Source organism: Sminthopsis crassicaudata, chromosome 6 (assembly GCF_048593235.1).
Source record: "Sminthopsis crassicaudata isolate SCR6 chromosome 6, ASM4859323v1, whole genome shotgun sequence".
Classification (NCBI taxonomy): Eukaryota; Metazoa; Chordata; class Mammalia; order Dasyuromorphia; family Dasyuridae; genus Sminthopsis; species Sminthopsis crassicaudata.
Genome location: NC_133622.1, coordinates 198,170,152 through 198,242,240, shown reverse-complemented (window position 1 = coordinate 198,242,240; position 72,089 = coordinate 198,170,152). Strand labels below are relative to the sequence as shown.

The 72,089-nt window shown below is 39.5% G+C and overlaps 2 long non-coding RNA genes across 2 annotated transcripts; both read left to right on the top strand.

Annotated features, from left to right (window-relative positions):
• Positions 1-30,217: 30,217 nt before the first annotated feature.
• Positions 30,218-34,542, top strand: LOC141547177 (uncharacterized). Its single transcript, XR_012483535.1, has 3 exons — positions 30,218-30,243; positions 33,187-33,294; positions 33,974-34,542. It is a non-coding gene; the product is annotated as an uncharacterized LOC141547177 (long non-coding RNA).
• Positions 34,543-36,364: 1,822 nt separating this feature from the next.
• Positions 36,365-40,550, top strand: LOC141547184 (uncharacterized). Its single transcript, XR_012483542.1, has 3 exons — positions 36,365-36,406; positions 39,308-39,415; positions 40,119-40,550. It is a non-coding gene; the product is annotated as an uncharacterized LOC141547184 (long non-coding RNA).
• Positions 40,551-72,089: the final 31,539 nt, after the last annotated feature.

Genomic DNA, 72,089 nt, shown 5'->3' with positions numbered 1-72,089 from the left:
TTTGGCTGCAAAGCAGAAGGAGCTAGGGCCACGGTTAAGACCCCAGACCGCTTCATCCGGTACCTTTCATCATGTAGAATTTGGAAAACACCCCATTGAACGCTGCAGATCTAGAATCCCCTTGTTAATTAGGCCAGGGTTGTCTGTACAAGACAAGATCTGTTTCAATCTCGCCTCTATTTTGCTGACCTGTTGCCTCAGTTTCTTTAACTGAGAGAGTGGATATTAGCACCTACCTCCCAGTGATGTTCAGGAGAGAATATGTGTAAAGTGCTTAGCACAGTGCTTGGTACATAGGAGTTTAATAAATGCTTGTTTCCTTAATAAATATTGGTAAATCGGAAGTGATTCGAAGTGGAAAAATGGCAGAGCTACCAAGGAAAAACTCCAACAGTTCTTGCCCTCAAGAAGGTGGTTTTCTGTAGATGAGACCCTCCAAGCCCAAGCCCAGAAGTGGAAAGCCCAAGATGGAGGATGAGAAGGTGCTGTCAGAGAGCAATCCAGACCTCCTCCTCTTCCACCCCCTGGGAGGATTCCCAAGGCCAAGCTAAGGACTAGCTCTGGAAGCCGGCTTGACTGGCTTGTCCAGGGTCTTCTGGGGCCCTTCAGCCAATTAAGGCTGCATCCTGCTTGGGAGTTAGTTTGGTTTCATTTTCTTGCCAGAGCCTGTACATCAATTCCCAAGAGGTATTGTTCCAGCTTTATCAATCAGTGCAAACATCTTTTGTGGCTAACCTGACCTTTGCCACTATCTATGGAATCAAATCAGACGGGGTTTTCCCATCTCCAATCTTGCCGTCTCCAGAGCACCCATTTGCTTTTCTAGCACTCTTACTATCCCCCTTCTTCATCCAGGGGATTTAGGTTCCCAGCTTCTGAAGAAAGGTTAGATTTTCAGAAACAGAAGTTTGACATTTCAGTCATATAGATTATAATGAGCACAAGTCAGGCAGAAGAAACTTCAAAGGGGGAATGGGGGGCTCTAGCACAAGCCTGTGGGGACACCAATTATTTTCTGGCTCAGCCTTCCCCTAGAGCTGAGGGGAAGCACCTGGATGCAAATCTCTAAGCCAGTCCCTTGTCATTCTGAATTGCCCTTCTGGTGTAGAATGGCTGCTCTGCTCCTCCAGGAAGATCCAAAAGACTTCAGCAGGGCCAGTTCCGAGCTTCTCTGGAACTTCTCTGGCTAGAACACAACAGCCCTGCTGCTTGTTAACCCCCACTACCTCTTTGCTCCCAGACTTTCAGACGGTCCCCAGCCTCTGATGGCAAAGGGCCTGCTTACAGTTTTTTCACAATCTCAAAGAAGAACAAATCTGCCTCCCTCTCTTATTCCCAAACCCAGATAGGATAGCCAGCTTTACCCATCAGCAGTATGGGCTAGCTGCAAATAAGGGAAAAATGTTGTTTACCCAATAAGTTTGCCAACAAGTATTTCTTTAGGATTAACCAGCTGGCAAATATAATCATCAGATAGTAAAGAAGAACCTGGGAAATATCACTAATCATGTGGGAGCTGAAAGAATGACAACTTGAAACTTTTGGAAACAGAAAAAAAACATTTTTTATTTTTAAAAACACATCAAACTCAGAAACATCATCTCTCCCCTTCCCCCCACCAGTACAATAAACTCCAAAGTATATATATCAAAACTCCCCAACAATCAAACTCAGAAACATCCTCTCTCCCCTTCCCCCCACCAGTGCAATAAACTCCAAAGTATAGATCAAAACTCCCCAACAACAATCTAAATCCCGTTTCAAGTAGATTTCCAAAGACATGTTTTCAATATCGCCAGAATCTGGTCACTCTGGCTTCAGTATCTCCTTTGCTTCAGTATTGGCTTATAGGTTGCCTGAAAAGATAAAATGTTAAAGCATAAGTGAAAGATATGTGTCCATTTGATATACTGGAAAAACCATCCACGAACTGCAATATTTGGGGGGGGGGGTTGTATGTATATTTTAATCCAGCTATTCATTCTCTTCTGCCTATAAATCTCTTTTCTACTTCTAAATCCCTTTTTTTAATCTAAATATCTCTTTTCTACCTATAAATGGCTTTTCTTCCTATAGAGCTGTTTGCTACCTATAAATCACTTTTCTTCCTATAAATCACTTTTCTACCTATAAACTTTTCTACTATAAATCTATCTTTTCACTTATCTATCCATCATTATCTTTTTAACTATGCATTAAGTGTATCTATTCAATCTATTTGTTTATCTTCTCTATCCCATTCATCCATCACCAGGAATCTATGTATCTAGTCTATCAGTCTATTAGTCCACTCATCCATTCTTCTATTCACATACTACTCCCTTTGCTGTCAGGATCCAACTGGGTTGTTGGGAAGAGAACATCACCTTGAAGTCAGAAAACTTTGGGTGTTCTCCGGCATGTCACAATGAGCATCACACAATGAGGTCTCCATGGCCAAGGTAAGCAAGTCAACTGCTCATCTGATGAGGATTGTGCTCAGGCTTTATGCGCAAGTCTTCTTTTAACAATATTTTTTAGGAAACCTCTTTATTTAGAAAACATATGGACTTCCGGACAAAGGAGTAGTGGCAGTAGTAGGAGGTGGAGGCGTAGAAGAAGTAGGAGTAGTATGAGTAGTAACAGTAATAGGAAGAGGAATAAAAGTAGTGATAGAAGTAGTAAAAAGAGTAGTAATGATAAAAGTAATAGTAATGGTAGTAGTACTACTAATAATAGGAGTAGGAATAATAGTAGTAGAAGAAGTAGTAATAGCAACAGTAATAATGATAGGAATAGGAGTGACACTAGTAGGAGTAGGAGTAGCAGTAGCAGTAGGAGTAATAGTAATAGTAAAAGTGGTAGTAGAAATAATAGTAGTAGTGGTAGTAAAAGGAGTATTAATAGGAATAGGAGCAATGATAGTACTAGTAGCAGGAGGAAGAGATCTAGAAGGAATAATAACAATAATAAGAGTGGCAGTAATTGTAGTAGTTGGTGGAAGAGTAATAGTAGTAATCATAGGAGTAATACTAATAGGAGTAGGAAGAGGAGTAATAGTAGAAATAGTAGTAATAATAATAGGGGTAAGAGTACAAGTAATAATAGTAGTAGTAAGAGAATTATCTGATCTTTACACAGTGCTTCACCATCTCCCGAATTCTATAGATCATCTCCTCAAATGCTACCCCTAAGGCTCAGACCAAGTCTTGTGGGAACAGCCAGACTCTCCCATCCTTGGGCCAGGGAGATGCATGTCCTGTTATTTCGGGTTCGGTACCTGTGTTCCAGGCTTCAGGGAAGAAACGAGATCTTTCAACATTTTGGCTTCTGATATTGTCACCCCACCAACCACAAAGAGGATCTGGAGTGGATGGTCACCGGGATGAGGGCGGCTCACCTCTAACAGTCACCACAACAAGGATGGGGTCAGCCCTCAGAAAAGAATGCCAGGTTAATGTTGCTACAAATGAAGTATATAAAATCCAAGAGAAAATATATGACTCATTAATGATCAAATACAGATCTTACATTAGGACACAATGTTGCTAGATTTTCACTGTGGAATCACAATTTTAGAACTGGAAATGTAGTTTCCTAGTGGTCATGGAGCTCAACTATCTCATTTAACATGTGAGGAAACTGAGGCTCAGGGAGTTTAAAGTGATAATATAAAGTCATGAAAGTAAGAAATAAACAGCAGAGCAAAATACCACTTGTTTAATGTTACTTTATTACAGTGTCTTTCCCCTACCCCATCCCACCACTTTTTTTTTTTAAGAGTAAATATGTTTAGTTATAGGTTAGAAGATTCGATTATGGAAATATACACACACATATATGGACACCCATACACCCATATATAATGAACACTTAGAGGTAACACGATAGTATTAACAGGATCTGTTTGAATCTTGTCTCTGCCACTTACAACTTGTATGCGCTTGAACAATATATTAACTATACTAAACCTCCTTGTGTCTCAGTGACTTTCTTTGTAAAATATGGAAGTAGAAACCCTGAAATATTGCTGCCAGCTCAAAATCCACGATGCTGTGACTCTACTTGAAAACAAATACTTCTCAGAGGCTTATCCTCTGTGGAGCAAACATGATTGTATCATTCCCAATTTACAGAGGAGGAAATTGAGGCAAACACAGATTAAGTGACTTGCCCAGAGTCCTACAGCTGGTGTTTGAAATCAGTTGCTGATTCAAGGGAGGTCCAACAGTGTTATCCACTGAACCAGCCAGCTGCCTATAATTTTAGAAAAAGTCTTCATCTATATGTAATTGAATTTAACAAGCATTTATGAAACCTCTAATATGAGCAAGTCATCTTTTTTCTGGGAACCAGCCATAGGATGAGGAAAAAGAAAATAGTTTCCGAACTAAAAGAATTTGCTTTTGTTTGTTTGTTTGCTTTTAAGTGTAGGCTCTCTATTTCCCAGATTATTTGTACTTCTAGTATATATATATAGGGCTAGTCAGCAACCAGGCCCTACCTTGATCTCCTATTAACACTGACTGCAGGAGGGAAGCTGCAGGTACATTATCTCTATGTAGATGCTTTACCTTCATGAACAGGTTAAATCCCGTTTTAAGTCGATCCCGAGGCTTAAGATGCGTTCAATATCGCCAGCATCTGGTCACAACTGGTTCAGTATCTCCTCTGCTTCAGCAGTGGCTTATAGGATGCCTGAAAAGGTAAAATGTTACAGCATAAGTGAAAGATATGTGTCCAATTGATCTACTAGAATAACCATCCACAAAATGCAATTTTGGGGGGGCGTGGGGGAAGAGGGGAAGAAAGAGAAGTCAACAATTTCCCAAGCCAGATAGAAAGCAACCATTTTAGCTTCTATAATATTGAAGAATAAAATATAATAGTTTAATACTGACGTGAAGGCAGTCTCAATCTATGACAGCAGCCCTTGGTATCATGCTGATGAGGGCCCAAATGGATCTCTCTCTCCAGTAATTTATTTACTGATTTACCTAACCCTCCATTGACTCCTTCATTATCTATGTATAATTTAAGGCAGCTATTCATTCTCTTCTGCCTATAAATCTCTTTTCTACCTATAAATCTCGTTTCTTCTCCTAAATCACTTTTTTAACTATATATATCTCTTTTCTACCTATGTATCGGTTTTTTCATATAAATCTCTTTTCTAACTATAAATCACTTTTTTTTCCTATAAATATCTTTTCTACCTATAAACTTTTCTACTATAAATCTATCTTTTCACTTATCTACCGATCATTATCTATTTAACTATGCATCAAGTGTATCTATTGAATCTATTTGTTTACCCTATCTATCCCATCTATCTATCAGCACTTATCTATGTATCTAGTCTATTAGTCTATTTGTCCACTCATCTATTCTTCTATTCACATACTACTCCCTTGGCTGTCAGGATCCAACTGGGTTGTTGGGGAGAGAACATCCCCTTTAAGTCAGAAAACCTTGGGTGTTCTCAGGCGTGTCACAATGGGCATGACACAATGAGGTCTCCATGGAGAAGGTAAGCAAAGCAAATGCTCATCAGATGAGGGTAGTGCTCACCTGGTATGTGGGTTTTTTTTCTTTTTAAAAATTGTTTGAGGAAAGCTTTTTATTTACAAAACATATGAAGGGGTAAGTTTTTAACACTGACCCTTGCAAAACCTTCTCTTCCAACTTTTCCCCTCCTTCCTTCCACCTCTTCCCCTAGATGACAGGGAAGATGACAGGGGATTCACATGTTAAATATATGAAAATATATGCTTAATCCAATGTATGTAAAAATATTTATACAATTATCTTGCTTATGCATAGATTGTCTTCCTAGTTCTTTTTGTTGACATCATTTTCCCCAATAGAATATAAACTTTGCGGGCAAGACCATTTTGTTTTTACCTTTATGTCTCCAGGGTCTAGTGAAATATACGACCCCTAGTAAGTATGTAATATATGTTTGCTCCTTGTTTAATTGAGCTTTGCTGATTGAGTAGTCTAAGGAAGATGGATGAGGTGGGCTACCAGATGAATGATATGGTCACAAAGGACACAGGGACCAGAAACTGGGGACATGAGTAGAAGCACCAGCGGGAAAGGGAGCCAAGCCCACATATTGCTCTTGGGATGGAGCCTAGGGTTTGGCTGCAAAGCAGAAGGAGCTAGGGCCACGGTTAAGACCCCAGACCGCTTCATCCGGTACCTTTCATCATGTAGAATTTGGAAAACACCCCATTGAACGCTGCAGATCTAGAATCCCCTTGTTAATTAGGCCAGGGTTGTCTGTACAAGACAAGATCTGTTTCAATCTCGCCTCTATTTTGCTGACCTGTTGCCTCAGTTTCTTTAACTGAGAGAGTGGATATTAGCACCTACCTCCCAGTGATGTTCAGGAGAGAATATGTGTAAAGTGCTTAGCACAGTGCTTGGTACATAGGAGTTTAATAAATGCTTGTTTCCTTAATAAATATTGGTAAATCGGAAGTGATTCGAAGTGGAAAAATGGCAGAGCTACCAAGGAAAAACTCCAACAGTTCTTGCCCTCAAGAAGGTGGTTTTCTGTAGATGAGACCCTCCAAGCCCAAGCCCAGAAGTGGAAAGCCCAAGATGGAGGATGAGAAGGTGCTGTCAGAGAGCAATCCAGACCTCCTCCTCTTCCACCCCCTGGGAGGATTCCCAAGGCCAAGCTAAGGACTAGCTCTGGAAGCCGGCTTGACTGGCTTGTCCAGGGTCTTCTGGGGCCCTTCAGCCAATTAAGGCTGCATCCTGCTTGGGAGTTAGTTTGGTTTCATTTTCTTGCCAGAGCCTGTACATCAATTCCCAAGAGGTATTGTTCCAGCTTTATCAATCAGTGCAAACATCTTTTGTGGCTAACCTGACGTTTGCCACTATCTATGGAATCAAATCAGACGGGGTTTTCCCATCTCCAATCTTGCCGTCTCCAGAGCACCCATTTGCTTTTCTAGCACTCTTACTATCCCCCTTCTTCATCCAGGGGATTTAGGTTCCCAGCTTCTGAAGAAAGGTTAGATTTTCAGAAACCGAAGTTTGACATTTCAGTCATATAGATTATAATGAGCACAAGTCAGGCAGAAGAAACTTCAAAGGGGGAATGGGGGGCTCTAGCACAAGCCTGTGGGGACACCAATTATTTTCTGGCTCAGCCTTCCCCTAGAGCTGAGGGGAAGCACCTGGATGCAAATCTCTAAGCCAGTCCCTTGTCATTCTGAATTGCCCTTCTGGTGTAGAATGGCTGCTCTGCTCCTCCAGGAAGATCCAAAAGACTTCAGCAGGGCCAGTTCCGAGCTTCTCTGGAACTTCTCTGGCTAGAACACAACAGCCCTGCTGCTTGTTAACCCCCACTACCTCTTTGCTCCCAGATTTTCAGACGGTCCCCAGCCTCTGATGGCAAAGGGCCTGCTTACAGTTTTTTCACAATCTCAAAGAAGAACAAATCTGCCTCCCTCTCTTATTCCCAAACCCAGATAGGATAGCCAGCTTTACCCATCAGCAGTATGGGCTAGCTGCAAATAAGGGAAAAATGTTGTTTACCCAATAAGTTTGCCAACAAGTATTTCTTTAGGATTAACCAGCTGGCAAATATAATCATCAGATAGTAAAGAAGAAACTGGGAAATATCACTAATCATGTGGGAGCTGAAAGAATGACAACTTGAAACTTTTGGAAACAGAAAAAAAACATTTTTTTATTTTTAAAAACACATCAAACTCAGAAACATCATCTCTCCCCTTCCCCCCACCAGTACAATAAACTCCAAAGTATAGATATCAAAACTCCCCAACAATCAAACTCAGAAACATCCTCTCTCCCCTTCCCCCCACCAGTGCAATAAACTCCAAAGTATAGATCAAAACTCCCCAACAACAATCTAAATCCCGTTTCAAGTAGATTTCCAAAGACATGTTTTCAATATCGCCAGAATCTGGTCACTCTGGCTTCAGTATCTCCTTTGCTTCAATATTGGCTTATAGGTTGCCTGAAAAGATAAAATGTTAAAGCATAAGTGAAAGATATGTGTCCATTTGATATACTGGAAAAACCATCCACAAACTGCAATATTTTTTGGGGGGGTTGTATGTATATTTTAATCCAGCTATTCATTCTCTTCTGCCTATAAATCTCTTTTCTACTTCTAAATCCCTTTTTTTAATCTAAAAATCTCTTTTCTACCTATAAATGGCTTTTCTTCCTATAGAGCTGTTTGCTACCTATAAATCACTTTTCTTCCTATAAATCACTTTTCTACCTATAAACTTTTCTACTATAAATCTATCTTTTCACTTATCTATCCATCATTATCTTTTTAACTATGCATTAAGTGTATCTATTCAATCTATTTGTTTATCTTCTCTATCCCATTCATCCATCACCAGGAATCTATGTATCTAGTCTATCAGTCTATTAGTCCACTCATCCATTCTTCTATTCACATACTACTCCCTTTGCTGTCAGGATCCAACTCGGTTGTTGGGAAGAGAACATCACCTTGAAGTCAGAAAACTTTGGGTGTTCTCTGGCATGTCACAATGAGCATCACACAATGAGGTCTCCATGGCCAAGGTAAGCAAGTCAACTGCTCATCTGATGAGGATTGTGCTCAGGCTTTATGCGCAAGTCTTCTTTTAACAATATTTTTTAGGAAACCTCTTTATTTAGAAAACATATGGACTTCCGGACAAAGGAGTAGTGGCAGTAGTAGGACGTGGAGGCGTAGAAGAAGTAGGAGTAGTATGAATAGTAACAGTAATAGGAAGAGGAATAAAAGTAGTGATAGAAGTAGTAAAAAGAGTAGTAATGATAAAAGTAATAGTAATGGTAGTAGTATTAATAATAATAGGAGTAAGAATAATAGTAGTAGAAGAAGTAGTAATAGCAACAGTAATAATGATAGGAATAGGAGTGACACTAGTAGGAGTAGGAGTAGGAGTAGCAGTACTAGTAGGAGTAATAGAAATAGTAAAAGTGGTAGTAGAAATAATAGTAGTAGTGGTAGTAAAAGGAGTATTAATAGTAATAGGTGCAATGATAGTACTAGTAGCAGGAGGAAGAGATCTAGAAGGAATAATAACAATAATAAGAGTGGTAGTAATTGTAGTAGTTGGTGGAAGAGTAATAGTAGTAATCGTAGGAGTAATACTAATAGGAGTAGGAAGAGGAGTAATAGTAGAAATAGTAGTAAGAATAATAGGCGTAAGAGTACAAGTAATAATAGTAGTAGTAAGAGAATTATCTGACCTTTACACAGTGCTTCACCATCTCCCGAATTCTATAGATCATCTCCTCAAATGCTACCCCTAAGGCTCAGACCAAGTCTTGTGGGAACAGCCAGACTCTCCCATCCTTGGGCCAGGGAGATGCATGTCCTGTTATTTCGGGTTCGGTACCTGTGTTCCAGGCTTCAGGGAAGAAACGAGATCTTTCAACATTTTGGCTTCTGATATTGTCACCCCACCAACCACAAAGAGGATCTGGAGTGGATGGTCACCGGGATGAGGGCGGCTCACCTCTAACAGTCACCACAACAAGGATGGGGTCAGCCCTCAGAAAAGAATGCCAGGTTAATGTTGCTACAAATGAACTATATAAAATCCAAGAGAAAATATATGACTCATTAATGATCAAATACAGATCTTACATTAGGACACAATGTTGCTAGATTTTCACTGTGGAATCACAATTTTAGAACTGGAAATGTAGTTTCCTAGTGGTCATGGAGCTCAACTATCTCATTTAACATGTGAGGAAACTGAGGCTCAGGGAGTTTAAAGTGATAATATAAAGTCATGAAAGTAAGAAATAAACAGCAGAGCAAAATACCACTTGTTTAATGTTACTTTATTACAGTGTCTTTCCCCTACCCCATCCCACCACTTTTTTTTTTTTTAAGAGTAAATATGTTTAGTTATAGGTTAGAAGATTGGAGTATGGAAATATACACACACATATATGGACACCCATACACCCATATATAATGAACACTTAGAGGCAACACGATAGTATTAACAGGATCTGTTTGAATCTTGTCTCTGCCACTTACAACTTGTATGCGCTTGAACAATATATTAACTATACTAAACCTCCTTGTGTCTCAGTGACTTTCTTTGTAAAATATGGGAGTAGAAACCCTGAAATATTGCTGCCATCTCAAAATCCACGATGCTGTGACTCTACTTGAAAACAAATAGTTCTCAGAGGCTTATCCTCTGTGGAGCAAACATGATTGTATCATTCCCAATTTACAGAGGAGGAAATTGAGGCAAACACAGATTAAGTGACTTGCCCAGAGTCCTACAGCTGGTGTTTGAAATCACTTGCTGATTCAAGGGAGGTCCAACAGTGTTATCCACTGAACCAGCCAGCTGCCTATAATTTTAGAAAAAGTCTTCATCTATATGTAATTGAATTTAACAAGCATTTATGAAACCTCTAATATGAGCAAGTCATCTTTTTTCTGGGAACCAGCCATAGGATGAGGAAAAAGAAAATATTTTCCGAACCAAAAGAATTTGCTTTTGTTTGTTTGTTTGCTTTTAAGTGTAGGCTCTCTATTTCCCAGATTATTTGTACTTCTAGTATATATATAGGGCTAGTCAGCAACCAGGCCCTACCTTCATCTCCTATTAACACTGACTGCAGGAGGGAAGCTGCAGGTACATTATCTCTATGTAGATGCTTTACCTTCAAGAACAGGTTAAATCCCGTTTTAAGTCGATCCCGAGGCTTAAGATGCGTTCAATATCGCCAGCATCTGGTCACAACTGGTTCAGTATCTCCTCTGCTTCAGCAGTGGCTTATAGGATGCCTGAAAAGGTAAAATGTTACAGCATAAGTGAAAGATATGTGTCCAATTGATCTACTAGAATAACCATCCACAAAATGCAATTTTGGGGGGGCGTGGGGCAAGAGGGGAAGAAAGAGAAGTCAACAATTTCCCAAGCCAGATAGAAAGCAACCATTTTAGCTTCTATAATATTGAAGAATAAAATATAATAGTTTAATACTGACGTGAAGGCAGTCTCAATCTATGACAGCAGCCCTTGGTATCATGCTGATGAGGGCCCAAATGGATCTCTCTCTCCAGTAATTTATTTACTGATTTACCTAACCCTCCATTGACTCCTTCATTATCTATGTATAATTTAAGGCAGCTATTCATTCTCTTCTGCCTATAAATCTCTTTTCTACCTATAAATCTCGTTTCTTCTCCTAAATCACTTTTTTAACTATATATATCTCTTTTCTACCTATGTATCGCTTTTTTCATATAAATCTCTTTTCTAACTATAAATCACTTTTTTTTCCTATAAATATCTTTTCTACCTATAAACTTTTCTACTATAAATCTATCTTTTCACTTATCTACCCATCATTATCTATTTAACTATGCATCAAGTATATCTATTGAATCTATTTGTTTACCCTATCTATCCCATCTATCTATCAGCACTTATCTATGTATCTAGTCTATTAGTCTATTTGTCCACTCATCTATTCTTCTATTCACATACTACTCCCTTGGCTGTCAGGATCCAACTGGGTTGTTGGGGAGAGAACATCACCTTTAAGTCAGAAAACCTTGGGTGTTCTCAGGCGTGTCACAATGGGCATGACACAATGAGGTCTCCATGGAGAAGGTAAGCAAAGCAAATGCTCATCAGATGAGGGTAGTGCTCACCTGGTATGTGGGTTTTTTTCTTTTTAAAAATTGTTTGAGGAAAGCTTTTTATTTACAAAACATATGAAGGGGTAAGTTTTTAACACTGACCCTTGCAAAACCTTCTCTTCCAACTTTTCCCCTCCTTCCTTCCACCTCTTCCCCTAGATGACAGGGAAGATGACAGGGGATTCACATGTTAAATATATGAAAATATATGCTTAATCCAATGTATGTAAAAATATTTATACAATTATCTTGCTTATGCATAGATTGTCTTCCTAGTTCTTTTTGTTGACATCATTTTCCCCAATAGAATATAAACTTTGCGGGCAAGACCATTTTGTTTTTACCTTTATGTCTCCAGGGTCTAGTGAAATATACGACCCCTAGTAAGTATGTAATATATGTTTGCTCCTTGTTTAATTGAGCTTTGCTGATTGAGTAGTCTAAGGAAGATGGATGAGGTGGGCTACCAGATGAATGATATGGTCACAAAGGACACAGGGACCAGAAACTGGGGACATGAGTAGAAGCACCAGCGGGAAAGGGAGCCAAGCCCACATATTGCTCTTGGGATGGAGCCTAGGGTTTGGCTGCAAAGCAGAAGGAGCTAGGGCCACGGTTAAGACCCCAGACCGCTTCATCCGGTACCTTTCATCATGTAGAATTTGGAAAACACCCCATTGAACGCTGCAGATCTAGCTAGAATCCCCTTGTTAATTAGGCCAGGGTTGTCTGTACAAGACAAGATCTGTTTCAATCTCGCCTCTATTTTGCTGACCTGTTGCCTCAGTTTCTTTAACTGAGAGAGTGGATATTAGCACCTACCTCCCAGTGATGTTCAGGAGAGAATATGTGTAAAGTGCTTAGCACAGTGCTTGGTACATAGGAGTTTAATAAATGCTTGTTTCCTTAATAAATATTGGTAAATCGGAAGTGATTCGAAGTGGAAAAATGGCAGAGCTACCAAGGAAAAACTCCAACAGTTCTTGCCCTCAAGAAGGTGGTTTTCTGTAGATGAGACCCTCCAAGCCCAAGCCCAGAAGTGGAAAGCCCAAGATGGAGGATGAGAAGGTGCTGTCAGAGAGCAATCCAGACCTCCTCCTCTTCCACCCCCTGGGAGGATTCCCAAGGCCAAGCTAAGGACTAGCTCTGGAAGCCGGCTTGACTGGCTTGTCCAGGGTCTTCTGGGGCCCTTCAGCCAATTAAGGCTGCATCCTGCTTGGGAGTTAGTTTGGTTTCATTTTCTTGCCAGAGCCTGTACATCAATTCCCAAGAGGTATTGTTCCAGCTTTATCAATCAGTGCAAACATCTTTTGTGGCTAACCTGACGTTTGCCACTATCTATGGAATCAAATCAGACGGGGTTTTCCCATCTCCAATCTTCCCGTCTCCAGAGCACCCATTTGCTTTTCTAGCACTCTTACTATCCCCCTTCTTCATCCAGGGGATTTAGGTTCCCAGCTTCTGAAGAAAGGTTAGATTTTCAGAAACAGAAGTTTGACATTTCAGTCATATAGATTATAATGAGCACAAGTCAGGCAGAAGAAACTTCAAAGGGGGAATGGGGGGCTCTAGCACAAGCCTGTGGGGACACCAATTATTTTCTGGCTCAGCCTTCCCCTAGAGCTGAGGGGAAGCACCTGGATGCAAATCTCTAAGCCAGTCCCTTGTCATTCTGAATTGCCCTTCTGGTGTAGAATGGCTGCTCTGCTCCTCCAGGAAGATCCAAAAGACTTCAGCAGGGCCAGTTCCGAGCTTCTCTAGAACTTCTCTGGCTAGAACACAACAGCCCTGCTGCTTGTTAACCCCCACTACCTCTTTGCTCCCAGATTTTCAGACGGTCCCCAGCCTCTGATGGCAAAGGGCCTGCTTACAGTTTTTTCACAATCTCAAAGAAGAACAAATCTGCCTCCCTCTCTTATTCCCAAACCCAGATAGGATAGCCAGCTTTACCCATCAGCAGTATGGGCTAGCTGCAAATAAGGGAAAAATGTTGTTTACCCAATAAGTTTGCCAACAAGTATTTCTTTAGGATTAACCAGCTGGCAAATATAATCATCAGATAGTAAAGAAGAAACTGGGAAATATCACTAATCATGTGGGAGCTGAAAGAATGACAACTTGAAACTTTTGGAAACAGAAAAAAAACATTTTTTATTTTTAAAAACACATCAAACTCAGAAACATCATCTCTCCCCTTCCCCCCACCAGTACAATAAACTCCAAAGTATAGATATCAAAACTCCCCAACAATCAAACTCAGAAACATCCTCTCTCCCCTTCCCCCCACCAGTGCAATAAACTCAAAAGTATAGATCAAAATTCCCCAACAACAATCTAAATCCCGTTTCAAGTAGATTTCCAAAGACATGTTTTCAATATCGCCAGAATCTGGTCACTCTGGCTTTAGTATCTCCTTTGCTTCAGTATTGGCTTATAGGTTGCCTGAAAAGATAAAATGTTAAAGCATAAGTGAAAGATATGTGTCCATTTGAAATACTGGAAAAACCATCCACGAACTGCAATATTTTGGGGAAGGGTTGTATGTATATTTTAATCCAGCTATTCATTCTCTTCTGCCTATAAATCTCTTTTCTACTTCTAAATCCCTTTTTTTAATCTAAAAATCTCTTTTCTACCTATAAATGGCTTTTCTTCCTATAGAGCTTTTTGCTACCTATAAATCACTTTTCTACCTATAAACTTTTCTACTATAAATCTATCTTTTCACTTATCTATCCATCATTATCTTTTTAACTATGCATTAAGTGTATCTATTCAATCTATTTGTTTATCTTCTCTATCCCATTCATCCATCACCAGGAATCTATGTATCTAGTGTATCAGTCTATTAGTCCACTCATGCATTCTTCTATTCACATACTACTCCCTTTTCCTGTCAGGATCCAACTGGGTTGTTGGGAAGAGAACATCACCTTTAAGTCAGAAAACTTTGGGTCTTCTCCGGCATGTCACAATGAGCATCACACAATGAGATCTCCATGGCCAAGGTAAGCAAGTCAACTGCTCATCTGATGAGGATTGTGCTCAGGCTTTATGCGCAAGTCTTCTTTTAACAATATTTTTTAGGAAACCTCTTTATTTAGAAAACATATGGACTTCTGGACAAAGGAGTAGTGGCAGTAGTAGGAGGTGGAGGCGTAGAAGAAGTAGGAGTAGTATGAGTAGTAACAGTAATAGGAAGAGGAATAAAAGTAGTGATAGAAGTAGTAAAAAGAGTAGTAATGATAAAAGTAATAGTAATGGTAGTAGTACTACTAATAATAGGAGTAGGAATAATAGTAGTAGAAGAAGTAGTAATAGCAACAGTAATAATGATAGGAATAGGAGTGACACTAGTAGGAGTAGGAGTAGCAGTAGCAGTAGGAGTAATAGTAATAGTAAAAGTGGTAGTAGAAATAATAGTAGTAGTGGTAGTAAAAGGAGTATTAATAGGAATAGGAGCAATGATAGTACTAGTAGCAGGAGGAAGAGATCTAGAAGGAATAATAACAATAATAAGAGTGGCAGTAATTGTAGTAGTTGGTGGAAGAGTAATAGTAGTAATCATAGGAGTAATACTAATAGGAGTAGGAAGAGGAGTAATAGTAGAAATAGTAGTAATAATAATAGGGGTAAGAGTACAAGTAATAATAGTAGTAGTAAGAGAATTATCTGACCTTTACACAGTGCTTCACCATCTCCCGAATTCTATAGATCATCTCCTCAAATGCTACCCCTAAGGCTCAGACCAAGTCTTGTGGGAACAGCCAGACTCTCCCATCCTTGGGCCAGGGAGATGCATGTCCTGTTATTTCGGGTTCGGTACCTGTGTTCCAGGCTTCAGGGAAGAAACGAGATCTTTCAACATTTTGGCTTCTGATATTGTCACCCCACCAACCACAAAGAGGATCTGGAGTGGATGGTCACCGGGATGAGGGCGGCCCACCTCTAACAGTCACCACAACAAGGATGGGGTCAGCCCTCAGAAAAGAATGCCAGGTTAATGTTGCTACAAATGAAGTATATAAAATCCAAGAGAAAATATATGACTCATTAATGATCAAATACAGATCTTACATTAGGACACAATGTTGCTAGATTTTCACTGTGGAATCACAATTTTAGAACTGGAAATGTAGTTTCCTAGTGGTCATGGAGCTCAACTATCTCATTTAACATGTGAGGAAACTGAGGCTCAGGGAGTTTAAAGTGATAATATAAAGTCATGAAAGTAAGAAATAAACAGCAGAGCAAAATACCACTTGTTTAATGTTACTTTATTACAGTGTCTTTCCCCTACCCCCTCCCACCACTTTTTTTTTTTTTTTAAGAGTAAATATGTTTAGTTATAGGTTAGAAGATTGGAGTATGGAAATATACACACACATATATGGACACCCATACACCCATATATAATGAACACTTAGAGGTAACACGATAGTATTAACAGGATCTGTTTGAATCTTTTCTCTGCCACTTACAACTTGTATGCGCTTGAACAATATATTAACTATACTAAACCTCCTTGTGTCTCAGTGACTTTCTTTGTAAAATATGGAAGTAGAAACCCTGAAATATTGCTGCCAGCTCAAAATCCACGATGCTGTGACTCTACTTGAAAACAAATAGTTCTCAGAGGCTTATCCTCTGTGGAGCAAACATGATTGTATCATTCCCAATTTACAGAGGAGGAAATTGAGGCAAACACAGATTAAGTGACTTGCCCAGAGTCCTACAGCTGGTGTTTGAAATCAGTTGCTGACTCAAGGGAGGTCCAACAGTGTTATCCACTGAACCAGCCAGCTGCCTATAATTTTAGAAAAAGTCTTCATCTATATGTAATTGAATTTAACAAGCATTTATGAAACCTCTAATATGAGCAAGTCATCTTTTTTCTGGGAACCAGCCATAGGATGAGGAAAAAGAAAATAGATTCCGAATTAAAAGAATTTGCTTTTGTTTGCTTGTTTGCTTTTAAGTGTAGGCTCTCTATTTCCCAGATTATTTGTACTTCTAGTATATATATAGGGCTAGTCAGCAACCAGGCCCTACCTTGATCTCCTATTAACACTGACTGCAGGAGGGAAGCTGCAGGTACATTATCTCTATGTAGATGCTTTACCTTCATGAACAGGTTAAATCCCGTTTTAAGTCGATCCCGAGGCTTAAGATGCGTTCAATATCGCCAGCATCTGGTCACAACTGGTTCAGTATCTCCTCTGCTTCAGCAGTGGCTTATAGGATGCCTGAAAAGGCAAAATGTTACAGCATAAGTGAAAGATATGTGTCCAATTGATCTACTAGAATAACCATCCACAAAATGCAATTTTGGGGGGGCATGGGGGAAGAGGGGAAGAAAGAGAAGTCAACAATTTCCCAAGCCAGATAGAAAGCAACCATTTTAGCTTCTATAATATTGAAGAATAAAATATAATAGTTTAATACTGACGTGAAGGCAGTCTCAATCTATGACAGCAGCCCTTGGTATCATGCTGATGAGGGCCCAAATGGATCTCTCTCTCCAGTAATTTATTTACTGATTTACCTAACCCTCCATTGACTCCTTCATTATCTATGTATAATTTAAGGCAGCTATTCATTCTCTTCTGCCTATAAATCTCTTTTCTACCTATAAATCTCGTTTCTTCTCCTAAATCACTTTTTTAACTATATATATCTCTTTTCTACCTATGTATCGCTTTTTTCATATAAATCTCTTTTCTAACTATAAATCACTTTTTTTTCCTATAAATATCTTTTCTACCTATAAACTTTTCTACTATAAATCTATCTTTTCACTTATCTACCCATCATTATCTATTTAACTATGCATCAAGTGTATCTATTGAATCTATTTGTTTACCCTATCTATCCCATCTATCTATCAGCACTTATCTATGTATCTAGTCTATTAGTCTATTTGTCCACTCATCTATTCTTCTATTCACATACTACTCCCTTGGCTGTCAGGATCCAACTGGGTTGTTGGGGAGAGAACATCACCTTTAAGTCAGAAAACCTTGGGTGTTCTCAGGCGTGTCACAATGGGCATGACACAATGAGGTCTCCATGGAGAAGGTAAGCAAAGCAAATGCTCATCAGATGAGGGTAGTGCTCACCTGGTATGTGGGTTTTTTTTCTTTTTAAAAATTGTTTGAGGAAAGCTTTTTATTTACAAAACATATGAAGGGGTAAGTTTTTAACACTGACCCTTGCAAAACCTTCTCTTCCAACTTTTCCCCTCCTTCCTTCCACCTCTTCCCCTAGATGACAGGGAAGATGACAGGGGATTCACATGTTAAATATATGAAAATATATGCTTAATCCAATGTATGTAAAAATATTTATACAATTATCTTGCTTATGCATAGATTTTCTTCCTAGTTCTTTTTGTTGACATCATTTTCTGCATCGAGCTATCATCTCCAGAAGCTGCTGGATCGCTCTCTGGGAAGAGATCTGTTGTGTCTACTCAAATCTCTCAGACAGATTCTTCTTCCTGTAACGAACCGTTGTCTCCAGGCAGTTGCTGTTAACTCTTGTCCAAAGAAGTGACTTCCCTTCCTGCAGAGAGCCCCGTCAAGCCTGATGCAATTGAGAGTCTTCTTCTTGAATCCTGGCTCTGAATCTCCTCCAGCTCTTATCCTTCTCCAGGCCGATCTGCTCTCTGGGCCCAGTGCTGTCTCTTTTATCCTCCCAGAGAATGGGCATGGGATAATGCAAGGGCTTCTGGGAAGAACCACCTCAGCCAATGAGCCTGCTCCTTCCATCAAGTCAACCTGAGTTCTCACCTTGTAATTGTCCAACCTGAATTCTCACCTTGTCACTATCCAGACAACCCGAGTTCTCACCTAGTAATCCCAACATCTCCCCCTTTCTTTTGATTTAGAACATAGGACAGTCATGATCTTGAAACATAAATCCATCAATATGGGAAGTATTACACATAATTACATAAATTACATAAGCACATAGTAACATAGTAACATAATACATGCTAGAAGTATATGACAAATAACATAATCAAATAATCATAAATTGAAAATTTTTAAATGTCCATAAGTCCATTGTCCATTAGTCTCATCTTGTGTGAGGAAGTCCAATGATTCCTGCTGGTTTTTAAAATTCTTTAACAGTCTTCTTATTATCCATGCTCTTTCAGTGTCAGATGTTTCTTAGATCTTCTCCTTTATTTTGAGGTCTTTCTCTTTTTCTGTCTCTCTCTGATGGACAAGGCGAATATGACTCGTTGGCACCCATCTGATTCCTTCTCCTGGTGAAGAAATACAAGCAAACCCTCTCCCCCAGGCAGTTAACCTATCTGGTCCCTTCCATTCACCACTTTCTGGATCTCTCCACATCACCTGGCGATTATCTAAGGACAGTGGAGCTGCTCGCACTGGACACTGCCCTTCTGGTGGGTTATAAAACCTGTCTGCCGGAGCCAGTGCATCTTTGTCAAAAATTAGAAAATTAATGGTATAGAGAACTAAATTTAGAAGTTCTCTAGGGTTACCTGTGGCTCCCCCTTTCTTTTGTTTTTGGAGGAGTGTCTTAATATCTCTGTTTCTTCTCTCTACTATTGCCTGCCCTTGAGGATTAAAGGGTATGCCCGTGGTATGTAAAATCTTATACTGTGCACAAAAGTGTGTAAAATGTTTGGACGTATATGCAGGTCCATTGTCTGTTTTTATTGCTTGTGGCACACCCATAATTGCAAAAGCTTGTATAAGGAATTCAGTGACCACTCGGGCTGTCTCTTTTGCTGCTGGCATTGCAAATGTGAATCCTGAAAAGGTGTCTACCACGACATGGATAAAAGATAGACGACCAAAACATTTATAATGGGTCACATCCATTTGCCAGATTTCATTGGGTCTCACACCACGAGGATTCTTCCCTGGAGGGAGTGTAGGATCATGGAAAGGAAGACAAGCTGTACAGCTTTTTACTATGCTCCTAGCTTCCTTTCTTGTGATTCCAAATTGTAAACGTAAAGCTCGAGCAGCCTGATGATATTTAGAATGAGATTCTTGTGCTTCCTGAAATAAAGGACTACTGGCTAACATGGTTAGAAGGCTATCTGCCTTTGAATTTCCATCAAAAATGGGACCTGGAAGTCCACTATGTGAGTGGACATGCAAGATATAAATCTTGCCTGGATGTTTTCTCACTTGCTCTTGAAGTTCCTTAAAGAGCTGATAAATATTAGAGGCTGCAAATTTTATTTGGGCTGTGGCAATTCTTTGTACTACACCTACTGAATAGGCTGAATCAGTAATTATATTTACGTCTCCTGTGTAATAATTAAGAGCTAGCATGATAGCAAATAATTCATTCTGTTGAGTGGATTGAAAAGGAGTCCTGATTACTCTCTTTATGGTTAAATCATGAGAGTATATAGCACAAATATTTTCTTTGGAGGCGTCTGTAAAGATTGTTGGTCCTTTAAGAGGAACCTTAGAAACCTTTTCTTCAAAGATCCATCGCCAATTATGTAGTAGCCGGGTAATCTTTAATGGAGATCCATGTGCAAAATTTGGAGCGGTGGCCAATAAAATTTTCCATTCTGGGATGGTCTCACAGCATACATTAATTTGTGCGTTAGTATAGAATGTGTATTTTTTTTCAGGACTTATTCCAGATAATTGTGTTACTCTCTTAATAGCCTTTAATAAAATCCTAGCCACAAGCACTGGGTAAGGTGTAAGGCTTTGTTCTGGTTGTGCTGGGAGGTTCACCCACTCAATCACTCTGTCTCCTTGATGAAGGACTGCTGTGGGTGCCTCTTTTGTAGCAAAAACTGATATTTCCAAGGGCTTTTGAGTGACTCTTTCAACCACATTGGATAAAGCCAGTTCAACTTCTCTCAAAGCCTTTTGTGCTTCTTTTGTAAGCTGGCGTGGTGAATTTAAAGCACTGTCTCCCCTTAAAATGTCATATAGAGGTTGTAGTTGATTGGTAGTTAAGCCTAACACTGGACCCATCCATTGGATATCTCCTATTAATTTTTGAAAGTCATTTAAGGTGTTCAACTTCTCTGTTCTTAAAGAAAGCTTTTGTACTGTGAGTGTCTTAGGATATACTTCATATCCTAAATATTGAAAAGGAGCATGTCTTTGAATTTTTTCTGTAGCTATATGCAGTTTGTAGTACTTTAATGTTTCCACGGTCCTTTGTAGACATGCTTCTAACATTTGTTCCTCAGGTGCACATCCCAAAATATCATCCATATAATGTAACAATATTACTTTTGGAAAGGCTTTTCTTACTGGAGCAAGAGCAGCTGCAACATACATTTGGCACATAGTAGGGCTGTTTTTCATTCCCTGTGGCAAAACTGTCCATTCATATCTTTTATAAGGCTCGGCCAAATTAACACTAGGCACTGAAAAAGCACATCTTTTCATATCCTCCTTATCTAGAGGAATAGAATAGAAACAATCCTTAATGTCTATAACCCATAGAGGCCATTCTCTTGGCAACTGAGTAGGAGATGGAAGTCCAGGCTGAAGAGTTCCCATAGTTTCCATCTGTTCATTTACTCTTCTTAGATCAGTTATCATCCTCCATTTTCCAGATTTCTTTTTCACCACAAATACTGGGGAATTCCAAGGACTTAGAGAAGGCCGCAAGTGTCCTTGGTCAAGTTGTTCTTGCACTATGTCTAATAAGGCCTGAATTTTATCACTTCTTAAGGGCCACTGTTCTACCCACACTGGTGAATCAGTCTTCCACTGAATAGGAACTGGTGAAAGTGCAGGTAGGCCTTCAACAGCAGCCCTGCCTAAAAAGCCGAAGTGCTTATTTGTAATGCTATCTGCTGTAAAATGTCTCTTCCCCACAGATTGATGGGGATTTTTTCAACCACAAAAGGAGTAAAAGCTCCTGTTTCTCCTTCAAATACCCATCTCAAAGGCCTAGCACTAACTTCTGCTGCTATTGATCCTCCCACCCCAGCCATATAGGTGTCTCCTTTAATCTTTGGCCAGTGACCGGGCCAATTGGCACCTCTAATAACTGTACGATCTGCACCCGTGTCTACCAATCCTTCAAATGGTATTCCGTTTATATAAATAGTAAGCATAGGTCGGTCAGCTGTCACAGCTGCTGTCCAATATATTCCTGGATTTTGTTCATTGGAGTCAAAATCTAGGCGACTATCACTAGGTTGCTTATTAGGGGTCCGTAACAATAAGCCTGATGCTACTACTTCTCCTGGTTGATAAATCACACGTTGTCTGCCTGTGTTAGTGACTGGGATATTAGATACACGTTCTCCAGTTTCCCACATCAGTGTATGGATGGACACTGTTTTGTAGGCACTCTCAGAAGGTGAAATGGTCAAGCCTACTGTGCCTGGAGGCAAAGGATCCATAGGCTCAACAGGAACAGATTTCACTTCTCCAGGGAGTATCTCGGTAGTCTCTACTGCACACAACTCTATTTTTCCTAATTTCAATCCCTTTCTTCCATCTGATTGCCTTTTGGCTGATTGATCATGTCTTAAAATTCTCTGGATGTAACCTCGTCTGCCTTCATGCCCCACTTTGGGGGCTGAAGCTGGGCCCCATCTGTCATTTCCCTGTGTCAATCTACATTTGGAGGCCCAGTGGAGGCCCTTGTGACATTTTGGACATGGAGTTTTAGGTCTTCTCTCACCCTGTCTTCTCACTGTATCTCCATATCTACACTGAGCTCTTAGATGCCCAATTTTTCCACATTGAAAACATCGCCGAGTTTCTCTAGAAGGCCCTTGCCAGGAGGGACCCTGTCTTTCCACATTCATCATTGTCCGGGTGTAAAAAGCATTTGTTCCCACTGTAGCACAGTGTCTTCTGATCTCCTCTAATCCCCATATAATTCTTTTGCAAATCTCATTGGCATTTTCCTTAGCCAGATGTCTGGTCATTATTTCTGTAGCTGAATTTTCTCCAATAGTTCTTTTGACAGCAGTTTGCAAACGTCCCACAAAATCTGCAAAAGGTTCATTGGGACCTTGCTGTATTTTAGTGAAAGCCTCTCCACGATCTTTCTGTCCAGGAAGGACACCCCAAGCTTTTATTGCAGCCTTAGCAATTTGCTCATATATTGTCATGGTATAATTAATCTGTTCCGAATTCTCTCCATACTGACCTTCACCAGCTAAGTGCTCAAAAGTGAATTGTGTGTTAACTCCTATTTCCAAATTGCATCTGACTTGAATTTTACATAATTCATCAAATTCCGCAAGCCATAATAACTTTTCTCCAGGTTCCATACATATCCTTGCTATGGATTTCCAATCATTCGGGGTTAGGACTTCATAAGACAAACCATCTAGTAACATTTTGACATAAGCTGATGTAGCCCCATAAAGGGTACAACCTTTTTTTCAAATCCTTAATTTTATTCAAATCTAAAGGTGCATATCTTCTCCTTTTTTTACCTACAGAGTCAATCTCTTCAATCACAGGATATGCATGTATAAAATCACGTATATCCTGTCCTTCTCTCTTAGCTTTAACCAATGCTTTTTCTAATCTTGTCATAAGCTTAGGCTTCTTCACAGGCAATTCTGTTTGTGTTTCTGCCTCTTCCCCTCTTTCTTCCTCCATCTCTGAAGGTGGGGTTGATGTGGGCCTGTCAATAATCTGTTCTCTAGGCAGGGTTGAAGCTTCTTCAAGAGAATCATACCATAATTCCTCATTTAAATCCTCTTGCTCTAGGGAAAGAACTTGATCTTTCCTTTTTTCCTCACACTTCCTCCTCTGTTTATTTTTAGAACTTTTCCTTCTCCTACAACTTGTTTGATAGTTTAAGGCTAATTGAACTATGTTGTAGATATAAAATACTTCTGCAGAAATTGAACGAGGCCCATTTTTTTGCTTGAAATGCTTTCATTTCATATCCCACTAGCTTCCATTTATCTACATCTATCTTTTCTTCCTCTAAGAACCAAGGGGATGTGCGTCTTAATGCAGCCAAGAGTTTAGCAATCTGTACCCAGGTTACAAGTAAACTCTGCTCCTCAATTATGTTGATTATACTCTCTATAGTACCACTCCTGAATGGGGGTGGAGCTGAGGTTGCTTCTGGGGCTGGGGATGAGTCGGCTGAGGTCCAGGGATTGAATATAGCTAACATCTGCCCCATTTCAGCTATAAGAGATTCCTGGTTTAGCCCTTAACAAGTTAAGTTCCTTATTTATCTATTAGCACGCTCACTTAATCTTTAACAAAGTTTCCTCGTTACTCACGGTTCTGGGTCAGAGAGACTGAGATCTAGATCGGAAGCTTTTCCACTGGAATCAGGACCGTGTCTGTCCCTGTCCGGGCACCAAATATATCGAGCTGTCGTCTCCAGAAGCTGCTGGATCGCTCTCTGGGAAGAGATCTGCTGTGTCTACTCAAATCTCTCAGACAGATTCTTCTTCCTGTAACGAACCGTTGTCTCCAGGCAGTTGCTGTTAACTCTTGTCCAAAGAAGTGACTTCCCTTCCTGCAGAGAGCCCCGTCAAGCCTGATGCAATTGAGAGTCTTCTTCTTGAATCCTGGCTCTGAATCTCCTCCAGCTCTTATCCTTCTCCAGGCCGATCTGCTCTCTGGGCCCAGTGCTGTCTCTTTTATCCTCCCAGAGAATGGGCGTGGGATAATGCAAGGGCTTCTGGGAAGAACCACCTCAGCCAATGAGCCTGCTCCTTCCATCAAGTCAACCTGAGTTCTCACCTTGTAATTGTCCAACCTGAATTCTCACCTTGTCACTATCCAGACAACCCGAGTTCTCACCTAGTAATCCCAACAATTTTCCCCAATAGAATATAAACTTTGCGGGCAAGACCATTTTGTTTTTACCTTTATGTCTCTAGGGTCTAGTGAAATATATGACCCCTAGTGAGTATGTAATATATGTTTGCTCCTTGTTTAATTGAGCTTTGCTGATTGAGTAGTCTAAGGAAGATGGATGAGGTGGGCTACCAGATGAATGATATGGTCACAAAAGACACAGGGACCAGAAACTGGGGACATGAGTAGAAGCACCAGCGGGAAAGGGAGCCAAGCCCACATATTGCTCTTGGGATGGAGCCTAGGGTTTGGCTGCAAAGCAGAAGGAGCTAGGGGCACGGTTAAGACCCCAGACCGCTTCATGCGGTACCTTTCATCATGTAGAATTTGGAAAACACCCCATTGAACGCTGCAGATCTAGAATCCCCTTGTTAATTAGGCCAGGGTTGTCTGTACAAGACAAGATCTGTTTCAATCTCGCCTCTATTTTGCTGACCTGTTGCCTCAGTTTCTTTATCTGAGAGAGTGGATAATAGCATCTACCTCCCAGTGATGTTCAGGAGAGAATATGTGTTAAGTGCTTAGCACAGTGCTTGGTACATAGGAGTTTAATAAATGCTTGTTTCCTTAATAAATATTGGTAAATCGGAAGTGATTCGAAGTGGAAAAATGGCAGAGCTACCAAGGAAAAACTCCAACAGTTCTTGCCCTCAAGAAGGTGGTTTTCTGTAGATGAGACCCTCCAAGCCCAAGCCCAGAAGTGGAAAGCCCAAGATGGAGGATGAGAAGGTGCTGTCAGAGAGCAATCCAGACCTCCTCCTCTTCCACCCCCTGGGAGGATTCCCAAGGCCAAGCTAAGGACTAGCTCTGGAAGCCGGCTTGACTGGCTTGTCCAGGGTCTTCTGGGGCCCTTCAGCCAATTAAGGCTGCATCCTGCTTGGGAGTTAGTTTGGTTTCATTTTCTTGCCAGAGCCTGTACATCAATTCCCAAGAGGTATTGTTCCAGCTTTATCAATCAGTGCAAACATCTTTTGTGGCTAACCTGACGTTTGCCACTATCTATGGAATCAAATCAGACGGGGTTTTCCCATCTCCAATCTTGCTGTCTCCAGAGCACCCATTTGCTTTTCTAGCACTCTTACTATCCCCCTTCTTCATCCAGGGGATTTAGGTTCCCAGCTTCTGAAGAAAGGTTAGATTTTCAGAAACCGAAGTTTGACATTTCAGTCATATAGATTATAATGAGCACAAGTCAGGCAGAAGAAACTTCAAAGGGGGAATGGGGGGCTCTAGCACAAGCCTGTGGGGACACCAATTATTTTCTGGCTCAGCCTTCCCCTAGAGCTGAGGGGAAGCACCTGGATGCAAATCTCTAAGCCAGTCCCTTGTCATTCTGAATTGCCCTTCTGGTGTAGAATGGCTGCTCTGCTCCTCCAGGAAGATCCAAAAGACTTCAGCAGGGCCAGTTCCGAGCTTCTCTAGAACTTCTCTGGCTAGAACACAACAACCCTGCTGCTTGTTAACCCCCACTACCTCTTTGCTCCCAGACTTTCAGACGGTCCCCAGCCTCTGATGGCAAAGGGCCTGCTTACAGTTTTTTCACAATCTCAAAGAAGAACAAATCTGCCTCCCTCTCTTATTCCCAAACCCAGATAGGATAGCCAGCTTTACCCATCAGCAGTATGGGCTAGCTGCAAATAAGGGAAAAATGTTGTTTACCCAATAAGTTTGCCAACAAGTATTTCTTTAGGATTAACCAGCTGGCAAATATAATCATCAGATAGTAAAGAAGAAACTGGGAAATATCACTAATCATGTGGGAGCTGAAAGAATGACAACTTGAAACTTTTGGAAACAGAAAAAAAACATTTTTTATTTTTAAAAACACATCAAACTCAGAAACATCATCTCTCCCCTTCCCCCCACCAGTACAATAAACTCCAAAGTATAGATATCAAAACTCCCCAACAATCAAACTCAGAAACATCCTCTCTCCCCTTCCCCCCACCAGTGCAATAAACTCCAAAGTATAGATCAAAACTCCCCAACAACAATCTAAATCCCGTTTCAAGTAGATTTCCAAAGACATGTTTTCAATATCGCCAGAATCTGGTCACTCTGGCTTCAGTATCTCCTTTGCTTCAGTATTGGCTTATAGGTTGCCTGAAAAGATAAAATGTTAAAGCATAAGTGAAAGATATGTGTCCATTTGATATACTGGAAAAACCATCCACGAACTGCAATATTTGGGGGGGGGGTTGTATGTATATTTTAATCCAGCTATTCATTCTCTTCTGCCTATAAATCTCTTTTCTACTTCTAAATCCCTTTTTTTAATCTAAATATCTCTTTTCTACCTATAAATGGCTTTTCTTCCTATAGAGCTGTTTGCTACCTATAAATCACTTTTCTTCCTATAAATCACTTTTCTACCTATAAACTTTTCTACTATAAATCTATCTTTTCACTTATCTATCCATCATTATCTTTTTAACTATGCATTAAGTGTATCTATTCAATCTATTTGTTTATCTTCTCTATCCCATTCATCCATCACCAGGAATCTATGTATCTAGTCTATCAGTCTATTAGTCCACTCATGCATTCTTCTATTCACATACTACTCCCTTTTCCTGTCAGGATCCAACTGGGTTGTTGGGAAGAGAACATCACCTTGAAGTCAGAAAACTTTGGGTGTTCTCCGGCATGTCACAATGAGCATCACACAATGAGGTCTCCATGGCCAAGGTAAGCAAGTCAACTGCTCATCTGATGAGGATTGTGCTCAGGCTTTATGCGCAAGTCTTCTTTTAACAATATTTTTTAGGAAACCTCTTTATTTAGAAAACATATGGACTTCCGGACAAAGGAGTAGTGGCAGTAGTAGGAGGTGGAGGCGTAGAAGAAGTAGGAGTAGTATGAGTAGTAACAGTAATAGGAAGAGGAATAAAAGTAGTGATAGAAGTAGTAAAAAGAGTATTAATGATAAAAATAATAGTAATGGTAGTAGTACTAATAATAATAGGAGTAGGAATAATAGTAGTAGAAGAAGTAGTAATAGCAACAGTAATAATGATAGGAATAGGAGTGACACTAGTAGGAGTAGGAGTAGCAGTAGCAGTAGGAGTAATAGTAATAGTAAAAGTGGTAGTAGAAATAATAGTAGTAGTGGTAGTAAAAGGAGTATTAATAGGAATAGGAGCAATGATAGTACTAGTAGCAGGAGGAAGAGATCTAGAAGGAATAATAACAATAATAAGAGTGGCAGTAATTGTAGTAGTTGGTGGAAGAGTAATAGTAGTAATCGTAGGAGTAATACTAATAGGAGTAGGAAGAGGAGTAATAGTAGAAATAGTAGTAATAATAATAGGGGTAAGAGTACAAGTAATAATAGTAGTAGTAAGAGAATTATCTGACCTTTACACAGTGCTTCACCATCTCCCGAATTCTATAGATCATCTCCTCAAATGCTACCCCTAAGGCTCAGACCAAGTCTTGTGGGAACAGCCAGACTCTCCCATCCTTGGGCCAGGGAGATGCATGTCCTGTTATTTCGGGTTCGGTACCTGTGTTCCAGGCTTCAGGGAAGAAACGAGATCTTTCAACATTTTGGCTTCTGATATCGTCACCCCACCAACCACAAAGAGGATCTGGAGTGGATGGTCACTGGGATGAGGGCGGCCCACCTCTAACAGTCACCACAACAAGGATGGGGTCAGCCCTCAGAAGGGAATGCCAGGTTAATATTGCTACAAATGAACTATATAAAATCCAAGAGAAAATATATGACTCATTAATGATCAAATACAGATCTTACATTAGGACACAATGTTGCTAGATTTTCACTGTGGAATCACAATTTTAGAACTGGAAATGTAGTTTCCTAGTGGTCATGGAGCTCAACTATCTCATTTAACATGTGAGGAAACTGAGGCTCAGGGAGTTTAAAGTGATAATATAAAGTCATGAAAGTAAGAAATAAACAGCAGAGCAAAATACCACTTGTTTAATGTTACTTTATTACAGTGTCTTTCCCCTACCCCATCCCACCACTTTTTTTTTTTTTAAGAGTAAATATGTTTAGTTATAGGTTAGAAGATTGGAGTATGGAAATATACACACACATATATGGACACCCATACACCCATATATAATGAACACTTAGAGGTAACACGATAGTATTAACAGGATCTGTTTGAATCTTGTCTCTGCCACTTACAACTTGTATGCGCTTGAACAATATATTAACTATACTAAACCTCCTTGTGTCTCAGTGACTTTCTTTGTAAAATATGGAAGTAGAAACCCTGAAATATTGCTGCCAGCTCAAAATCCACGATGCTGTGACTCTACTTGAAAACAAATAGTTCTCAGAGGCTTATCCTCTGTGGAGCAAACATGATTGTATCATTCCCAATTTACAGAGGAGGAAATTGAGGCAAACACAGATTAAGTGACTTGCCCAGAGTCCTACAGCTGGTGTTTGAAATCAGTTGCTGATTCAAGGGAGGTCCAACAGTGTTATCCACTGAACCAGCCAGCTGCCTATAATTTTAGAAAAAGTCTTCATCTATATGTAATTGAATTTAACAAGCATTTATGAAACCTCTAATATGAGCAAGTCATCTTTTTTCTGGGAACCAGCCATAGGATGAGGAAAAAGAAAAGAGTTTCCGAACTAAAAGAATTTGCTTTTGTTTGTTTGTTTGCTTTTAAGTGTAGGCTCTCTATTTCCCAGATTATTTGTACTTCTAGTTTATATATAGGGCTAGTCAGCAACCAGGCCCTACCTTGATCTCCTATTAACACTGACTGCAGGAGGGAAGCTGCAGGTACATTATCTCTATGTAGATGCTTTACCTTCATGAACAGGTTAAATCCCGTTTTAAGTCGATCCCGAGGCTTAAGATGCGTTCAATATCGCCAGCATCTGGTCACAACTGGTTCAGTATCTCCTCTGCTTCAGCAGTGGCTTATAGGATGCCTGAAAAGGTAAAATGTTACAGCATAAGTGAAAGATATGTGTCCAATTGATCTACTAGAATAACCATCCACAAAATGCAATTTTGGGGGGGCGTGGGGGAAGAGGGGAAGAAAGAGAAGTCAACAATTTCCCAAGCCAGATAGAAAGCAACCATTTTAGCTTCTATAATATTGAAGAATAAAATATAATAGTTTAATACTGACGTGAAGGCAGTCTCAATCTATGACAGCAGCCCTTGGTATCATGCTGATGAGGGCCCAAATGGATCTCTCTCTCCAGTAATTTATTTACTGATTTACCTAACCCTCCATTGACTCCTTCATTATCTATGTATAATTTAAGGCAGCTATTCATTCTCTTCTGCCTATACATCTCTTTTCTACCTATAAATCTCGTTTCTTCTCCTAAATCACTTTTTTAACTATATATATCTCTTTTCTACCTATGTATCGCTTTTTTCATATAAATCTCTTTTCTAACTATAAATCACTTTTTTTCCTATAAATATCTTTTCTACCTATAAACTTTTCTACTATAAATCTATCTTTTCACTTATCTACCATCATTATCTATTTAACTATGCATCAAGTGTATCTATTGAATCTATTTGTTTACCCTATCTATCCCATCTATCTATCAGCACTTATCTATGTATCTAGTCTATTAGTCTATTTGTCCACTCATCTATTCTTCTATTCACATACTATTCCCTTGGCTGTCAGGATCCAACTGGGTTGTTGGGGAGAGAACATCCCCTTTAAGTCAGAAAACCTTGGGTGTTCTCAGGCGTGTCACAATGGGCATGACACAATGAGGTCTCCATGGAGAAGGTAAGCAAAGCAAATGCTCATCAGATGAGGGTAGTGCTCACCTGGTATGTGGGTTTTTTTTCTTTTTAAAAATTGTTTGAGGAAAGCTTTTTATTTACAAAACATATGAAGGGGTAAGTTTTTAACACTGACCCTTGCAAAACCTTCTCTTCCAACTTTTCCCCTCCTTCCTTCCACCTCTTCCCCTAGATGACAGGGAAGATGACAGGGGATTCACATGTTAAATATATGAAAATATATGCTTAATCCAATGTATGTAAAAATATTTATACAATTATCTTGCTTATGCATAGATTGTCTTCCTAGTTCTTTTTGTTGACATCATTTTCCCCAATAGAATATAAACTTTGCGGGCAAGACCATTTTGTTTTTACCTTTATGTCTCCAGGGTCTAGTGAAATATACGACCCCTAGTAAGTATGTAATATATGTTTGCTCCTTGTTTAATTGAGCTTTGCTGATTGAGTAGTCTAAGGAAGATGGATGAGGTGGGCTACCAGATGAATGATATGGTCACAAAGGACACAGGGACCAGAAACTGGGGACATGAGTAGAAGCACCAGCGGGAAAGGGAGCCAAGCCCACATATTGCTCTTGGGATGGAGCCTAGGGTTTGGCTGCAAAGCAGAAGGAGCTAGGGCCACGGTTAAGACCCCAGACCGCTTCATCCGGTACCTTTCATCATGTAGAATTTGGAAAACACCCCATTGAACGCTGCAGATCTAGAATCCCCTTGTTAATTAGGCCAGGGTTGTCTGTACAAGACAAGATCTGTTTCAATCTCGCCTCTATTTTGCTGACCTGTTGCCTCAGTTTCTTTAACTGAGAGAGTGGATATTAGCACCTACCTCCCAGTGATGTTCAGGAGAGAATATGTGTAAAGTGCTTAGCACAGTGCTTGGTACATAGGAGTTTAATAAATGCTTGTTTCCTTAATAAATATTGGTAAATCGGAAGTGATTCGAAGTGGAAAAATGGCAGAGCTACCAAGGAAAAACTCCAACAGTTCTTGCCCTCAAGAAGGTGGTTTTCTGTAGATGAGACCCTCCAAGCCCAAGCCCAGAAGTGGAAAGCCCAAGATGGAGGATGAGAAGGTGCTGTCAGAGAGCAATCCAGACCTCCTCCTCTTCCACCCCCTGGGAGGATTCCCAAGGCCAAGCTAAGGACTAGCTCTGGAAGCCGGCTTGACTGGCTTGTCCAGGGTCTTCTGGGGCCCTTCAGCCAATTAAGGCTGCATCCTGCTTGGGAGTTAGTTTGGTTTCATTTTCTTGCCAGAGCCTGTACATCAATTCCCAAGAGGTATTGTTCCAGCTTTATCAATCAGTGCAAACATCTTTTGTGGCTAACCTGACCTTTGCCACTATCTATGGAATCAAATCAGACGGGGTTTTCCCATCTCCAATCTTGCCGTCTCCAGAGCACCCATTTGCTTTTCTAGCACTCTTACTATCCCCCTTCTTCATCCAGGGGATTTAGGTTCCCAGCTTCTGAAGAAAGGTTAGATTTTCAGAAACAGAAGTTTGACATTTCAGTCATATAGATTATAATGAGCACAAGTCAGGCAGAAGAAACTTCAAAGGGGGAATGGGGGGCTCTAGCACAAGCCTGTGGGGACACCAATTATTTTCTGGCTCAGCCTTCCCCTAGAGCTGAGGGGAAGCACCTGGATGCAAATCTCTAAGCCAGTCCCTTGTCATTCTGAATTGCCCTTCTGGTGTAGAATGGCTGCTCTGCTCCTCCAGGAAGATCCAAAAGACTTCAGCAGGGCCAGTTCCGAGCTTCTCTGGAACTTCTCTGGCTAGAACACAACAGCCCTGCTGCTTGTTAACCCCCACTACCTCTTTGCTCCCAGATTTTCAGACGGTCCCCAGCCTCTGATGGCAAAGGGCCTGCTTACAGTTTTTTCACAATCTCAAAGAAGAACAAATCTGCCTCCCTCTCTTATTCCCAAACCCAGATAGGATAGCCAGCTTTACCCATCAGCAGTATGGGCTAGCTGCAAATAAGGGAAAAATGTTGTTTACCCAATAAGTTTGCCAACAAGTATTTCTTTAGGATTAACCAGCTGGCAAATATAATCATCAGATAGTAAAGAAGAAACTGGGAAATATCACTAATCATGTGGGAGCTGAAAGAATGACAACTTGAAACTTTTGGAAACAGAAAAAAAACATTTTTTATTTTTAAAAACACATCAAACTCAGAAACATCATCTCTCCCCTTCCCCCCACCAGTACAATAAACTCCAAAGTATAGATATCAAAACTCCCCAACAATCAAACTCAGAAACATCCTCTCTCCCCTTCCCCCCACCAGTGCAATAAACTCCAAAGTATAGATCAAAACTCCCCAACAACAATCTAAATCCCGTTTCAAGTAGATTTCCAAAGACATGTTTTCAATATCGCCAGAATCTGGTCACTCTGGCTTCAGTATCTCCTTTGCTTCAGTATTGGCTTATAGGTTGCCTGAAAAGATAAAATGTTAAAGCATAAGTGAAAGATATGTGTCCATTTGATATACTGGAAAAACCATCCACGAACTGCAATATTTGGGGGGGGGTTGTATGTATATTTTAATCCAGCTATTCATTCTCTTCTGCCTATAAATCTCTTTTCTACTTCTAAATCCCTTTTTTTAATCTAAATATCTCTTTTCTACCTATAAATGGCTTTTCTTCCTATAGAGCTGTTTGCTACCTATAAATCACTTTTCTTCCTATAAATCACTTTTCTACCTATAAACTTTTCTACTATAAATCTATCTTTTCACTTATCTATCCATCATTATCTTTTTAACTATGCATTAAGTGTATCTATTCAATCTATTTGTTTATCTTCTCTATCCCATTCATCCATCACCAGGAATCTATGTATCTAGTCTATCAGTCTATTAGTCCACTCATCCATTCTTCTATTCACATACTACTCCCTTTGCTGTCAGGATCCAACTGGGTTGTTGGGAAGAGAACATCACCTTGAAGTCAGAAAACTTTGGGTGTTCTCCGGCATGTCACAATGAGCATCACACAATGAGGTCTCCATGGCCAAGGTAAGCAAGTCAACTGCTCATCTGATGAGGATTGTGCTCAGGCTTTATGCGCAAGTCTTCTTTTAACAATATTTTTTAGGAAACCTCTTTATTTAGAAAACATATGGACTTCCGGACAAAGGAGTAGTGGCAGTAGTAGGAGGTGGAGGCGTAGAAGAAGTAGGAGTAGTATGAGTAGTAACAGTAATAGGAAGAGGAATAAAAGTAGTGATAGAAGTAGTAAAAAGAGTAGTAATGATAAAAGTAATAGTAATGGTAGTAGTACTAATAATAATAGGAGTAGGAATAATAGTAGTAGAAGAAGTAGTAATAGCAACAGTAATAATGATAGGAATAGGAGTGACACTAGTAGGAGTAGGAGTAGCAGTAGCAGTAGGAGTAATAGTAATAGTAAAAGTGGTAGTAGAAATAATAGTAGTAGTGGTAGTAAAAGGAGTATTAATAGGAATAGGAGCAATGATAGTACTAGTAGCAGGAGGAAGAGATCTAGAAGGAATAATAACAATAATAAGAGTGGCAGTAATTGTAGTAGTTGGTGGAAGAGTAATAGTAGTAATCGTAGGAGTAATACTAATAGGAGTAGGAAGAGGAGTAATAGTAGAAATAGTAGTAATAATAATAGGGGTAAGAGTACAAGTAATAATAGTAGTAGTAAGAGAATTATCTGACCTTTACACAGTGCTTCACCATCTCCCGAATTCTATAGATCATCTCCTCAAATGCTACCCCTAAGGCTCAGACCAAGTCTTGTGGGAACAGCCAGACTCTCCCATCCTTGGGCCAGGGAGATGCATGTCCTGTTATTTCGGGTTCGGTACCTGTGTTCCAGGCTTCAGGGAAGAAACGAGATCTTTCAACATTTTGGCTTCTGATATTGTCACCCCACCAACCACAAAGAGGATCTGGAGTGGATGGTCACCGGGATGAGGGCGGCCCACCTCTAACAGTCACCACAACAAGGATGGGGTCAGCCCTCAGAAGGGAATGCCAGGTTAATGTTGCTACAAATGAACTATATAAAATCCAAGAGAAAATATATGACTCATTAATGATCAAATACAGATCTTACATTAGGACACAATGTTGCTAGATTTTCACTGTGGAATCACAATTTTAGAACTGGAAATGTAGTTTCCTAGTGGTCATGGAGCTCAACTATCTCATTTAACATGTGAGGAAACTGAGGCTCAGGGAGTTTAAAGTGATAATATAAAGTCATGAAAGTAAGAAATAAACAGCAGAGCAAAATACAACTTGTTTAATGTTACTTTATTACAGTGTCTTTCCCCTACCCCATCCCACCACTTTTTTTTTTTTTAAGAGTAAATATGTTTAGTTATAGGTTAGAAGATTGGAGTATGGAAATATACACACACATATATGGACACCCATACACCCATATATAATGAACACTTAGAGGTAACACGATAGTATTAACAGGATCTGTTTGAATCTTGTCTCTGCCACTTACAACTTGTATGCGCTTGAACAATATATTAACTATACTAAACCTCCTTGTGTCTCAGTGACTTTCTTTGTAAAATATGGAAGTAGAAACCCTGAAATATTGCTGCCAGCTCAAAATCCACGATGCTGTGACTCTACTTGAAAACAAATAGTTCTCAGAGGCTTATCCTCTGTGGAGCAAACATGATTGTATCATTCCCAATTTACAGAGGAGGAAATTGAGGCAAACACAGATTAAGTGACTTGCCCAGAGTCCTACAGCTGGTGTTTGAAATCAGTTGCTGATTCAAGGGAGGTCCAACAGTGTTATCCACTGAACCAGCCAGCTGCCTATAATTTTAGAAAAAGTCTTCATCTATATGTAATTGAATTTAACAAGCATTTATGAAACCTCTAATATGAGCAAGTCATCTTTTTTCTGGGAACCAGCCATAGGATGAGGAAAAAGAAAATAGTTTCCGAACTAAAAGAATTTGCTTTTGTTTGTTTGTTTGCTTTTAAGTGTAGGCTCTCTATTTCCCAGATTATTTGTACTTCTAGTATATATATAGGGCTAGTCAGCAACCAGGCCCTACCTTGATCTCCTATTAACACTGACTGCAGGAGGGAAGCTGCAGGTACATTATCTCTATGTAGATGCTTTACCTTCATGAACAGGTTAAATCCCGTTTTAAGTCGATCCCGAGGCTTAAGATGCGTTCAATATCGCCAGCATCTGGTCACAACTGGTTCAGTATCTCCTCTGCTTCAGCAGTGGCTTATAGGATGCCTGAAAAGGTAAAATGTTACAGCATAAGTGAAAGATATGTGTCCAATTGATCTACTAGAATAACCATCCACAAAATGCAATTTTGGGGGGGCGTGGGGGAAGAGGGGAAGAAAGAGAAGTCAACAATTTCCCAAGCCAGATAGAAAGCAACCATTTTAGCTTCTATAATATTGAAGAATAAAATATAATAGTTTAATACTGACGTGAAGGCAGTCTCAATCTATGACAGCAGCCCTTGGTATCATGCTGATGAGGGCCCAAATGGATCTCTCTCTCCAGTAATTTATTTACTGATTTACCTAACCCTCCATTGACTCCTTCATTATCTATGTATAATTTAAGGCAGCTATTCATTCTCTTCTGCCTATAAAACTCTTTTCTACCTATAAATCTCGTTTCTTCTCCTAAATCACTTTTTTAACTATATATATCTCTTTTCTACCTATGTATCGCTTTTTTCATATAAATCTCTTTTCTAACTATAAATCACTTTTTTTTCCTATAAATATCTTTTCTACCTATAAACTTTTCTACTATAAATCTATCTTTTCACTTATCTACCGATCATTATCTATTTAACTATGCATCAAGTGTATCTATTGAATCTATTTGTTTACCCTATCTATCCCATCTATCTATCAGCACTTATCTATGTATCTAGTCTATTAGTCTATTTGTCCACTCATCTATTCTTCTATTCACATACTACTCCCTTGGCTGTCAGGATCCAACTGGGTTGTTGGGGAGAGAACATCCCCTTTAAGTCAGAAAACCTTGGGTGTTCTCAGGCGTGTCACAATGGGCATGACACAATGAGGTCTCCATGGAGAAGGTAAGCAAAGCAAATGCTCATCAGATGAGGGTAGTGCTCACCTGGTATGTGGGTTTTTTTTCTTTTTAAAAATTGTTTGAGGAAAGCTTTTTATTTACAAAACATATGAAGGGGTAAGTTTTTAACACTGACCCTTGCAAAACCTTCTCTTCCAACTTTTCCCCTCCTTCCTTCCACCTCTTCCCCTAGATGACAGGGAAGATGACAGGGGATTCACATGTTAAATATATGAAAATATATGCTTAATCCAATGTATGTAAAAATATTTATACAATTATCTTGCTTATGCATAGATTGTCTTCCTAGTTCTTTTTGTTGACATCATTTTCCCCAATAGAATATAAACTTTGCGGGCAAGACCATTTTGTTTTTACCTTTATGTCTCCAGGGTCTAGTGAAATATACGACCCCTAGTAAGTATGTAATATATGTTTGCTCCTTGTTTAATTGAGCTTTGCTGATTGAGTAGTCTAAGGAAGATGGATGAGGTGGGCTACCAGATGAATGATATGGTCACAAAGGACACAGGGACCAGAAACTGGGGACATGAGTAGAAGCACCAGCGGGAAAGGGAGCCAAGCCCACATATTGCTCTTGGGATGGAGCCTAGGGTTTGGCTGCAAAGCAGAAGGAGCTAGGGCCACGGTTAAGACCCCAGACCGCTTCATCCGGTACCTTTCATCATGTAGAATTTGGAAAACACCCCATTGAACGCTGCAGATCTAGAATCCCCTTGTTAATTAGGCCAGGGTTGTCTGTACAAGACAAGATCTGTTTCAATCTCGCCTCTATTTTGCTGACCTGTTGCCTCAGTTTCTTTAACTGAGAGAGTGGATATTAGCACCTACCTCCCAGTGATGTTCAGGAGAGAATATGTGTAAAGTGCTTAGCACAGTGCTTGGTACATAGGAGTTTAATAAATGCTTGTTTCCTTAATAAATATTGGTAAATCGGAAGTGATTCGAAGTGGAAAAATGGCAGAGCTACCAAGGAAAAACTCCAACAGTTCTTGCCCTCAAGAAGGTGGTTTTCTGTAGATGAGACCCTCCAAGCCCAAGCCCAGAAGTGGAAAGCCCAAGATGGAGGATGAGAAGGTGCTGTCAGAGAGCAATCCAGACCTCCTCCTCTTCCACCCCCTGGGAGGATTCCCAAGGCCAAGCTAAGGACTAGCTCTGGAAGCCGGCTTGACTGGCTTGTCCAGGGTCTTCTGGGGCCCTTCAGCCAATTAAGGCTGCATCCTGCTTGGGAGTTAGTTTGGTTTCATTTTCTTGCCAGAGCCTGTACATCAATTCCCAAGAGGTATTGTTCCAGCTTTATCAATCAGTGCAAACATCTTTTGTGGCTAACCTGACCTTTGCCACTATCTATGGAATCAAATCAGACGGGGTTTTCCCATCTCCAATCTTGCCGTCTCCAGAGCACCCATTTGCTTTTCTAGCACTCTTACTATCCCCCTTCTTCATCCAGGGGATTTAGGTTCCCAGCTTCTGAAGAAAGGTTAGATTTTCAGAAACAGAAGTTTGATATTTCAGTCATATAGATTATAATGAGCACAAGTCAGGCAGAAGAAACTTCAAAGGGGGAATGGGGGGCTCTAGCACAAGCCTGTGGGGACACCAATTATTTTCTGGCTCAGCCTTCCCCTAGAGCTGAGGGGAAGCACCTGGATGCAAATCTCTAAGCCAGTCCCTTGTCATTCTGAATTGCCCTTCTGGTGTAGAATGGCTGCTCTGCTCCTCCAGGAAGATCCAAAAGACTTCAGCAGGGCCAGTTCCGAGCTTCTCTGGAACTTCTCTGGCTAGAACACAACAGCCCTGCTGCTTGTTAACCCCCACTACCTCTTTGCTCCCAGATTTTCAGACGGTCCCCAGCCTCTGATGGCAAAGGGCCTGCTTACAGTTTTTTCACAATCTCAAAGAAGAACAAATCTGCCTCCCTCTCTTATTCCCAAACCCAGATAGGATAGCCAGCTTTACCCATCAGCAGTATGGGCTAGCTGCAAATAAGGGGAAAATGTTGTTTACCCAATAAGTTTGCCAACAAGTATTTCTTTAGGATTAACCAGCTGGCAAATATAATCATCAGATAGTAAAGAAGAACCTGGGAAATATCACTAATCATGTGGGAGCTGAAAGAATGACAACTTGAAACTTTTGGAAACAGAAAAAAAACATTTTTTATTTTTAAAAACACATCAAACTCAGAAACATCATCTCTCCCCTTCCCCCCACCAGTACAATAAACTCCAAAGTATAGATATCAAAACTCCCCAACAATCAAACTCAGAAACATCCTCTCTCCCCTTCCCCCCACCAGTGCAATAAACTCCAAAGTATAGATCAAAACTCCCCAACAACAATCTAAATCCCGTTTCAAGTAGATTTCCAAAGACATGTTTTCAATATCGCCAGAATCTGGTCACTCTGGCTTCAGTATCTCCTTTGCTTCAATATTGGCTTATAGGTTGCCTGAAAAGATAAAATGTTAAAGCATAAGTGAAAGATATGTGTCCATTTGATATACTGGAAAAACCATCCACAAACTGCAATATTTTTTGGGGGGGTTGTATGTATATTTTAATCCAGCTATTCATTCTCTTCTGCCTATAAATCTCTTTTCTACTTCTAAATCCCTTTTTTTAATCTAAAAATCTCTTTTCTACCTATAAATGGCTTTTCTTCCTATAGAGCTGTTTGCTACCTATAAATCACTTTTCTTCCTATAAATCACTTTTCTACCTATAAACTTTTCTACTATAAATCTATCTTTTCACTTATCTATCCATCATTATCTTTTTAACTATGCATTAAGTGTATCTATTCAATCTATTTGTTTATCTTCTCTATCCCATTCATCCATCACCAGGAATCTATGTATCTAGTCTATCAGTCTATTAGTCCACTCATGCATTCTTCTATTCACATACTACTCCCTTTTCCTGTCAGGATCCAACTGGGTTGTTGGGAAGAGAACATCACCTTGAAGTCAGAAAACTTTGGGTGTTCTCCGGCATGTCACAATGAGCATCACACAATGAGGTCTCCATGGCCAAGGTAAGCAAGTCAACTGCTCATCTGATGAGGATTGTGCTCAGGCTTTATGCGCAAGTCTTCTTTTAACAATATTTTTTAGGAAACCTCTTTATTTAGAAAACATATGGACTTCCGGACAAAGGAGTAGTGGCAGTAGTAGGAGGTGGAGGCGTAGAAGAAGTAGGAGTAGTATGAGTAGTAACAGTAATAGGAAGAGGAATAAAAGTAGTGATAGAAGTAGTAAAAAGAGTAGTAATGATAAAAGTAATAGTAATGGTAGTAGTACTAATAATAATAGGAGTAGGAATAATAGTAGTAGAAGTAGTAATAGCAACAGTAATAATGATAGGAATAGGAGTGACACTAGTAGGAGTAGGAGTAGCAGTAGCAGTAGGAGTAATAGTAATAGTAAAAGTGGTAGTAGAAATAATAGTGGTAGTGGTAGTAAAAGGAGTATTAATAGTAATAGGAGCAATGATAGTACTAGTAGCAGGAGGAAGAGATCTAGAAGGAATAATAACAATAATAAGAGTGGCAGTAATTGTAGTAGTTGGTGGAAGAGTAATAGTAGTAATCATAGGAGTAATACTAATAGGAGTAGGAAGAGGAGTAATAGTAGAAATAGTAGTAATAATAATAGGGGTAAGAGTACAAGTAATAATAGTAGTAGTAAGAGAATTATCTGACCTTTACACAGTGCTTCACCATCTCCCGAATTCTATAGATCATCTCCTCAAATGCTACCCCTAAGGCTCAGACCAAGTCTTGTGGGAACAGCCAGACTCTCCCATCCTTGGGCCAGGGAGATGCATGTCCTGTTATTTCGGGTTCGGTACCTGTGTTCCAGGCTTCAGGGAAGAAACGAGATCTTTCAACATTTTGGCTTCTGATATCGTCACCCCACCAACCACAAAGAGGATCTGGAGTGGATGGTCACCGGGATGAGGGCGGCCCACCTCTAACAGTCACCACAACAAGGATGGGGTCAGCCCTCAGAAGGGAATGCCAGGTTAATGTTGCTACAAATGAACTATATAAAATCCAAGAGAAAATATATGACTCATTAATGATCAAATACAGATCTTACATTAGGACACAATGTTGCTAGATTTTCACTGTGGAATCACAATTTTAGAACTGGAAATGTAGTTTCCTAGTGGTCATGGAGCTCAACTATCTCATTTAACATGTGAGGAAACTGAGGCTCAGGGAGTTTAAAGTGATAATATAATGTCATGAAAGTAAGAAATAAACAGCAGAGCAAAATACCACTTGTTTAATGTTACTTTATTACAGTGTCTTTCCCCTACCCCATCCCACCACTTTTTTTTTTTAAGAGTAAATATGTTTAGTTATAGGTTAGAAGATTGGAGTATGGAAATATACACACACATATATGGACACCCATACACCCATATATAATGAACACTTAGAGGTAACACGATAGTATTAACAGGATCTGTTTGAATCTTGTCTCTGCCACTTACAACTTGTATGCGCTTGAACAATATATTAACTATACTAAACCTCCTTGTGTCTCAGTGACTTTCTTTGTAAAATATGGAAGTAGAAACCCTGAAATATTGCTGCCAGCTCAAAATCCACGATGCTGTGACTCTACTTGAAAACAAATAGTTCTCAGAGGCTTATCCTCTGTGGAGCAAACATGATTGTATCATTCCCAATTTACAGAGGAGGAAATTGAGGCAAACACAGATTAAGTGACTTGCCCAGAGTCCTACAGCTGGTGTTTGAAATCAGTTGCTGATTCAAGGGAGGTCCAACAGTGTTATCCACTGAACCAGCCAGCTGCCTATAATTTTAGAAAAAGTCTTCATCTATATGTAATTGAATTTAACAAGCATTTATGAAACCTCTAATATGAGCAAGTCATCTTTTTTCTGGGAACCAGCCATAGGATGAGGAAAAAGAAAATAGTTTCCGAACTAAAAGAATTTGCTTTTGTTTGTTTGTTTGCTTTTAAGTGTAGGCTCTCTATTTCCCAGATTATTTGTACTTCTAGTTTATATATAGGGCTAGTCAGCAACCAGGCCCAACCTTGATCTCCTATTAACACTGACTGCAGGAGGGAAGCTGCAGGTACATTATCTCTATGTAGATGCTTTACCTTCATGAACAGGTTAAATCCCGTTTTAAGTCGATCCCGAGGCTTAAGATGCGTTCAATATCGCCAGCATCTGGTCACAACTGGTTCAGTATCTCCTCTGCTTCAGCAGTGGCTTATAGGATGCCTGAAAAGGTAAAATGTTACAGCATAAGTGAAAGATATGTGTCCAATTGATCTACTAGAATAACCGTCCACAAAATGCAATTTTGGGGGGGGGCGTGGGGGAAGAGGGGAAGAAAGAGAAGTCAACAATTTCCCAAGCCAGATAGAAAGCAACCATTTTAGCTTCTATAATATTGAAGAATAAAATACTGACGTGAAGGCAGTCTCAATCTATGACAGCAGCCCTTGGTATCATGCTGATGAGGGCCCAAATGGATCTCTCTCTCCAGTAATTTATTTACTGATTTACCTAACCCTCCATTGACTCCTTCATTATCTATGTATAATTTAAGGCAGCTATTCATTCTCTTCTGCCTATAAATCTCTTTTCTACCTATAAATCTCGTTTCTTCTTCTAAATCACTTTTTTAGCTATATATCTCTTTTCTACCTATGTATCGCTTTTTTCATATAAATCTCTTTTCTAACTATAAATCATTTTTTTTCCTATAAATATCTTTTCTACCTATAAACTTTTCTACTATAAATCTATCTTTTCACTTATCTACCGATCATTATCTATTTAACTATGCATCAAGTGTATCTATTGGATCTATTTGTTTACCCTATCTATCCCATCTATCTATCAGCACTTATCTATGTATCTAGTCTATTAGTCTATTTGTCCACTCATCTATTCTTCTATTCACATACTACTCCCTTGGCTGTCAGGATCCAACTGGGTTGTTGGGGAGAGAACCTCACCTTTAAGTCAGAAAACCTTGGGTGTTCTCAGGCGTGTCACAATGTCCATGACACAATGAGGTCTCCATGGAGAAGGTAAGCAAAGCAAATGCTCATCAGATGAGGATAGTGCTCACCTGGTATTGTTAGGATTACTAGGTGAGAACTCACGTTGTCTGGACAGTGACAAGGTGAGAATTCAGGTTGTCTGGACAATTACAAGGTGAGAACTCAGGTTTACTTGATAGAAGGAGCAAGCTCATTGGCTGAAGTGGTTCTTCCCAGAAGCCCTTGCATTATCCCACGCCCATTATCTGGGAGGATAAAGGAGGCAATAGTGGGCCTGGAAAGTCAGTCTGCCTGGAGAAGGATAAGAGCTGCAGGAGATTCAGAGCCAGGATTCAAGGAGAAGACTCTGCACTACATCTGGCTTGATGCAGCTCTCTGCAGGAAGGGAAGTCACTTCTCTGGACAAGAGTTAACAGCAACTCCCTGGAGACAACAGTTCACTACAGGAAGAAGAATCTGTCTGAGAGATTTGAGTAGACACAGCAGATCTCTTCCCAGAGAGCGATCCAGCAGCTTCTGGAGACGACAGCACGCTACATTTGGCGTCCACACGTGGGGCAAGGACTTTTGCTTATCCTGACAAGAGGAGCTAGACCAGACCTTCACAATTTGGCACCCGAACAGGGACAGACACGGTCCTGATTCCAGTGGAAAAGCCTCCCATCCAGATCTCAGTCTCTCTGACCCAGAACTGTGAGTAACGAGGAAACTTTGTTAAAGATTAAGTGAGCGTGCTAATAGATAAATAAGGAACTTAACTTGTTAAGGGCTAAACCAGGAATCTCTTATAGCTGAAATGGGGCAGATGTTAGCTATATTCAATCCCTGGACCTCAGCCGACTCATCCCCAGCCCCAGAAGCAACCTCAGCTCCACCCCCATTCAGGAGTGGTACTATAGAGAGTATAATCAAGATAATTGAGGAGCAGAGTTTACTTGTAACATGGGTATAGATTGCTAATCTCTTGGCTGCATTAAGACGCACATCCCCTTGGTTCTTAGAGGAAGAAAAGATAGATGTAGATAAATGGAAGCTAGTGGGATTTGAAATGAAAGAATTTTATGCAAAAAATGGGCCTCGTTCAATTTCTGCAGAAGTATTTTATATCTACAACATAGTTCAATTAACCTTAAACTATCAAGCAAGTTGTTGGAGAAGGAAAAGTTTTAAAAAGGAACAGAGGAGGAAGTGTGAGGAAAAAAGGAAAGATCAAGATCTTGCCCTAGAGCAAGAGGATTTAAATGAGGAATTATGGTATGATTCTCTTGAAGAAGCTTCAACCCTGCCTAGAGAAAAGATTATTGGCAGGCCCACATCCACCCCACCTTCAGAGGTGGAGGAAGAAGGAGGGGAAGAGGCAGAAACACAAACAGAATTGCCTGTGAAGCAGCCTAAGCCTATGACAACATTAGAAAAAGCATTGGTTAAAGCTAAGAGAGAAGGACAGGATATAAGTGATTTTATACATGCATATCCTGTGATTGAAAATATTGACTCTGTAGGTCAAAAAAGGAGAAGATATGCACCTTTAGATTTGAATAAAATTAAAGATTTGAAAAAAGGTTGTACCCTTTATGGGGCTACATCAGCTTATGTTAAAATGTTACTAGGGCGGAGCCAAGATGGCGGAGAGGAAACACACGACTCAGTGAACGTCCTCACTCCCTCACAACCAATTAGATAAATTAAGTCTCAAAATTAGCTCAGGATTGATAGATACCACAAGGACTGGAAGCACGACTTACCAGCTGAAGAGAATCTGGAGTTTCAACAGGAAAGGTCAGTTCTCAGGGGAGGAATAAGAAAGACCAGCACAGACGGTGGGGTAGGGGTACACTGCGCCCATTGCGCTGGGAGGGGCTCTGGGATCAGAGAAGCCACTGAGGTAAAGGAATCTGGCACAGGCTGTTAGCTCTTCTCTGCTAATTATTTAGCAGTTCAGAAGAGAAAGCCAAAATATTTTAAAATTCAGATTAGATTTTCCCCGGACCCTGGGGGTGACTCAGGCACCAGGGGGTGTGGCCTCAGCTACCTCCTGAGAATAGTTAAGAGACTGACAAGTGGGTGGATACGGCCCAAGGCAACACACACTGCCTAACTTAGCTGGAGGGAGTGGAACTCAGCTCCAGGAAGTCCCAGAGAAGCGGAACCTTTGAACTAGGGACCGCGGTTTCTGGCAGACACTTCCAGTTTGAGCGCAGGGGCTTCTTACGTCACCTGCTGCAGACACCCACTCCCCACCCGGACACATAGCCTGGGCTTCCTGCAGTCTTCACTATTCTACGCCCTCGAAGCACAGCAGTGCTAATCACCTCTGAGGCACTCCCAGGGAGAGGGTGGGGAACTCTCTCCCAGAGCTCTCTCTTAGCTCAGGCTCAGGAGCCGCTGCATCCATCCCGTCTGGGAGGAAGCTGGTAAAGAAGTAAATAATTTCCTACCCCAGAGACAGACCCCAAAAGATTTTTTTTAAGTATGAGCAAAAAAGCTAGAAAAACCATAGATTCCTTCTATACAGAGAAAGAGCGGGTGTCCAACCCCGAGGAAGTTGACAGCAGAGAATCAGATAACAACCTAAAGGGGAACGATTCCTGCCCCCCATCACATAACTCTCTCCTAGAAGAAGCTCTTAAGAAATTGAGGGAGATCGAAGAAAAATGGGGCAAGGAAAGGGAAGTTATGATAGAGAATAACAATGTCCTGAAATTGGAGTTGGAAAAAATAAAGAATTCACAGGAGATGCAGGGAAACAAAATTAGTGAATTAGAAAAGGTTAAAAAAACACAGGAAAGTAGGATATCTGAATTGGAAAAGATAAAAAAGTCTCAAGAAAATAGAATTTCTGAATTGGAAAAAGAAAATAATTCTCAAAAAAAAAAAATTAGGGAAATGGAAAAAAACTCAATAGAGCAAAATAATTCATTTAAAAACGAAATTGGGCATTTACAAAAAGAACTAAAAACTGTGAAAGAAGAAAATAACTCCTTAAAAGTGAGGATGGAACAAATAGAAATGAATCATTCACAGAGAACCCAAGAATCAGTCAAACAAAACAAAAAAAATGAGAAGCTGGAGAACAACGTCAAATACTTACTGGGAAAATCTATAGACCTGGAAAATAGATCTAGGAGAGATAATCTGCGGATTATTGGACTTCCAGAAAACTATGACCAAAAAAAGAGCCTAGATTCTATTTTACAGGAAATTATCAAAGAGAACTGTCCAGAGATAATAGAAACAGAAGGGAAAGTAGATGTGGAAAGAATTCATCGAACTCCTTCTGAAATAGACCCTAAAAAAAGAACACCACGGAATATTGTGGCTAAGCTGCAGAATTACCACACAAAGGAGAAAATCCTGCAAGCAGCTAGAAAAAAACAATTTAAATACCAAGGTGCCACAATAAGGGTCACCCAAGATCTGGCTGCCTCCACATTAAAAGATAGAAGGGCCTGGAACATGATATTCCGAAAGGCAAAAGATCAAGGACTGCAACCAAGAATGAACTACCCAGCTAAGTTTAGCATCTTTTTCCATGGAAGAAGATGGTCATTCAATGAAACAGAGGAATTCTATATGTTTCTAAGAAAAAAACCAGACTTAAACAAAAAATTTGATCTACATCCACAAGACTGAAGAGAAACAGAAAAAGGTACACAGAACCCTTGAGAACTGTAACTCTGTTGTGGGTATATAAAAAAATACTCAAGGATAATTTGATTTTACTGATATAAAAGAAAAAAAGGGGGGTGTGGTAAAGGGAAGGAGGTCGGTTCAGAAAAAGGGGAAGGAGTGATAAAAAGAGGGAAACTACATCCCAGGAAGAGACATAGAAAATACACCATATCTGAGGGAACTTAGTGAGGGGGAGAATCATTGTGTGAATCTTACTCTCATCAGAAGAGGCTCAAAGAGTAAATAATTAACATATTTGTTTTTCAGAGAATTTTCTCTCACCTCATTAAAAGGGGGGAGAGGAAAAGGGGAAAGGAAAAGGAGAATAAGTGAAGGGACTTGGAGGGAGGGGGGAGGGATCCTAAAAAAAAAAAAAAAAAGAGGGAGGGTTGTGCGTCACAAGGGGGGTCTGTAAATTAAATATCGGGGAGGGGGATCAGGGGGGTCAAGGGAAAAAAGTATAATCTGGGGATAATACGATGGCAGGAAATACAGAATTAGTAATTTTAACTGTAAATGTAAATGGGATGAACGATCCCATCAAACGGAGACGGATAGCAGATTGGATCAAAAAGCAGAACCCTACAATATGTTGTCTACAGGAAACACACTTAAAGCAGGGAGATACATACAGAGTAAAGGTAAAAGGTTGGAACAGAGCTTATTATGCTTCAGGTAAAGCCAAAAAAGCAGGGGTAGCTATCCTTATCTCAGATCAAGCAAAAGCAGAAGTAGATCTCGTTAAAAAAGATAAGGAAGGAAACTATATCCTGCTGAAAGGTAGCATAAATAATGAAGCCATATCAATACTAAACATATATGCACCAAGTGGTATAGCATCTAACTTTCTAAAGGAAAAGTTAAGAGAACTGCAAGAAGAAATAGACAGTAAAACTATAATAGTGGGAGATCTCAACCTTGCACTCTCAGATTTAGACAAATCAAACCACAAAACAAACAAGAAAGAAATTAAAAAAGTAAATAGAACATTAGAAAAACTAGGTATGATAGACCTTTGGAGAAAACTGAATGGCAATAGGAAGGAATATACTTTCTTCTCAGCAGTTCATGGATCCTATACAAAAATTGACCATATATTAGGACATAAAGATCTCAAAATTAAATGTAGGAAGGCAGAAATAATAAATGCCTTCTTCTCAGATCACAATGCAATAAAAGCTACATTCAGTAAAAAGTTAGGGGTAAATAGACCAAAAAGTAATTGGAAACTGAATAATCTCATCTTAAAGAATGACTGGGTGAAAGAGCAAATTATAGAAACAATTAACAATTTCACCCAAGATAATGATAATGATGAGACATCATATCAAAATCTTTGGGATGCAGCTAAAGCGGTAATAAGGGGAAATTTTATATCTTTAGAGGCTTATTTGAAGAAAATTGAGAAAGAGAAGATTAACGAATTGGGCTTACAACTTAAAAGGCTAGAAAAAGACCAAATTATAAACCCCCAACCAAAAATTAAACTCGAAATACAAAAATTAAAAGGAGAAATCAATAAAATTGAAAGTAAAAAAACTATTGAATTAATAAATAAAACCAAGAGTTGGTTTTATGAAAAAGCCAATAAAATAGATAAACCTTTGGTAAATTTGATCAAAAAAAAGAAAGAGGAAAATCAAATTGATAGTCTTACAAATGAAAAGGGGGATCTTTCCACCAATGAAGAGGAAATTAGAGAAATAATAAGGAGTTACTTTGCCCAACTTTATGCCAATAAATTTGATAACTTAAGTGAAATGGATGACTTTCTCCAAAAATATAGGCTCCCTAGATTAACAGAGGAGGAGATAAATTGCTTAAATAGTCCCATTTCAGAAAAAGAAATAGAACAAGCTATTAATCAACTCCCCAGGAAAAAATCCCCAGGGCCAGATGGATTCACATGTGAATTCTACCAAACATTTAAAGAACAATTAGCCCCAATGTTATATAAATTATTTGAAAAAATAGGGGATGAAGGAGTCCTACCAAACTCCTTTTATGACACAGACATGGTACTGATACCTAAACCTGGTAGATCGAAAACTGAGAAAGAAAATTATAGACCAATCTCCTTAATGAATATTGATGCTAAAATCTTAAATAAGATATTAGCAAAAAGACTTCAGAAAATCATCTCCAAGATAATACACTATGATCAAGTAGGATTTATTCCAGGAATGCAGGGCTGGTTTAATATTAGGAAAACTATTAATATAATTGACCATATTAATAATCAAATTAATAAGAACCATATGATCATCTCAATAGATGCAGAAAAAGCATTTGACAAAATTCAACATCCATTCCTACTAAAAACTCTTGAGAGTATAGGAATAAATGGATTATTCCTTAGAATAATCAGGAGTATATATTTAAGACCGTCAGTAAGCATAATATGCAATAGAAATAAACTGCAACCTTTCCCAGTAAGATCAGGAGTGAAACAAGGTTGCCCACTATCACCATTACTATTCAATATAGTACTAGAAACGCTAGCCTCGGCAATAAGAGCCGAGAAAGAGATTCAAGGAATTAGAGTAGGAAATGAGGAAATCAAACTATCACTTTTTGCAGATGACATGATGGTATACTTAGAGAACCCCAAAGACTCTGCTAAAAAGCTACTAGAAATAATTCAAAATTTCAGCAAAGTGGCAGGATACAAAATAAATCCACATAAATCCTCGGCATTTTTATATATCACTAACAAAATGCAACAGCAAGAGATACAAAGAGAAATTCCATTCCAAACAAATGTTGAGAGTATAAAATATTTGGGAATCCATCTACCAAAGAAAAGTCAGGAATTATATGAGAAAAATTACAAAACACTTGCCACAAAAATAAAGTCAGATTTAAATAATTGGAAAGACATTCAGTGCTCTTGGATAGGCCGAGCGAATATAATAAAGATGACAATACTCCCCAAACTAATCTATTTATTTAGTGCTATACCAATCAGACTCCCAAGAAACTATTTTAATGACCTAGAAAAAATAACAACAAAATTCATATGGAAGAATAAAAGGTCAAGAATTGCAAGGGAACTAATGAAAAAAAACTCAGAGGAAGGTGGTCTAAGTGTACCTGATCTAAAGCTATATTATATAGCAGCAGTCACCAAAACCATTTGGTATTGGCTACGAAATAGACCGGTAGATCAGTGGAACAGATTAGATACAAAGGACAAAAAAGGATACATCTATAGCAATCTAATCTTTGACAAACCCAAAGATTCCAACATTAGGGATAAAAATTCATTATTCGGAAAAAACTGTTGGGAAAACTGGAAATTAGTATGGCAGAAATTAGATATGGATCCACACTTAACACCATATACCAAGATAAGATCAAAATGGGTCCATGATTTAGGCATAAAGAGGGAGATAATAAATAGATTAGAGGAACAGAGGATAATCTACCTCTCAGACTTGTGGAGGAGGAAGGAATTTATGACCAGAGGAGAACTAGAGATCATTATTGATCACAAAATAGAAGATTTTGATTACATCAAACTAAAAAGTTTCTGTACAAATAATACTAATGCAAACAAGATTAGAAGGGAAGTAACAAATTGGGAAAATATTTTTAAAAACAAAGGTTCTGACAAAGGTCTCATTTCCAAAATATATAGAGAACTGACCCAAATTTATAAGAAACCGAACCATTCTCCAATTGATAAATGGTCAAAGGATATGAACAGACAATTCTCAGAGGAAGAAATTGAAACTATATCCACTCACATGAAAGAGTGTTCCAAATCACTACTGATCAGAGAAATGCAAATTAAGACCACTCTGAGATACCACTACACACCTGTCAGATTGGCTAAGATGACAGGAACAAATAATGACAAATGTTGGAGGGGATGTGGGAAAACTGGGACACTAATACATTGCTGGTGGAGTTGTGAAAGAATCCAGCCATTCTGGAGAGCAATCTGGAATTATGCCCAAAAAGTTATCAAACTGTGCATACCCTTTGACCCAGCAGCGCTACTACTGGGATTATATCCCAAAGAAATACTAAAGAGCGGAAAGAGACATATATGTGCCAAAATGTTTGTGGCAGCTCTTTTTGTTGTAGCTAGAAACTGGAGGATGAAATGGATGTCCATCAGTTGGAGAATGGGTGGGTAAATTGTGGTATATGAAGGTTATGGAATATTATTGCTCGGTAAGAAATGACCAGCAGGAGGAATATAGAGAGGCCTGGAGAGACTTAAATCAACTGATGCTGAGTGAAATGAGCAGAACCAGAAGATCACTGTACACTTCAACAACAATGCTGTATGAGGATGTATTCTGATGGAAGTGGAAATCTTCAACATAAAGAAGATCCAACTCACTTCCAGTTGATCAATGATGGACAGAGGTAGCTGCACCCAGAGAAGAAACACTGGGAGGGTAATGAAAATTGTTAGCACTAATATCTGTCTGCCCAGGTTGCATGTACCTTCGGATTCTAATGTTTGTTGTGCAACAAGAAAGTGATATTCGCACACATGTATTGTACCTAGACTATATTGTAACACATGTAAAATGTATGGTATTGCCTGTCGTCGGGGGGAGGGAATAGAGGGAGGGGGGGGTAAATTGGAAAAATGAATACAAGGGATAATATTATAAAATATATATATATATATATATAATAAAAAAAATAAAATAAAATACTAGAAAGCATAAGGATCGATAATAAAAGATATTATCTATCTAAAAAAAAATAAAATAAAATAAAATAAAATGTTACTAGATGGTTTGTCTTATGAAGTCCTAACCCCAAATGATTGGAAATCCATAGCAAGGACATGCCTGGAACCTGGAGAAAATTTATTATGGCTTGTGGAATTTCATGAATTATGTAAAATTCAAGTCAGATGCAATTTGGAAATAGGAGTTAACACACAATTCACTTTTGAGCACTTGGCTGGTGAAGGTTGGTATGGAGAGAATTCAGAACAGATTAATTATACCATGACAATATATGAGCAAATTGCTAAGGCTGCAATAAAAGCTTGGGGTGTCCTTCCTGGACAGAAAGATCGTGGAGAGGCTTTCACTAAAATACAGCAAGGTCCCAATGAACCTTTTGCAGATTTTGTGGGACATTTGCAAACTGCTGTCAAAAGAACTATTGGAGAAAATTCAGCTACAGAAATAATGACCAGACATCTGGCTAAGGAAAATGCCAATGAGATTTGCAAAAGAATTATATGGGGATTAGACAAAGATGCTCCTTTAGAGGAGATCATAAGACGCTGTGCTACAGTGGGAACAAATGCTTTTTACACCCGGACAATGATGAACGTGGAAAGACAGGGTCCCTCCTGGCAAGGGCCTTCTAGAGAAACTCGGCGATGTTTTCAATGTGGAAAAATTGGGCATCTAAGAGCTCAGTGTAGATATGGAGATACAGTGAGAAGACAGGGTGAGAGAAGACCTAAAACTCCATGTCCAAAATGTCACAAGGGCCTCCACTGGGCCTCCGAATGTAGATTGACACAGGGAAATGACAGGTGGGGCCCAGCTTCAGCCCCCGAAGTGGGGCATGATGGCAGCCGAGGTTACATCCAGAGAATTTTAAGACATGATCAATCAGCCAAAAGGCAATCAGATGGAAGAAAGGGATTGAAATTAGGAAAAATAGACTTGTGTGCAGTAGAGACTACCGAGATACTCCCTGGAGAAGTGAAATCTGTTCCTGTTGAGCCTATGGATCCTTTGCCTCCAGGCACAGTAGGCTTGACCATTTCACCTTCTGAGAGTGCCTACAAAACAGTGTCCATCCATACACTGATGTGGGAAACTGGAGAACGTGTATCTAATATCCCAGTCACTAACACAGGCAGACAACGTGTGATTTATCAACCAGGAGAAGTAGTAGCATCAGGCATATTGTTACGTACCCCTAATAAGCAACCTCGTGATAGTCGCCTAGATTTTGACTCCAATGAACAAAATCCAGGAATATATTGGACAGCAGCTGTGACAGCTGACCGACCTATGCTTACTATTTATATAAACGGAATACCATTTGAAGGATCGGTAGACACGGGTGCAGATCGTACAGTTATTAGAGGTGCCAATTGGCCCGGTCACTGGCCAAAGATTAAAGCAGACATGTCTGCTATATGTCTGGGGTGGGAGGATCAATAGCCCCAGAAGTTAGTGCTAGGCCTTTGAGATAGGTATTTGAAGGAGAAACAGGAGCTTTTACTCCTTTTGTGGTTGAAAAAATCCCCATCAATCTGTGGGGAAGAGACATTTTACAGCAGATAGGATTACAAATAAGCACTTCAGCTTTTTAGGCAGGGCTGCTGTTGAAGGCCTACCTGCACTTTCACCAGTTCCTATTCAGTGGAAGACTGATTCACCAGTGTGGGTAGAACAGTGGCCCTTAAGAAGTGATAAAATTCAGGCCTTATTAGACATAGTGCAAGAACAACTTGACCAAGGACACTTGCGGCCTTCTCTAAGTCCTTGGAATTCCCCAGTATTTGTGGTGAAAAAGAAATCTGGAAAATGGAGGATGTTAACTGATCTAAGAAGAATAAATGAACAGATGGAAACTATGGGAACTCTTCAGCCTGGACTTCCATCTCCTACTCAGTTGCCAAGAGAATGGCCTCTATGGGTTATAGACATTAAGGATTGTTTCTATTCTATCCCTCTAGATAAGGAGGGTATGAAAAGATGTGCTTTTTCAGTGCCTAGTGTTAATTTGGCTGAGCCTTATAAAAGATATGAATGGACAGTTTTGCCACAGGGAATGAAAAACAGCCCTACTATGTGCCAAATGTATGTTGCTGCTGCTCTTGCTCCAGTAAGAAAAGCCTTTCCAAAAGTAATATTGTTACATTATATGGATGATATTTTGGGATGTGTACCTGAGGAACAAATGTTAGAAGCATGTCTACAAAGGACCATGGAAACATTAAAGTACTACAAACTGCATATAGCTACAGAAAAAATTCAAAGACAGGCTCCTTTTCAATATTTAGGATATCAAGTATATCCTAAGACACTCACAGTACAAAAGCTTTCTTTAAGAACAGAGAAGTTGAACACCTTAAATGACTTTCAAAAATCAATAGGAGATATCCAATGGATGCGTCCAGTGTTAGGCTTAACTACCAATCAACTACAACCTCTATATGACATTTTAAGGGGAGACAGTGCTTTAAATTCACCACGCCAGCTTACAAAAGAAGCACAAAATGTGGTTGAAAGAGTCACTCAAAAACCCTTGGAAATATCAGTTTTTGCTACAAAAGAGGCACCCACAGCAGTCCTTCATCAAGGAGACAGAGTGATTGAGTGGATGAACCTCCCAGCACAACCAGAACAAAGCCTTACACCTTACCCAGTGCTTGTGGCTAGGATTTTATTAAAGGCTATTAAGAGAGTAACACAATTATCTGGAATAAGTCCTGAAAAAATATACACATTCTATACTAACGCACAAATTAATGTATGCTGTGAGACCATCCCAGAATGGCAAATTTTATTGGCCACCGCTCCAAATTTTGCACATGGATCTCCATTAAAGATTACCCGGCTACTACATAATTGGCGATGGATCTTTGAAGAAAAGGTTTCCAAGGTTCCTCTTAAAGGACCAACAATCTTTACAGACGCCTCCAAAGAAAATATTTGTGCTGTATACTCTCATGATTTAACCATAAAGAGAGTAATCAGGACTCCTTTTCAATCCACTCAAAAGAATGAATTATTTGCTATCATGCTAGCTCTTACTTATTACCCAGGAGACGTAAATATAATTACTGATTCAGCTTATTCTGTAGGTGTAGTACAAAGAATTGCCACAGCCCAAATAAAATTTGCAGCCTCTAATATTTATCAGCTCTTTAAGGAACTTCAAGAGCAAGTGAGAAAACATCCAGGCAAGATTTATATCTTGCATGTCCACTCACATAGTGGACTTCCAGGTCCCATTTTTGTTGGAAATTCAAAGGCAGATAGCCTTCTAACGATGTTAGCCAGTAGTCCTTTATTTCAGGAAGCACAAGAATCTCATTCTAAATATCATCAGGCTGCTCGAGCTTTACGTTTACAATTTGGAATCACAAGAGAGGAAGCTAGGAGCATAGTATAAAGCTGTACAGCTTGTCTTCCTTGCCATGCTCCTACACTCCCTCCAGTGAAGAATCCTCGTGGTTTGAGACCCAATGAAATCTGGCAAATGGATGTGACCCATTATAAATCTTTTGGTCGTCTATCTTTTATCCATGTCGTGGTAGACACCTTTTCAGGATTCACATTTGCAGTGCCAGCAGCAAAAGAGACAGCCCGAGTGGTCACTGAATTCCTTATACAAGCATTTGCAATTATGGGTGTGCCACAAGCAATAAAAACAGACAATGGACCTGCATATACGTCCAAACATTTTACACACTTTTGTGCACAGTATAAGATTTTACATACCACGGGCATACCCTTTAATCCTCAAGGGCAGGCAAGAGTAGAGAGAAGAAACAGAGATATTAAGACACTCCTCCAAAAACAAAAGAAAGGGGGAGCCACAGGTAACCCTAGAGAACTTCTAAATTTAGTTCTCTATACCATTAATTTTCTAATTTTTGACAAAGATGCACTGGCTCCGGCAGACAGGTTTTATAACCCACCAGAAGGGCAGTGTCCAGTGCGAGCAGCTCCACTGTCCTTAGATAATCGCCAGGTGATGTGGAGAGATCCAGAAAGTGGTGAATGGAAGGGACCAGGTAGGTTAACTGCCTGGGGGAGAGGGTTTGCTTGTATTTCTTCAGCAGGAGAAGGAATCAGATGGGTGCCAACGAGTCATATTCGCCTTGTCCATCAGAGAGAGACAGAAAAAGAGAAAGACCTCAAAATAAAGGAGAAGATCTAAGAAACATCTTACACCGAAAGAGCATGGCTAATAAAAAGACTGTTAAAGAAGTTTAAAACCAGCAGGAATCATTGGACTTCCTCACACAAGATGAGACTAATGGACAATGGATTTATGGACATTTATAAATTTTCAATTTATGATTATTTGATTATGTTATATACTTCTAGCATGTGTTATGTTACTATGTTACTATGTGCTTATGTAATTTATGTAATTATCTGTAATACTTCCCATATTGATGGCTTTAGGTTTCAAGGTCATGACTGTCCTATGTTCTAAATCAAAAGAAAGGGGGAGATGTTAGGATTACTAGGTGAGAACTCACGTTGTCTGGACAGTGACAAGGTGAGAATTCAGGTTGTCTAGACAATTACAAGGTGAGAACTCAGGATGCCTTGATAGAAGGAGCAAGCTCATTGGCTAAAGTGGTTCTTCCCAGAAGCCCTTGCATTATGCCACGCCCTTTCTCTGGGAGGATAAAAGAGGCAACAGTGGGCCTGGAAAGTCAGTCTGCCTGGAGAAGGATGAGAGCTGGAAGAGATTCAGAGCCAGGATTCAAGGAGAAGACTCTGCACTAAGTCTGGCTTGATGCAGCTCTCTGCAGGAAGGGGAGTCACTTCTCTGGACAAGAGTTAACAGCAACTACCTGGAGACAACAGTTCACTACAGGAAGAAGAATCTGTCTGAGAGATGTGAGTAGACACAGCAGATCTCTTCCCAGAGAGTGATCCAGCAGCTTCTGGAGACGACAACACGCTACATGGTATTATGGAGTTTTTTCTTTTAAAAAATTATTTGAGGAAAGCTTTTTATTTACAAAACATATGAAGGGGTAAGTTTTTAACACTGACCTTTGCAAAACCTTCTCTTCCAACTTTTCCCCTCTTTCCTTCCACCTCTTCCCCTAGATGACAGGTAATTACATGTTAAATATGTGAAAATATATGCTTAATCCAATGTATGTAAAAATATTTGTACAATTATCTTGCTTATGCATAGATTGTCTTCCTAGTTCTTTTTGTTGACATCATTTTCCCCAATAGAATATAAACTTTGCGGGCAAGACCATTTTGTTTTTACCTTTATGTCTCCAGGGTCTAGTGAAATATATGACCCCTAGTAAGTATGTAATGTATGTTTGCTCCTTGTTTAATTGAGCTTTGCTGATTGAGTAGTCTAAGGAAGATGGATGAGGTGAGCTACCAGATGAATGATATGGTCACAAAAGACACAGGGACCAGAAACTGGGGACATGAATAGAAGCGCCAGCGGGAAAGGGAGCCAAGCCCACATATTGCTCTTGGGATGGAGCCTAGGGTTTGGCTGGAAAGCAGAAGGAGCTAGGGCCACGGTTAAGGCCCCAGACCGCTTCATCAGGTACCTTTCATCATGTAGAATTTGGAAAACACCCCATTGAACGCTGCAGATCTAGAATCCCCTTGTTAATTAGGCCAGGGTTGTCTGTACAAGACAAGATCTGTTTCAATCTCGCCTCTATTTTGCTGACCTGTTGCCTCAGTTAGCACCTACCTCCCAGTGATGTTAAGGAGAGAATATGTGTAAAGTGCTTAGCACAGTGCTTAGTACAAAAGAGTTTAATAAAGTTTAATAAATGCTTGTTTCCTTAATAAATATTGGTAAATCGGAAGTGATTCGAAGTGGAAAAATGGCAGAGCTACCAAGGAAAAACTCCAACAGTTCTTGCCCTCAAGAAGGTGGTTTTCTGTAGATGAGACCCTCCAAGCCCAAGCCCAGAAGTGGAAAGCCCAAGATGGAGGATGAGAAGGTGCTGTCAGAGAGCAATCCAGACCTCCTCCTCTTCCACCCCCTGGGAGGATTCCCAAGGCCAAGCTAAGGACTAGCTCTGGAAGCCGGCTTGACTGGCTTGTCCAGGGTCTTCTGGGGTCCTTCAGCCAATTAAGGCTGCATCCTGCTTGGGAGTTAGTTTGGTTTCATTTTCTTGCCAGGGCCTGTACATCAATTCCCAAGAGGTATTGTTCCAGCTTTATCAATCAGTGCAAACATCCTTTGTGGCTAACCTGACGTTTGCCACTATCTATGGAATCAAATCAGATGGGGTTTTCCCATCTCCAATCTTGCTGTCTCCAGAGCACCCATTTGCTTTTCTAGCACTCTTACTATCCCTCTTCTTCATCCAGGGGATTTAGGTTCCCAGCTTCTGTAGAAAGGTTATTTTCAGAAACAGAAGTTTGACATTTCACTTATATAGATTATAATGAGCACAAGTCAGGCAGAAGAAACTTCAAAGGGGGAATGGGGGGCTCTAGCACAAGCCTGTGGGGACACCAATTATTTTCTGGCTCAGCCTTCCCCTAGAGCTGAGGGGAAGCACCTGGATGCAAATCTCTAAGCCAGTCCCTTGTCATTCTGAATTGCCCTCCTGGTGGAGAATGGCTGCTCTGCTCCTCCAGGAAGATCCAAAAGACTTCAGCAGGGCCAGTTCCGAGCTTCTCTGGAACTTCTCTGGCTAGAACACAATAGCCCTGCTGCTTGTTAACCCCCACTACCTCTTTGTTCCCAGACTTTCAGATGGTCCCCAGCCTCTGATGGCAAAGGTCCTACTTACAGTTTTTTTCACAATCTCAAAGAAGAACAAATCTGCCTGCCTCTCTTATTCCCAAACCCAGATAGGATAGCCAGCTTAGCCCATAGCTTTACCCATCAGCAGTATGGGCTAGCTGGAAATAAGGGAAAAAGGTAGTTTACCCAATAAGTTTGCCAAGAAGTATTTCTTTAGGATTAACGAGCTGGCAAATGTAATCACCAGATAGTACAGAAGAAACTGGGAAATATCACTAATCATGTGGGAGCTGAAAGAATGACAACTTGACACTTTTGGAAACAGAAAAAAAAAAAAAACATTTTTTATTTTTAAAACCACATCAAACTCAGAAACATCATCTCTCCCCTTCTGCCCACCAGTACAATAAACTCCAAAGTATAGATATCAAAACTCCCCAACAATCAAACTCAGAAACATCATCTCTTCCCTTCCCCCCACCAGTGCAATAAACTCCAAAGTGTAGATCAAAACTCCCCAACAACAATCTAAATCCCATTTTAAGTAGATCGTAGCAATATCGCCAGAATCTGGTCACTCTGACTTCAGTATATCCTTTGCTTCAGTATTGGCTTATAGGTTGCCTGAAAAGGTAAAATGTTACAGCATAAGTGAAAGATATGTGTCCATTTCATATACTGGAAAAACCATCCACAAACTGCAATATTTTGGGGGGGTGTATGTATATTTTAATCCAGCTATTCATTCTCTTCTGCCTATAAATCTCTTTTCTACTTCTAAATCCCTTTTTTTAATCTAAAAATTTCTTTTCTACATATAAATCACTTTTCTACCTATAAACTTTTCTACTATAAATCTATCTTTTCACTTATCTATCCATCATTATCTTTTTAACTATGCATTAAGTGTATCTATTCAATCTATTTGTTTATCTTCTCTATCCCATCCATCCATCACCAATAATCTATGTATCTAGTCTATCAGTCTATTAGTCCACTCATCCATTCTTCTATTCACGTACTACTCCCTTTGCTGTCAGGATCCAACTGGGTGGTTGGGGAGAGAACATCACCTTTAAGTCAGAAAACCTTGGGTGTTCTCAGGCGTGTCACAATGGGCATGACACAATGAGGTCTCCATGGCCAAGGTAAGCAAGTCAACTGCTCATCTGATGAGGATTGTGCTCAGGCTTTATGCGGAAGTTTTCTTTTAACAATATTTTTTAGGAAACCTCTTTATGTAGAAAACATATGAAGGGGCAAGTTTACAACACTGAGCCTTGCGAAACCTCATGTTCCAACATTCCCCCTCCTTCCTTCCACCTCCTTCCCTAGATGACCAGTTATTACATGTTATATATGTGAAAATATAGGATAAATCCAATGTATATAAAAATATTTATGCAATTATCTTGCTTATGCAGAGATTTTCTTCCTACTTTTTTTTTGTTGACATCATTTTCCGCAATAATATATAAACTTTGAGGGCAAGACCATTTTGTTTTTATCTTTATGTCTCCAGGGTCTAGTGTAATATCTGACCCCTAGTAAGTATATGTAATATATGTTTGCTCCTTGTTTAATTGTGCTTTGCTTATTGAGTAGTCTAAGGCCTGATGGATGAGGTGGACTACCAAAGGAATGATACAGTCACAAAAGACACAGGGACCAGAATCTGGGGACATGAGTAGAAGCAGCCAGCGGGAAAGGGAGCTAAGCCCACATATTGCTCTTGGGATGGAGCCTAGGGCCAAGTTTATGTCCCCGGACCTCTTCATCAGGTACCTTTCATCTTGGACAATTTGAACACTGCAGATCTTGGATCCTTTTGTTAATTAGGCCAGGGTTGTCTGTACAAGACACATCCAATCTTAGGCCAAGGTTATCATGTTAGATCCATAGGATAGTAAGTCTGGAAGAGGTCACGAGCAACATGCCCTGAGAACAACATCTGCTTAATACACCAATAAATCTAATGTTGCAACAACTGGGGGAAGAGATTGAAGCTCACATTAAACAGAAGCATTTGCTTTGAGAAATTGTAGGGTAAAGACCCTTTTCAATGAAATAAAACGATGTGTTCCAATCGTCAAGCAGCCGAGTTCCCTGAATAAATCCAACCAATTTAAATCCAAGGCTAGGAACAGGCCAGGATGTCTGCTAAACTTTGCATGTATCCCAATTGGATCCTCCTCTCAAACCTGGAAGTGGAGGTATTCTTTTTTTCCCCCTTTCAAAAATGAGCTAGCTGGGCCCCCTCTCCCTTGGTGACAAGGCCAGTGAGCCTGAGGCCACATCTGGCTTCAGGCCTGGGATCTGTTTGCTGCACTGGGCATTTGATGAATGCTTGGTGACTAAAACCCAAGAACATTACCATTGCCTCACTGGCTCAGACCTCCAACTTACCCCTCCCCTCAGTAACCTGTCTCTGCCCCGTGAAGCCCAAGAGTGTGCCATGAACACTGGAGCGGCTACATCTCCTGGTAAGCAATGCACAATGAAGGAAAAGCACTCAGCGCCTTCCCATGCTAGTATCCCGGCAGCCGGGGAGCTCCTTCTCTGATCAGTGAGCATGGGTAAGATTTAGAGCCTTCCAGGTTGAGGAAGGGGCTCTAAGCTGTTTGCAGATACCCTCCTTAAAGGGTGCCAGAGTGACTCCCTACAATTATTGACCATTCTTCTATGCTTCATGATTGTCCTGAGTAATGGAATTTTTGAGTTTGCAGACTAAGAGGGATTAGAGCTTGGTGCTGTGGGATGCAAGGCCTCCCTTTGTTTGTCTGTGTGTGCCTTACATCCCAGGGAGTGCATTCGGTGGATCTATGAGAAATTATTCTGTCTGTATTAATAAATACACCCAGGCTTTTAAAGAAGTAATTGGCAACAGAGAAGCAACAAGTGCCTCTGGCATTGCCCACAGAAATAGAACTGGTTCTTCACCAGCTCCAAGGTGGAGGCTGATAGTTCTGTATGGGTTCCTCACAGAACCACAGTTCAAGTAACCAAGGAGTAGGCCTGGGGAGACTCAGCCAGGTCTATTCCTCCTTCAGTTTCCCAAGGAATTCAGAGCAACTTCAGCTTGGAACAGAGTGTCCTCATAAAGAATGGAGACATTTCCAGGAGTGGAGAGAGGGGGAAAATTCCAAGTTCCTAGTGCACAGGTTCTCAACCTGGGATATATCACGTTTATTTTCAAAACTAATTTTAATAATGAATGTCGAAAACTGTCTTTACCTGTATTTGGAAAAAATAAAATACTATTGAGAAAAAAACATTTTAAAACAGTATTTCAGTAATAGTGATTCCCTCGTTATCCTGTTCCTTTGTTTTAAGCATTTAAAAACGTCTATTCCTAGAAGAGGCATTCAGCAGTAAGTCAAAAAAGTCCATGATCCAAAAAAGTTAAGAAAGAAAAGATGATTAAAAGAAGTCAGGACTCGACTTTAGACTCTGTGTGCCTGTAGTTGTCTGTATTTGAAACAAAAATTGTTAGTCTTAAAAATGAAAAGGGAGAACTCACCCCTAATGAAGAGGAAATTAGAACAATAGTTAGGAGCTACTTTGCCCAACTTTACGGCAATAAATTCGATAACTTAAATGAAGTGGAAGAATACCTTCAAAAATAAGCTTGCCCAGACTAACAGAGGAAGAAGGAAATAGTCTGAATAGTCCCATTTCAGAAAAAGCAATAGAAGAAGCTATTAACCAACTCCCTAAGAAAAAATAATCCCCAGCACCAGATGGATTTACATGTGAATTCTACCAAAAATTTAAAAAACAACTCCAATGTTATAGAAACTATTTGAAAAAATAGGGATTGAAGGAGTCCTACCAAATTCCTTTTATGACACAGACATGGTACTGATACCTAAACCAGGTAGGCTGAAAACAGAGAAACAAAATTATAGACCAATCTCCCTAATGATGCTAAAATCTTAAATAAAATATTATCCAAAAGACTACAGAAAACCCTCCCCAGGATGATAAACTATGGCCAAGTGGGATTTATACCAGGAATGCAGGGCTGGTTCAATATTAGGAACACTATTTGTATAATCAACTATATCAATAACCAAATTAACAAAAACCATATGATCATCTCAATAGATGAAGAAAAAGCATTTCATAAAATCCAACATCCATTCCTACTACAAACCTTTGAGAGTACAGGAATAAATGGACTATTCCTTAAAATCATGATTATATATTTAAAACTGTCAGTAAACATCATATGTAATGGTGATACACTGGAACCTTTCCCAGTAAGATAAGGAGTGAAACAATGGTTGCTCACTATCACCATTACTATTCCATATTGTATTAGAAATGCTAGCCTGGGCAATAAGAGCCCAGAGAGATTCCAGGAATTAGAGTAGCTAATGAGGAAATCAAACTATCACTCTTTGCAGATGACATGATGGTATACTTAGAGAACCCCTAAGACTCTGCTAAAAAGCTATTAGAATTAATTCAGAACTTTAGCAAAGTTTCAAGATACAAAATAAATCCACCTAAATCCTCAGCATTTTTACATATTACCAACACAATCCAACAGCAAGAGATACAAAGAGAAATTCCATTCCAAACAAATGTTGAGAGTATAAAGTATTTGGGAATCCATCTACCAAAGAATAGTCAGGAATTATATGAGAAAAATTACAAAACACTTGCCACAAAAATGAAGTCAGATTTAAATAATTGGAAAGACATTCAGTGCTCTTGGATAAGCAGAGCGAATATTATCGAGATGACAATACTCTCTAAATTAATCTATTTATTTAGTGCTACACCAATCAGAAACTATTTTAATGACCTAGAAAAAATAACAACAACATTCATAGGAAAGAACAAAAGGTTGAGAATTGCAAGGGAAGTAATGAGAAAAAAAAATAATCAAATGAAGGTAGCCTAGCTGTACCTGATCTAAAGTATATTATAAAGCAGCAGTCACCAAAACCATTGGGTGTTGGCTAATAAATAGACTAGTTGATCAGTGGAATAGGTTAGCTTCACAGGGCAAGATATTGAATAAAAATAGCAATCTAGTTTTTGACAAACCCAAAGATCCCAGATTTTGGAATACGTATTCATTATTTGACAGAAACTGCTGGGAAAACTGGAAATTATTATGGTAGAAACTAGGCATGGACCCACACTTAACAGCAAATAGGGAGAAAAGATCAAAATGGGTCCATGAGTTAGGAATAAAGAATGAGATCATAAATAAATTAGAGGAACAAAGGATAGTTTATCTCTCAGACTTGTGGAGGAAATATAACTTGCGCAGATTAACAGAGGAAGAAGTAAGAAGTCTAAATAGTCCCATTTCGGAAAAAGAAATAGAACAATTTATCAACCAACACCCTAAGAAAAAATCCTCAGGAAGAGATGGATTGACATATGAATTCTACCAAACATTTAAAGAACAACTAACTCTAATACTATATAAACTATTTGAAAAAAAAAATGAATTGAAGGAGGCCTACCAAATTCCTTTTATGCCCCAGACATGGTACTGATACCTAAAACCAGGTAGATTGTAAACAGAGAAAGAAAACTAAAGACCATTTTCCTTCTTGAATATTGATGCTAAAATCTTAAATAAGATATTAGCAAAAAGACTTCAGAGAATCATCCCCAGGATAATACACTACGATCAAGCAGGATTTATACCTGCAGTGCTGGGTTGGTTTAATATTGGGAAAACTATTAGTATAATTGTCCATATTAATAATCAAATTACTAAAAACCATATGATCTTCTCAATAGATGCAGAAAAAGCATTTGATCAAATCCAACATCCATTCCTACAAAAAAAGACTTGAGAGTATAGGAATAAATGAACTATTCCTTAAAATGATAAGGAACCTATATTTAAAACCGTCAGCAAATATCTTAGGAACTTTTCCCTGTAAGATAAGGAGTGAAACAAGGTTTCCCACTATCACCATTACTATTCAATATAGTACTACAAACGCTAGCCTCGGCAAAAAGAGCCGAGAAAGAGATTCAAAAATTAAGAGTAGGAAATGAGGAAATAAAACTATCAATCTTTGCAGATGACATTATGGTATACTTAGAGAACCCCAAAGACTCTGCTAAAAAAGCTATTATAAACAATTCAGAACTTTAGCAAAATTGCAGGATACAAAATAAATCCACAGAAATCCTCAGCATTTTTATACATTAGCAACACAATCCAACAGCAAGAGACACAAAGAGAAATTCCATTCAAAATAACTGTCGATAGTACAAAATATTTGGGAATATATCTAACAAAGGAAAGTCAGGAGCAAAATTACGAAACACTTGCCAGAAAAATGAAGTCAGATTTAAATAATTAGAAAGACGTTCAATGCTTTTGGATAGGCCGAGAGAATATAATGAAGATGACAATACTCCCTAAACTAATCTATTTATTCAGTGCTATACCAATCTGACTCCCAAGGAACTTTTTTAAAGACCTAGAAAAAATAACAACAGAATTCATATGGAACAACAGAAGTTCAAGAATTTCAAGGTAAGTAATGAAAAAAAAAAGGAAGGTGGTCTAGCTGTCTAGCTGTACCTGATATAGAACTATATTATAAAGCAACAGTCACCAAAACCATTTGGTATTGCTTAAGAAATAGACTAGTTGTTCAGTGGAGTAGCATAGGTTCACAGGGCAAGATAGTGAATAAAAATAGCAATCTAGTGTTTGACAAACCCAGAGATCCCAACTTTTGGCATAAGAATTCATTATTTGACAAAAACTGCTGGAAAAACTGGAAATTAGTATGGGAGAAACTAGGCATGGACCCACACTTAAGATCAAAATGGGTCCATGATTTAGGCATAAAGAACGAGGTCATAAATAAATTAGAGGAACATAGGATAGTTTACATCTCAGACTTGTGGAGGAGGAAGGATTATGTGACCAAAGGAGACCTAGAGATCATTATTGATCACAAAATAGAAAATTTAGGTTACATCAAATTAAAAAGTTATCACAGGGGGGGAAAACTAATGCCAGGAAGATTAGAAGGGAAGTAACCAATTGGGAAAACATTTTTACAGTTAAAGGTTCTGAGAAAGGCCTCACTTCCAAGATATAGAGAGAATTGATGCTAATTTATAAGAAAACAAGCCATTCTCAAATTGAAAAAGGGTGAAAGGATATGGACAATTTTCAGATGATGAAATTAAAACTATTTCCACTCACAAGTTCCAAATCACAAGTGTGAGATACCACTACACACCTGTCACATTCGTTAAGATGACAGGAAAAAACAATGATGAATGTTGGAGGGGCTGTGAGAAAATTGGGAAAATGATGCCTTGCTGGTGGAGTTGTGAAAGAATCCAACCATTCTGCAGAGCAATCTGGAATTATGCCCCAAAAGTTATCAAAATCTGCCAATCCGTTGACCTAGCAGTGCTACTACGGGGCTTATATCCCAAAGAAATCCTAAAGAAGGGAAAATGACTTGTATGTGCCAAAATGTTTGTGGCAGCACTTTTTGTAGTGGCTAGAAACTGGACAATGAACGGATGTCCATCAATTGGAGAATGGTTGGGTAAATTATGGTATAAGAATGTTATGCAATATTCTTGTTCTGTAAGAAATGACCAACAGGAGGAAAACAGAGAGGCTTGGAGAGACTTACATCAACTGATGCTGAGTCAAACGAGCAGAACTAGGAGATCATTATACACTTCAACAATGATACTGTATGAGGTTGTGTTCGAATGGAAGTGGATATCTTCAACATAGACAATAGCTAATACAAGTCCACTTGATCAATGATGGAGAGAATCAGCTACACCCAGAACCTGAACACTGGGATATGTAAAGTGAGAGCATTTTGTTTGTTTGCTTTTTATTTTTCTTCACAGATTATTTTTACCTTCCGAATACAATTCTTCCTTTGCAATAACAACAACAATAAAATTTGGTTCTGCACATATATATTGTACCAAGAATATACTATAAGATATTTAAATATGTATGGCAATGCCTGCCCTCTATGGGAGGGCCTAGTGGGGAAGTACGGGAATAATTCAGAACAGAAAGGAGTACAAGGGATAATGTTGTAAAGAAAAATATGCCAGTGTACTGTCAAAAAAATGTGCTATAATCAAAAATCAATAAAAAATAATGATAACTTGCTGGCATTTGTACTATTTTATAATTATAATCTCATTTGACTCTCACAACAACTTAGGCAATAGAGATTATTGTAAACAACGTTTCACTATTGAGCAAACTGAGAGCAGATGTAAAATGACTTGTTTAAGGTCAAAATATATAGTAAGTTTTGGAAGAAAAATTGGAACTCTAAGTCTTCCTGCCTTGAAGCCCCTGCCCTCTATCAGCTGTACAATCTCACTTTCACCCTTTCTGGTATTGTAATAGTTAAGTTGTCGGCTCCCTTCTAGGAGAAGAAATTGGTCATGGCACTAGAAAAATTTAACAGTACTCACAGTAGGAGTAATAATAGTAATAGAAGTAAGAGTAGCAATAGTAGTAGTAGTAGTAGTAGTAGTAGTAGTAGTACTAGTGGTAGTGCTAGTAGTAATTATAGTAATAGTAGGGACCAAGGAGTAGTTTTAGTAGTAGGAGGTGGAGGAGTAGAAGAAGTAGGAGTAGTATGAGTAGTAACAGGAATAGGAGTAGGAATAATAGTAGTAGAAGTAGTAGTAATAGCAACAGTAATGATGATAGGAATAGGAGTTACACTATAGTAGGAGTAGGAGTAGGAGTAGGAGGAGTAGTAGTAGTAGTAATAGTAATAATAAAAGTGGTAGTAGAAATAATAGTAGTAGTGGTAGTAAAAGGAGTATGAATAGGAATAGGAGCAATGATAGTACTAGTAGCAGGAGGAAGAGATCTACAAGGAATAATAACAGTAATAAGAGTGGCAGTAATTGTAGTAGTTGGTGGAAGAGTAATAGTAGTAATCATAGGAGTAATACTAATAGGAGTAGGAAGAGGAGTAATAGTAGAAATAGTAGTAATAATAATAGGGGTAAGAGTACAAGTAATAATAGTAGTAGTAAGAGAATTATCTGACCTTTACACAGTGCTTCACCATCTCCCGAATTCTATAGATCATCTCCTCAAATGCTACCCCTAAGGCTCAGACCAAGTCTTGTGGGAACAGCCAGACTCTCCCATCCTTGGGCCAGGGAGATGCATGTCCTGTTATTTCGGGTTCGGTACCTGTGTTCCAGGCTTCAGGGAAGAAACGAGATCTTTCAACATTTTGGCTTCTGATATCGTCACCCCACCAACCACAAAGAGGATCTGGAGTGGATGGTCACCGGGATGAGGGCGGCCCACCTCTAACAGTCACCACAACAAGGATGGGGTCAGCCCTCAGAAGGGAATGCCAGGTTAATGTTGCTACAAATGAACTATATAAAATCCAAGAGAAAATATATGACTCATTAATGATCAAATACAGATCTTACATTAGGACACAATGTTGCTAGATTTTCACTGTGGAATCACAATTTTAGAACTGGAAATGTAGTTTCCTAGTGGTCATGGAGCTCAACTATCTCATTTAACATGTGAGGAAACTGAGGCTCAGGGAGTTTAAAGTGATAATATAAAGTCATGAAAGTAAGAAATAAACAGCAGAGCAAAATACCACTTGTTTAATGTTACTTTATTACAGTGTCTTTCCCCTACCCCATCCCACCACTTTTTTTTTTTAAGAGTAAATATGTTTAGTTATAGGTTAGAAGATTGGAGTATGGAAATATACACACACATATATGGACACCCATACACCCATATATAATGAACACTTAGAGGTAACACGATAGTATTAACAGGATCTGTTTGAATCTTGTCTCTGCCACTTACAACTTGTATGCGCTTGAACAATATATTAACTATACTAAACCTCCTTGTGTCTCAGTGACTTTCTTTGTAAAATATGGAAGTAGAAACCCTGAAATATTGCTGCCAGCTCAAAATCCACGATGCTGTGACTCTACTTGAAAACAAATAGTTCTCAGAGGCTTATCCTCTGTGGAGCAAACATGATTGTATCATTCCCAATTTACAGAGGAGGAAATTGAGGCAAACACAGATTAAGTGACTTGCCCAGAGTCCTACAGCTGGTGTTTGAAATCAGTTGCTGATTCAAGGGAGGTCCAACAGTGTTATCCACTGAACCAGCCAGCTGCCTATAATTTTAGAAAAAGTCTTCATCTATATGTAATTGAATTTAACAAGCATTTATGAAACCTCTAATATGAGCAAGTCATCTTTTTTCTGGGAACCAGCCATAGGATGAGGAAAAAGAAAAGAGTTTCCGAACTAAAAGAATTTGCTTTTGTTTGTTTGTTTGCTTTTAAGTGTAGGCTCTCTATTTCCCAGATTATTTGTACTTCTAGTTTATATATAGGGCTAGTCAGCAACCAGGCCCTACCTTCATCTCCTATTAACACTGACTGCAGGAGGGAAGCTGCAGGTACATTATCTCTATGTAGATGCTTTACCTTCATGAACAGGTTAAATCCCGTTTTAAGTCGATCCCGAGGCTTAAGATGCGTTCAATATCGCCAGCATCTGGTCACAACTGGTTCAGTATCTCCTCTGCTTCAGCAGTGGCTTATAGGATGCCTGAAAAGGTAAAATGTTACAGCATAAGTGAAAGATATGTGTCCAATTGATCTACTAGAATAACCATCCACAAAATGCAATTTTGGGGGGGGGCGTGGGGGAAGAGGGGAAGAAAGAGAAGTCAACAATTTCCCAAGCCAGATAGAAAGCAACCATTTTAGCTTCTATAATATTTAAGAATAAAATATATTAATTTAATACTGACGTGAAGGCAGTCTCAATCTATGACAGCAGCCCTTGGTATCATGCTGATGAGGGCCCAAATGGATCTCTCTCTCCAGTAATTTATTTACTGATTTACCTAACCCTCCATTGACTCCTTCATTATCTATGTATAATTTAAGGTAGCTATTCATTCTCTTCTGCCTATACATCTCTTTTCTACCTATAAATCTCGTTTCTTCTCCTAAATCACTTTTTTAACTATATATATCTCTTTTCTACCTATGTATCGCTTTTTTCATATAAATCTCTTTTCTAACTATAAATCACTTTTTTTTCCTATAAATATCTTTTCTACCTATAAACTTTTCTACTATAAATCTATCTTTTCACTTATCTACTGATCATTATCTATTTAACTATGCATCAAGTGTATCTATTGAATCTATTTGTTTACCCTATCTATCCCATCTATCTATCAGCACTTATCTATGTATCTAGTCTATTAGTCTATTTGTCCACTCATCTATTCTTCTATTCACATACTACTCCCTTGGCTGTCAGGATCCAACTGGGTTGTTGGGGAGAGAACATCCCCTTTAAGTCAGAAAACCTTGGGTGTTCTCAGGCGTGTCACAATGGGCATGACACAATGAGGTCTCCATGGAGAAGGTAAGCAAAGCAAATGCTCATCAGATGAGGGTAGTGCTCACCTGGTATGTGGGTTTTTTTTCTTTTTAAAAATTGTTTGAGGAAAGCTTTTTATTTACAAAACATATGAAGGGGTAAGTTTTTAACACTGACCCTTGCAAAACCTTCTCTTCCAACTTTTCCCCTCCTTCCTTCCACCTCTTCCCCTAGATGACAGGGAAGATGACAGGGGATTCACATGTTAAATATATGAAAATATATGCTTAATCCAATGTATGTAAAAATATTTATACAATTATCTTGCTTATGCATAGATTGTCTTCCTAGTTCTTTTTGTTGACATCATTTTCCCCAATAGAATATAAACTTTGCGGGCAAGACCATTTTGTTTTTACCTTTATGTCTCCAGGGTCTAGTGAAATATACGACCCCTAGTAAGTATGTAATATATGTTTGCTCCTTGTTTAATTGAGCTTTGCTGATTGAGTAGTCTAAGGAAGATGGATGAGGTGGGCTACCAGATGAATGATATGGTCACAAAGGACACAGGGACCAGAAACTGGGGACATGAGTAGAAGCACCAGCGGGAAAGGGAGCCAAGCCCACATATTGCTCTTGGGATGGAGCCTAGGGTTTGGCTGCAAAGCAGAAGGAGCTAGGGCCACGGTTAAGACCCCAGACCGCTTCATCCGGTACCTTTCATCATGTAGAATTTGGAAAACACCCCATTGAACGCTGCAGATCTAGAATCCCCTTGTTAATTAGGCCAGGGTTGTCTGTACAAGACAAGATCTGTTTCAATCTCGCCTCTATTTTGCTGACCTGTTGCCTCAGTTTCTTTAACTGAGAGAGTGGATATTAGCACCTACCTCCCAGTGATGTTCAGGAGAGAATATGTGTAAAGTGCTTAGCACAGTGCTTGGTACATAGGAGTTTAATAAATGCTTGTTTCCTTAATAAATATTGGTAAATCGGAAGTGATTCGAAGTGGAAAAATGGCAGAGCTACCAAGGAAAAACTCCAACAGTTCTTGCCCTCAAGAAGGTGGTTTTCTGTAGATGAGACCCTCCAAGCCCAAGCCCAGAAGTGGAAAGCCCAAGATGGAGGATGAGAAGGTGCTGTCAGAGAGCAATCCAGACCTCCTCCTCTTCCACCCCCTGGGAGGATTCCCAAGGCCAAGCTAAGGACTAGCTCTGGAAGCCGGCTTGACTGGCTTGTCCAGGGTCTTCTGGGGCCCTTCAGCCAATTAAGGCTGCATCCTGCTTGGGAGTTAGTTTGGTTTCATTTTCTTGCCAGAGCCTGTACATCAATTCCCAAGAGGTATTGTTCCAGCTTTATCAATCAGTGCAAACATCTTTTGTGGCTAACCTGACGTTTGCCACTATCTATGGAATCAAATCAGACGGGGTTTTCCCATCTCCAATCTTGCCGTCTCCAGAGCACCCATTTGCTTTTCTAGCACTCTTACTATCCCCCTTCTTCATCCAGGGGATTTAGGTTCCCAGCTTCTGAAGAAAGGTTAGATTTTCAGAAACAGAAGTTTGACATTTCAGTCATATAGATTATAATGAGCACAAGTCAGGCAGAAGAAACTTCAAAGGGGGAATGGGGGGCTCTAGCACAAGCCTGTGGGGACACCAATTATTTTCTGGCTCAGCCTTCCCCTAGAGCTGAGGGGAAGCACCTGGATGCAAATCTCTAAGCCAGTCCCTTGTCATTCTGAATTGCCCTTCTGGTGTAGAATGGCTGCTCTGCTCCTCCAGGAAGATCCAAAAGACTTCAGCAGGGCCAGTTCCGAGCTTCTCTGGAACTTCTCGGGCTAGAACACAACAGCCCTGCTGCTTGTTAACCCCCACTACCTCTTTGCTCCCAGATTTTCAGACGGTCCCCAGCCTCTGATGGCAAAGGGCCTGCTTACAGTTTTTTCACAATCTCAAAGAAGAACAAATCTGCCTCCCTCTCTTATTCCCAAACCCAGATAGGATAGCCAGCTTTACCCATCAGCAGTATGGGCTAGCTGCAAATAAGGGAAAAATGTTGTTTACCCAATAAGTTTGCCAACAAGTATTTCTTTAGGATTAACCAGCTGGCAAATATAATCATCAGATAGTAAAGAAGAAACTGGGAAATATCACTAATCATGTGGGAGCTGAAAGAATGACAACTTGAAACTTTTGGAAACAGAAAAAAAACATTTTTTATTTTTAAAAACACATCAAACTCAGAAACATCATCTATCCCCTTCCCCCCACTAGTACAATAAACTCCAAAGTATATATATCAAAACTCCCCAACAATCAAACTCAGAAACATCCTCTCTCCCCTTCCCCCCACCAGTGCAATAAACTCCAAAGTATAGATCAAAACTCCCCAACAACAATCTAAATCCCGTTTCAAGTAGATTTCCAAAGACATGTTTTCAATATCGCCAGAATCTGGTCACTCTGGCTTCAGTATCTCCTTTGCTTCAGTATTGGCTTATAGGTTGCCTGAAAAGATAAAATGTTAAAGCATAAGTGAAAGATATGTGTCCATTTGATATACTGGAAAAACCATCCACGAACTGCAATATTTGGGGGGGGGGTTGTATGTATATTTTAATCCAGCTATTCATTCTCTTCTGCCTATAAATCTCTTTTCTACTTCTAAATCCCTTTTTTTAATCTAAATATCTCTTTTCTACCTATAAATGGCTTTTCTTCCTATAGAGCTGTTTGCTACCTATAAATCACTTTTCTTCCTATAAATCACTTTTCTACCTATAAACTTTTCTACTATAAATCTATCTTTTCACTTATCTATCCATCATTATCTTTTTAACTATGCATTAAGTGTATCTATTCAATCTATTTGTTTATCTTCTCTATCCCATTCATCCATCACCAGGAATCTATGTATCTAGTCTATCAGTCTATTAGTCCACTCATCCATTCTTCTATTCACATACTACTCCCTTTGCTGTCAGGATCCAACTGGGTTGTTGGGAAGAGAACATCACCTTGAAGTCAGAAAACTTTGGGTGTTCTCCGGCATGTCACAATGAGCATCACACAATGAGGTCTCCATGGCCAAGGTAAGCAAGTCAACTGCTCATCTGATGAGGATTGTGC